Source organism: Oncorhynchus mykiss, chromosome 17 (genome assembly GCF_057628025.1).
Source record: "Oncorhynchus mykiss isolate SJ-2025 chromosome 17, ASM5762802v1, whole genome shotgun sequence".
Classification (NCBI taxonomy): Eukaryota; Metazoa; Chordata; class Actinopteri; order Salmoniformes; family Salmonidae; genus Oncorhynchus; species Oncorhynchus mykiss.
Window position 1 is genome coordinate 18,746,761 of NC_143038.1, and position 72,089 is coordinate 18,818,849.

At 41.9% G+C, this 72,089-nt stretch overlaps 2 protein-coding genes across 2 annotated transcripts; both read left to right on the forward strand.

Annotated features, from left to right (window-relative positions):
- Window positions 1-30,848: 30,848 nt before the first annotated feature.
- LOC110493920 (ubiquitin-conjugating enzyme E2 variant 1) lies at window positions 30,849-37,368 on the forward strand. Its single transcript, XM_021568518.3, has 4 exons — window positions 30,849-30,986; window positions 33,519-33,667; window positions 34,440-34,565; window positions 36,063-37,368. The coding sequence occupies exons 1-4, from the start codon at window positions 30,965-30,967 to the stop codon at window positions 36,207-36,209; spliced, it is 444 nt and encodes a 147-aa protein (XP_021424193.1). The 5' UTR covers window positions 30,849-30,964; the 3' UTR covers window positions 36,210-37,368.
- A 27,777-nt stretch (window positions 37,369-65,145) lies between these two features.
- Window positions 65,146-69,507, forward strand: LOC110493919 (transcriptional repressor scratch 1-like). The gene is made up of 2 exons (XM_021568517.3): window positions 65,146-65,650; window positions 67,566-69,507. The coding sequence occupies exons 1-2, from the start codon at window positions 65,503-65,505 to the stop codon at window positions 68,396-68,398; spliced, it is 981 nt and encodes a 326-aa protein (XP_021424192.3). The 5' UTR covers window positions 65,146-65,502; the 3' UTR covers window positions 68,399-69,507.
- The last annotated feature ends 2,582 nt before the right edge of the window (window positions 69,508-72,089 follow it).

Here is a 72,089-nt window from a genome sequence, read left to right on the forward strand (position 1 = left end):
AGTAGCTCGTTTGTATGAAGGTGTGGTTATTCATAGGCAAATTGTTACATGTGTGTTATTTTGTTGAGAGCAAAACCTTTTTTTATTTTCAAGCAAAAAATGTTGTTCTGAACGCAAAAAAAAATTCAGGCACAAAGGAAGTCAGCACCTGCCTGACTGTATTGACGTATGCTAAAAATGACATCTGTTGCTTTAGATTGAATGGCCATGTCTCAGTTATTGTTTTCATATCTATAAAAAATAAGCTGTTTTCTTTACTTTCCGAGAGCGAGCTGACCAAGGGGTCAAAAAATGTAATACATACATGCAGACACAGCATCATTAAAATAATGGCATTTGTTTGATATATAGGACTGAAAAAAAATTCATACCTGAACCGCACCTTTATTTGCCAAAGAAGAGGACATGATCAGTGAATATATTCAATGTACAGGCTACAATATGGGAATCTCATGCATGGTAATAACTACAATACATGTGTATATAGAACTTGCATCCTTGACACAATAAATGTATTATAGGCTTCATTAATGCCATTCAGACTTGAAGTTGATACAACTATGATAGATGAGGTTCATAGATTGGTATGAATATTAGTTCAGAAGCTAACGTTTTAGGGTCCATACACAGATCGGCTACACATCCATAGGCATATGAATTGTAATGTCATTAATGCATTTCTTTTGAATATATTATTATTTAATGTACAAGTGAATAGGTTGGTTTACTTTTAAGTTAACGTTTTGACCAATAAGGTAGCTTGTTAAGCTGTGGCCAATGGGAGAGTTGACCTGGTTAACATGAGGCCTGGGAAAAAGAGACGTTGAAAAAAGATGGCGATACATTACATTATCAGTGTTGGTGAAGAAAAATGATAAAAGAAGATGATAAAAATAGAACTAAACCCATACCTACCGAAGTTTGAAGGGAAATACTGATTTTATAAGAGTTAATATTATTTTGATAACAAAGACTTAGTAGAGACTAACGCTACCGTCTCATCGTGGAGGTATTTGACTTGATGTACTATAGGAGATAGTAGATTGACATAGGCTAGTGCTTTTGCTGTTTGTTAGGCCTACTAATCTTGTTGGCTAACGAAAAGTAAATGCAGAGAATTCTTCCAATGTCTTCAATATGCAACCTCGGAATTGGTCAAGTGATGTGTCTGTCTTCACTTGTAGCCTGTGAGAAAGACCTGATCAAGTGATGGAAAGCCATGTGAGTGAGAGGTGCCACAGAGCGGGCAGCACTCATCGAGAAGGGCACAACACAGAACTCCAGGTCGAGGGCACAACGGCCACTGGCCACAAAAGGCATGGATTTCTTTAGGGTGCATTACGGCCATTTTTTAGGGTGCATTACGGCCACACAAAGAGGATGCCGCGGTGAAATTCGAGGCATTTATCTAGTGCGTGTCAAATTGAGCGTGTACAGCCGGTGCAAAAAACTAAGTAGAGCTCATGACTTTTCAAGGAACTTTTTCAAATCATCATTAGATTCGCATCATGCAGCCTTACAATGTATTAAAAATCAAAACATATAGCCAAATGTTTGTAGAACAACTGAAGTTACATTTAATAATTCTGAATTAAGCATACAGGAGTACCTATTTCTTTGTTAACCGCTCAACACAGAATAGCCACGTTTGCACCCCCTCAAATTGTTTTGAGAAAATATCCTTTCAATTTTATTCAGCTTTGTTCAATTGTGTTCTTCATAATATAAAATACTGCCACAGAATTCTAAGCAAATTCTGCTAAATGAACTAGTGTAGCTCATAGCCATTTGGCATAGCCAGATCAGGACCTAACAAACAGTGGTTGCTCCAATAATAGTTGTGCGATTATGCTGCGGGATTTAGAGGTAATTTGTGGTTTAGTACGGTACCTTGCGTCACCACTTCATTGCTCCAGACCAGCGCAAGGGGGCGTTAAGAGCACTGATTATGCTTTTCGGTCCTACTGTGTTTCTAACTGACAATAAATGGACAATATAAACCTAAATAGAAACTGATAATTGTGCACAACTACAGTGTTACTTACTAAAACGTTTTATTATTTTGTTAGGATTATTTTGCTCTTACTGTAGTACTGTAGACCACTCCCAAACAGTCACATTGTACAGCTCCTGAGTGGTGCAACAGTCTTAAGATACTGCATAGCCGTGCAAGCTGTGTTGGTTCAATACCTGTGCTGGTCTTGACTGGGAGACCTATAAGATGACTGTAGTTTTTGGTTTCTCTCCCTCTAAAAACAGAAATAAATCATTCTAAATAACAAACTAACTGGCTTTATTTACAAATTAGTAACAATGTCTCCTCACCCCATGCATGTTCAAGAATGGCCTTTTTCTCTAATTTTACATTATTTGACAACGAAATCATCTCCAAAATATTGTCATATTTTAAACAAAGCTATTTATTATGATTATTATTATATAAAAGCCTGTTGGATATTCTTACAGATATATTATTATCCCTGTTATTAGCAGAACAATACATATTGTTCCTGGCTCCCCAGTGGCGCACTCGGGATTTGATTGCCTTGCAGTTGTCCAGCTGTATCAACTGAAAGCGTGCGCGGTTCAATGGGGAAGGGAGGGGGAAACCCTGCCATACTGGCAACACTTTAAGGGGCATTTCACTAATAATGGAGCTGACTATTGTTAGAGTTGCGTCAATTCGAATCTGGTATCAGGATAAGTATGACATTGAGTCACCGATTGTATACTATGTATTTTTTATTAGCTAACCAATAAGTGGTAAGTGCAATTTTCGTATATACGGGCTCTCTGTCCCACCTCGCAGGGCAAACAGAGAACTGACTTGTTCCTGACAAAGACATTATAAATATACCCTGACAGAAATAGTTCCTGCTTCCGAGCCGGCCTGTCAGAGTAGAGACTGGGCGTGGTTTAAACTCACACAGCCTATCGTTGATTGTTGGCGCAGAGAATGGTCCCAGCCCCCTAAGCGCTTCAGTTGATAGATGTAACTGTTGCTGTGAAGAATATCTATGCGCTCATGCTCGATACCGTTATCTCGCACCTGGCTCCTGTTATCTAACAAAATACAGTTTGTTCTCGCAACACTATGTTCTGAATGTCCCCCCCCCCCCAACTCATTGCACAGTTCCTGTCTTCATGTTATTCTGTATTTTTCTATCATGAGAAAGGCCCATGGCCCTGAAACTGTTAACAATGTTTCAAGTCAGCTATGTTGCATAACACATACATACATCCACACAAACCAACAGCAGATAATATTCAATCACATATATGGTAACGGGCTATAGTGCATAACACAGAATCCTCATACTGACTAGGGAAACGTTTCCGCTGTTCTGTTCTTCGTGCCAGTCTGCACGTTCAAACTAAAACAATGTAACTAATAATGGCATCTTATCCTTTCGTTAATAAAATTAGTTTCCGAAGAGCCCAATCCGAAAGTAACTTTCTGATATCATCCTCCTCGTCTGTACTTTTTTCAATGCTCAACCTCTGTGCTCTCAGTGAAGCTCTCATTATCCCCATCCTCACTAACACTTAGTGTGCAAACATCAGCTGGCTAAACCCTACTATTTGACTCCTGCATTGGAAGAGCCACTTGCACAAAATTGCTTATAACAATCATGACTTCAGTTTTAACAAATCTTGTGCAACTCCCCTCTGAATTTTTCTACGTTTACTCCAGTAACTGGACATTTTACCTGGAAACTTTCGGTATGTAGACTGGATATCTGCAAAGAAAATCAAACAACGCTGGAATGTTTAACATCACTTTAAGTCGACAACAAAACAATGCAAGATTGGTCACTGGTTATCTATGAAGGGCAACAACACGAAAATTAAATGTAAATGAATCTCCATGGTATGTTTCTTTGTGTGTGTCTAAGGATGGTGGAAAGTTTTTAATATGCATGCAGAAAATGCTACACTGAACATATAACACCAATACTAGACTGATGTAGTCCTAATTAAAAAATAAATATATCATTGAAGACACATGAGGGCTGAGTATTTCCCAAAAAATGACATATTTGCTTTGGTCAGTATTTTCAGCTGATTAGTAGCACATTAATTAGTCAAATACTGTGTGTAGGTTAGACCTGATTGTATGTCACTTGTTTGTTGCTTTTTCTCAGAATATGATGTTCCTTCAGCTGTGGAGCAAAAAAAAAATACCTTTGGCTGATCGCAGAACAGTGTTAAAAATATTTACAGTTAATTCTATTGGTGCGTAAACCGATGAAATGGCGATTATGATTGGTGTTAATTTTTGTTGACCTCATTACCTTTTACTCAGTATTTAAATGTGTCTCAGCTCTAAACTGAATTAAAGCGACAACGAAGAGCTATGCTAGAATATTATCAACGTGATGAGGATGCCTCTGTGCAGCTGGATGAGGTAAATTAGATAAATGCAGGTCAATTTGGTGAGTGAACAGGGCTAAATAGTTAATTGTAGCAATAATTTTAAGTAACCTAGTTTTAAGGTTGATCTTTACAATTTAACCAAGCTAACGTTACAACAGTGCAGTTCCAAAGGCCACTCACGAGACCCCTGCAGCTTGCTAGTTTTGTTCTGAAGACCGTTGACTAGCTAGCATAGCTAACTAGTCAAATCGCTTGACTATTTTCAAACTTTTAGCTGGTTACTGTTTGTAACTCGACAATGTTAACTTGTAGGGCACTTTTATTGTCCATGTAATGTTAGTTGGCCAAACCTAAAGTTGTCTGCCAACATAGCTGGTCTAACTTTAGCGTCCGTCAACTAAGTCCCTAAAGTTAACCCTAAAGGCACTATTGACTTATTGACACATGACAGTTCCTAGGGTCCTTGTTAACATTAACCTTAGCCATACTATGTGTCATGATATAACCTATCAAACAATAACCATAACTTAAACACACTTTAATTTATCATAACTTACATACATTTTTAGGTAACATCAACTCACCTTGGCTTTTTACTGGGACAACAAAGACGCCAACTGGGTTTTTAGAAACAGATGCGCGAGCAAGGTGATCCAGATAGGAGATCCAGCTGTTCTCTCCAGAGGACTCCACAGGGCAACGTTTAAATGTGGTACCACACATCAGGAAAGGGGCGCCTTTTAATGGTGATTTGCAAATTACGCTGATCTGTTTCTCCTGTCTTTGTGCTCGTCTCCACCCCCTCAGGTGTCGCCCATCTTCCCCAGTGTATTTATACCTGTGTTCTCCGATGCCAGTTCATTTTGTCCTTGTCTGTCAATCCTACCAGTGGTTTTTCCCTTGCGCCTGTCTTTTTCTATAGTTCCTGTTTTCCCGGTTTTGACCATTCTGCTTGCCTGGCGTTCTGTACCTTGTCACGCCACCCTGGACTGAAACTACTTACTATTCTGTACCTTTGTCAAGAATGCAATCTGGTGAGGGACAAAAAAAGTGACACATTTGTTTTGTTGCACTGAAACATGCATTTTTGGTGTATTATGGTGGCCACAAGGCTATATGTGTGCAGAAATAATGTTCACTGAGTAAAAATATATATATAATCCCCCCCTCACTCACACATTACTGTCAATTTCAACACAACAAAAACAATATCTTTGGGCTACACTTTTCACCTAATTCTCTCAATCTGAACATGAACCACATACTGTAGAGGGAAAACATTAGTTAACATATATATATATAGTGGTTAACTAGTTTCACAGATCTAACCCTGACCTGTTCACTGGACGTGCTACCTGTCCCAGACCTGCTGTTTTCAACTCTCTAGAGACAGCAGGAGCGGTAGAGATACTCTCAATGATCGGCTATGAAAAGCCAACTGACATTTACTCCTGAGGTGCTGACTTGTTGCACCCTCGACAACTACTGTGACTATTAATATTTGAACATGCTGGTAATTTATGAACATTTGAGCATCTTGGCCATGTTCTGTTATAATCTCCACCTGGCACAGCCAGAAGAGGACTGGTCACCCCTCATAGCCCGGTTCCTCTCTAGGTTTCTTCCTAGGTTTTGGCCTTTCTAGGGAGTTTTTCCTAGCCACCGTGCTTCTACACCTGCATTGCTTGCGGTTTGTGATTATAGGCTGGTTTTCTGAACAGCACTTTGATATATCAACTGATGTCAGAAGGGCTATATAAATACATTTGATTTGGCACAGTAAGCAACTAAGAACGGCAAGTAGTTGTATACTATAGCGAATTGGTTAGGTTACTAATGTTAGCTCATCTGATGTTGTGATGTTAGCTAGCTATTGTTAGCTGTCTGGCTTTATTAGCAAGCTAATTTTCACACCATAAACTCAATTATTGGATCTGTTAACTTGGCTAATGTTGCTCAACATTTCTTTGGCTGGCTAGTTAATGGAGAATTTGATCCAGCTAGCAAGATACTTAAACAATGCTAATACTTCCCTCACCTCAAACTTTACAAATGCCAGTTTTTCGGTTACAGCTCATGAAGTACGCTTCATCACCTTCTCACCCCCATCTCCGTGGTTAGGCTTCTTACCTAACAAGACCTTTTCGTTATCGTTCAGGGGACGTGCTGCTGTAACTGACATACTGCCTTTCCAGAGTGTGTGCTGATGCTGTAACTAGTAAGTTGGTTGTCTCTTCTTCGGTCGAGGTTAAGAAACGCTAGTGTACCGATGAGCGTGTGCCGCTGACGGCGTGCCACCCAAAAAACGCTGCCGCACCGACAGGTCATTGTTTGCTGGGTGACATGGAACCTATTTGGTAAACTTAAGCTAGCTATGACAATTGGTTTGTCAACTGAACTTCGATGGTTGGCTTGCTAGCTAACATTAACTTACATGTGTGAAATGTGTGTAACATTAGCGATGTTTTCTTGTTGCTAACTAGCTAACATTGAACCTATTTGGTTAACTCTATCTAGCTATGACAATTGGTTTGTAATTGCCAGTAACGCTATTCTATGGATTGTGATTTGATTTAATTTGAATAGCTAGTAAGCTAACTCTAATATTAAATGCCTTAAAAAGACCACGTTAAAGCTTGCAGTTAGCTAGCCAGCTAAAGTTCAATGGCTGGCCTGCTAGCTAACATAGAATATATTTGGTTAACTTTAGCTAGCAATGACGATCGGTTTTGTATTGCTAGTAAAGGCTTGCTAGTAGCTAGCCAGCCAAATATACACTGGAGTTGTTTGCCAAGAACACAGTGAATGTTCCCGAGTGGCAAAGTTACCTGAAATTGGTTGTCTAGCTATGATCAACAACCAATTTGACAGAGCTTAAAGAATAATGGGCAAATACTGCACAATCCAGGTGTGGAAAGTTCTCAGAGCTTTACCCAGAAATACTCACAGCTGTGATCGCTGCCAAATGTGCTTCAACAAAGTATTGACTTGGGGGTGTGAATACTTAATTTAAATAATTTTCAATACATTTGCAAACATTTCTAAAAATATGTTTTAACTTTGTCATTATGGGTATTTTTTATAATTGGGTGAGAGAAAAAATATATTTACTCCATTTTAAAATTTAACACAACAAAATGTGGAAAAAGTCTAAGGGTGTGAATACACTGTATGTGAAGATGAATCCACTAATTGTAAGTCACTGGATAGGAGCGTCTGCTAAATGACTAAAATGTAATGTAATAGAAATGAGTAATAAATAATGTATTGAATAAATAATGTATTGTGTCAGTTTGGAGTCACTGTTATTGTAAAGAATAGAATACCATACATTAATGAATCGTGAATAATGAGTGAGAAAGTTACAGCGGTATAAATTGCATGCCCCCCAAAAATGCTGCCCTCCCCTATTATTGGTAATGGTGAGAGGTTAGCATGTCTTGGGGGTATGATCCTCTAACTTTCTCATCATTATGGTAGCATCCACTTTAATGTAGAAGTGTTCAGAAACATTCTATTCTTACTTACAATAAATTGGCACAATACATTATATACCTTGTTTATCATTACCCTTAAATAAAAGGTGACATTCTATTCTAGTCATATGAATTTTTTTTTTATCTCAAATCCAAAATGCTTGAGTATAGAGCCAAATTAAACGTTGTAGCTTCAACTGTCGAAATAAATACATAGGGGAGTGTATGTGAGTGATTTAAAAGACAGTATGTCACGTCACACCCCCTTTTGTGGTGACAGGTCACATGGGTACAGTAAGGGTGTGGCATCACTTTTGATATTAAGCATCTCAATCAGAGAACCAAGGTTACATCCGTAGCCCAGCATTCTCATGTCTGTATTTATTCAAATGGTAAATACAACTGGAGAGTAACTTCAAAATATACTCATAGCATGTCTCCTTACCTATTAGGACCGGCCTGAATCCCAGACGACAAAGCTTCCTGGGCTGAAAGAGTTACAACGGTTAACAGAATTATCCTGGGGATCTGGATCAATGTAGAATATCGCAGTGGATCCGGTGTGACCATGCTGAATAATGTTATACATCACAGTGTATTTCCAAACAGGAGGATTTCAAATAGAAGATATGTTATTCCCTCTAAATAATCAGAGACTCTATCCCCCACATTTACATGTGTTCTACATTTAGTGTGTATACTTTATTTTTTAATTTTTTTGACATGCGCTTTATAGATTAGGTGAAGTAGTCAAAACAAGGGCAGATATTTATGACATATGTTACTGAAAAGGATGCTCATGCTAGTGTTGAAGATCAAGTCTCCCTTGAGCCACATGATTGACAGACCAGTCATCATTTTTTTGTAGGGGGGGTTGGAGGTCCGATTCCTTAAGTTATTTTTCTTTTCCTTTTACACAACAGTGGGAATGTTGTCAGGGAAAAACATGAAGAGGGGCAAACATGGAGGTGTTGAGGTTGGGCTGGGGATGTGAGGCTGGGTCAGTGCTGGGGCAAACATGGAGGTGTTGAGGTTGGGCTGGGGATGTGAGGCTGGGCTGGGGATGTGAGGCTGGGTCAGTGCTGCCCCTGTTGAGGCTGGGGGTTTTGAGACTGGGCCTGGCTCTACCCCTGTCGAGGCTGGTCCAGGTGGCCCTGTTAGGCCCTGTGTGCTGGGGCCTCCTCTCCTGCCCTGAAGGGTGAAAGGAACCACTTACTGTACATACAGTACACATATATAGCAACACAAGAATATAGATAAAGAGAGTAAGCAGTACCTGAACAAATAGAAGAGCAGGTAAGCACTCTGGGCTCTGGTCCTCAGCACAGTGGCTTCATTGGACATTGACACCTGGCTGTGGTTACAGTAGAACCAGTTTCCACTTGCATTCAAGATGTCACTAATGTAGTGCCCTGTGGCACAAAGAAGGCAGACTTCAGGTCAAGCGTCAGGCTCTTGTGGGTAATGGAGTGTGTTATAACAGTTCATTTGGAAGGTATTTTATCTGTTACATGTGTCAAGTTTGGAAATCAGGGATAAAGAAATACACGTGGCATATAATTAGGCATGCCTCTCCATTCCTTTGAATTAAATTGCGTGATCTCTAAACATATCGGCACTTCGCTCTGAAGCCTGCAGCCTTGCTCGCCTGGCCGAAGTGGCTATTGGAGGGTCTAATTAAACCCTACATCAGAGTTAGCCCACGGGTGATTTAATTTGGTCCCCCCATGTTTTCTGAGCAAAAAAAAATGTAATTGTTAAAAAACTGTGAAAACACCAGCAAATCATTGTACACAAATGTAAGCTAGGTTTGAAATTAGTCAAATATGATATCTACTCATATGGTCAATTTGCAGGCTACAAAGCATTATTTTCCCTGGCCTTCACCCTCAATAATTTTCACTCCCTCTGCTTTGGAATACTTGTTTATATGGAAGAGTGTGAATGCGCAAATTGAGAGCCGAGGAGATGGGAGTGATTTGGGATTCAGCCTATGCCATATGTACTGTGCAGAGGCATTTTTGTTTTAAGGTATTTACTTACCGGAGTTTGCGGAGCCTCCCAAATGAGAGACTACGCCAGTAAGGTGGTAGTAGCCATTCACTGGCTGCTTCTTCAGACAGAAAACACATGTGATCACTGGATTCTCATTTCCCCTACAGTCCACCACACTGTCTACAGTCCACTACACTACTAGTCTACTGCGGGAGGTCTACTATATCGTGTACTCCTCATAACTATCTCAGTGTTCTGTAGTAACTTATTTTTCACTGGTTTCACTCTCCTCTCATCTCTCCTCACCACTGAGGCTGTCCACAGCACTTTCCCTGGTTCCTGGTCATTTGAATCTGAGGGGTCAAATATACATATAAAGATCTGTGAAAACGTGGTCGCTTGTCTGAATTGCTCTGGTCTAAAACAGCTCCCATACATCACTGAAGATGTCTGAGAAACATTTTAATTTGTAGCTTGTAGATTCTCTGTCTGCAGGACCATGTTGGGAGTGGGTGGCTTGTGTGGTTTTGGAGCAAGAATAGTGTTGTGGTGCCATGACCAACCTGAACAGCAGAGGTCGCTATCTTTGGCCTCTCCAGGTGGGCTGGAGACTTGGCTGGCGAGGGTCTGGTGGATGGAAACCTGGATATTGGGGGTCTGGTTGGTGAGGGCCTATGGGCTGGCACTGTGCAGGGGTGGCACCGTGTCCCCACAGAAGGTGGAGAGCCTCAGCTCCAAAGGAAACAAAAGAGGAGTCTCCAGCTTCTCCAACCCCCCAGGTCCTCCAAACCTCTTCAGATGCAGAACCAGCACACTGCCCAGAGACAGAGAGAAAGAGAGAGGAACAGACAGACAATGAAACCAGTCAACAAAATAACAGATGAGTGAAATTTGTTCGGTTGTGCTCATCCCTAAGTCCTACAACCTGCTCAGGAAGGTAACTACTCTTAAAGTCTCAGGACACAATGACCACTCTTTTCATTAAACACTGCCAGTCTTATGAGAGGTTATAAAGAGGCAACTCACAGAGGCAGTGTGTGGCCCGCACATGTGAATTCAACCTTTTTGCCCTGGGTTAGAAACAGAAGTATTACAAATGAGGGATACCACTTCTATAATAAGATACCGTATTCTGAGGCAGTGGGCAACTTGCCCTGGGTGTTAGTATCTACACCCAGGGCTAAACCCTACGTGCTGACTTTGAAAGTGAGTGCTAGGCTGCTTAGCAAGGAGCGCTCAGAGCTGAAGTCCAATGAGAGGTGATTGTAATCCTCCCTGGTGGACGACTCGCGCCCACAGCTTCAAATTTAGGACAAAGAGAAGAAAAATGCATCAGGTTTCTGTTTCAGGTCTCTGCAATGTTATGCCATGTGTTTTGTCATATTATTTGTAGAAAGATCATGTTACCAGTAGATACATTACAACCAATGGGAGCTTTTACCTCGTACATGTGCGCACTGACGCAAGATGGAACTCCAGCTGAGAAACAGGGCAGGTATAGTTCACTCCGAGCATTTTCAGTATCATGCCCTCCTCCTTCAGCTGGCACAGCATATTCACAAGTAACTCGTGTGCGTCCTATGATGAGAAAGAAAAATACCAAGATAAAATCTAATTATTGAGAGAAAATGAACCCTTGCAAAAAGAGTGCATGTTCAGAAGAGAGTAGCGCCTCAGTTACCTGTTGCGTGTCCCCCAGATACTCCAAATCATATCCCGACAAGGAGTACTTGACCTTTCACATGAGGTCTGCTTTTGAGGCCTGGTTTGCGCCAGTGGCAGGTAGACCCGAACGGTGCACATCAGACAGACACCTGTAGGGGAGACAGAGAGTAAATTAGCAGCTGACTGGATGGTGTCAACCTACGGGCTTACGGCTGAAGAGGCAGATGAGTTTATCCAAATATTTTTTATCTAGCCGCACCCCATCATTAGAAATGATTAATTCGATTCAATGCAATTTCACCTTAGAGGACTGACAATGAAGCAAAACAACAAAAATGTGTTGTTTATTCTCGTAAGATATTTGGTTTGGATACTGCTCTCAATTGCAGAGCATTTTAAAAACTACCAAATTTCCCAAACTAAAGTGGAATGTTCAGTCGATGAGCATTATATTATGGGCAATGTAGTCATTCTACAGTTTCCAAATTGGCCTACAAATATCTACAACATAATCATCGTGTCATTGTTGTTCCGGCGGGTTATGAAGATTCCGAAAAAACACAAAAAATGGAAATAATTAATTAAATGCAATACACAGCGGAATATGACGTGGTTAGGGAAAGGGTTAGCAAAAATGCTTTCCTAACCGGCTACGAGTGCCGAGAAAAGAGTGTCCCTTCTTTAATTTATGACCACAAATCATGGGTGTTTGGGGGTGTGTCTGCTTTTGAGCCTTCCCTTTAACTGAGCAGGTTGGAGAAGGGGGAGGAGTTCTAGAGTTGTTCCTGGCGTAGGATTTCCTTTGAGAAGGAAGGCAGGACCAGGAGGCACTGCAGGGTGGCGTTTAGGAAGCAAGTGTTGCCAATGTTAGGCAACCTGTGAAGAAGAACCAGCCATCAGTACACACATAGAGATACAATGACCTAGAAACATGGAGTGGCCTGTCATAAACCTTCATAACTCTAGAAAGTGCTGACAATGGCAGCCATCTTGGTCAGGTATAAGTTCTTTGTCATTCTGTGAGTACACAAAGAAGTGGATGTCTTTTAGACCAAGAATTCATGGGTCTATAAATATCTAATAAAACTGACATGCTTGATAGTAAGCCCCATCCCCATAGTATATCAGACATTGATCTCTAAAAAATAAAGAGCTCATTTTCAATGCATTTGCGGTGTGTGGTGGTTTACCCAAGAAGTTCCATGTTGACCAGGGCCCCCCGTTCTCCTCTGGCCCCCTGGGTCTCCTCTGACCTTCTGGTGGCTGAGCTGACCCTGGGAAGAGTCTGGCGTCTGGCACCTGAGCCTGACCTCTGGGGTCTTGGGCTAGAGTGGTCCTGAAGAGACAGAGGTCTGAAGGAGAGAAACAGGTGTAAAGCTTCCAAAGCAGAGATAGTATCACTCTACACAGTATCTCTCTTAAATACTATACTGTACTATAAACAGTCCGAGTAGTGCATGCATGTATTGATGTCCATATAAATGCAGTGTACTAAGTAGACCAGGGCAATAGGTTAGTACTCTATTTATCCACAAGATGTGATTAGAAGAGCCTAAAACTAGTTTGAGTAAAATAACTTTCTAGGACTGTGTTATCAAGCGTCTCAGAGTAGTTTGATCTAGGATCAGTTTTGCCTTTAATCTTGGAACTACCCATCCCGGATCCGGGATAATTGTCATCAACTACACTAATTAGCATAGTGCAACAGTCAAATAATCTTACTAGAAAATATTCATATTCATGAAATCACAAGTGAAATATAGCGAAACACAGCTTAGCCTTTTGTTAATCACCCTGTCATCTCAGATTTTGAAATTATGCTTTACAGCGAAATCAAGACAAGCGTTTGTTTAAGTTTATCGATAGCCTAGCATAGCATTATGTCCAGCTAACAGCAGGAAGCTTGGTCACGAAAATCAGAAAAGCAATCAAATTAATAATTTACCTTTGATGATCTTTGGATGTTTTCACTCACGAGACTCCCAGTTAGACAGCAAATGTTCCTTTTGTTCTATAAAGATTATTTTTATACCCAAAATACCTCTTTTGTTTGTCACGATATGTTCAGAAATCCACCGGAAATAGCGGTCACGACAACGCTGAATGATATCCATAATATCGACAGAAACATGGCAAACGTTTTTTATAATCAATCCTCAAGGTGTTTTTCAAATATCTATTCGATAATACACTGCTCAAAAAAATAAAGGGAACACTAAAATAACACATCCTAGATCTGAATTAATGAAATATTTTTATTAAATACTTTTTTCTTTACATAGTTGAATGTGCTGTCAACAAAATCACACAAAAATTATCAATGGAAATCAAATTTATCAACCCATGGAGGTCTGGATTTGGAGTCACTCAAAATTAAAGTGGAAAACCACACTACCGGCTGATTCATCTTTGATTTAATGTCCTTAAAACAAGTCAGTAGTGTGTGTGGCCTCCACGTGCCTGTATGACCTCCCTACAATGCCTGGGCACGCTCCGATTGAGGTGGCGGATGGTCTCCTGAGGGATCTCCTCCCAGACCTGGACTAAAGCATCCGCCAACTCCTAGACAGTCTGTGGTGCAACGTGGCGTTGGTGGATGGAGCGAGACATGATGTCCCAGATGTGCTCAATTGGATTCAGGTCTGGGGAATGTTGATGATTGAATTACAGGAGAGTTGAGACCAAATCACGGACGCTGGACAGAGTGGATTTCAGTTGTAACAAAAGGCAGTTTTAATGAGTCAAAAGATATCTTGTCCTCAGTTTTACGTGCACGGACCTAGTTCATATAACTCATTAAGTGAGTCAGGTGAAAAAGGGACCTAGACATTGGTCACAGCAGATTTTATACAAGGAATATGTAGGTGGAGTCTTGTCGTGTTGGTCTTCTGACTGGTCCCGAAGGGTTGGAGGCGGACCTGCTCTAGCCAGAGCAGGAGCCCCATTGGTGCACAGCAGAGTCTTGTTCTGAGCACCCGAAAAGTAGAGGGGGTTGAGATGTGTGTTTATACAAGGAGATATTTGTGTGTCTGGAAATCTGATACAGGAGAGCAGAGGGGGTCGTGAAAGAAGAGAACAGAGGGGGTCAGTTTTATGGCTGGGTGTATGTGTTCTTGCGATGGAATGTCTTTGTTTCCTGGGGTGGTAAGACAACAGAGCTGAGGGGGGGGGTAGTTTTATTGCTGGGTGAGTGAGCTGGTTCCTGTTTTAGCAGGGGTAAGTAAGATGACTTGAGTCAGGCGGTTTGGCTTGGCGCTGTATAATATGTGAGCTATGTGTATGAATGTTTACATATACAGTGCCTTGCGAAAGTATTCGGCCCCCTTGAACTTTGCGACCTTATGCCACATTTCAGGCTTCAAACATAAAGATATAAAACTGTATTTTTTTGTGAAGAATCAACAACAAGTGGGACACAATCATGAAGTGGAACGACATTTATTGGATATTTCAAACTTTTTTAACAAATCAAAACTGAAAAATTGGGCGTGCAAAATTATTCAGCCCCTTTACTTTCAGTGCAGCAAACTCTCTCCAGAAGTTCAGTGAGGATCTCTGAATGATCCAATGTTGACCTAAATGACTAATGATGATAAATACAATCCACCTGTGTGTAATCAAGTCTCCGTATAAATGCACCTGCACTGTGATAGTCTCAGAGGTCCGTTAAAAGCGCAGAGAGCATCATGAAGAACAAGGAACACACCAGGCAGGTCCGAGATACTGTTGTGAAGAAGTTTAAAGCCGGATTTGGATACAAAAAGATTTCCCAAGCTTTAAGCATCCCACGGAGCACTGTGCAAGCGATAATATTGAAATGGAAGGAGTATCAGACCACTGCAAATCTACCAAGACCTGGCCGTCCCTCTAAACTTTCAGCTCATACAAGGAGAAGACTGATCAGAGATGCAGCCAAGAGGCCCATGATCACTCTGGATGAACTGCAGAGATCTACAGCTGAGGTGGGAGACTCTGTCTATAGGACAACAATCAGTTGTATATTGCACACATCTGGCCTTTATGGAAGAGTGGCAAGAAGAAAGCCATTTCTTAAAGATATCCATAAAAAGTGTTGTTTAAAGTTTGCCACAAGCCACCTGGGAGACACACCAAACATGTGGAAGAAGGTGCTCTGGTCAGATGAAACCAAAATTGAACTTTTTGGCAACAATGCAAGACATTATGTTTGGCGTAAAAGCAACACAGCTGAACACACCATCCCCACTGTCAAACATGGTGGTGGCAGCATCATGGTTTGGGCCTGCTTTTCTTCAGCAGGGACAGGGAAGATGGTTAACATTGATGGGAAGATGGATGGAGCCAAATCCAGGACCATTCTGGAAGAAAACCTGATGGAGTCTGCAAAAGACCTGAGACTGGGACGGAGATTTGTCTTCCAACAAGACAATTATCCAAAACATAAAGCAAAATCTACAATGGAATGGTTCAAAAATAAACATATCCAGGTGTTAGAATGGCCAAGTCAAAGTCCAGACCTGAATCCAATCGAGAATCTGTGGAAAGAACTGAAAACTGCTGTTCACAAATGCTCTCCATCCAACCTCACTGAGCTTAAGCTGTTTTGCAAGGAGGAATGGGAAAAAATGTCAGTCTCTCGATGTGCAAAACTGATAGAGACATACCCCAAGCGACTTACAGCTGTAATCGCAGCAAAAGGTGGCGCTACAAAGTATTAACTTAAGGGGGCTGAATAATTTTGCACGCCCAATTTTTCAGTTTTTGATTTGTTAAAAAAGTTTGAAATATCCAATAAATGTCGTTCCACTTCATGATTGTGTCCCACTTGTTGTTGATTCTTCACAAAAAAAATACAGTTTTATATCTTTATGTTTGAAGCCTGAAATGTGGCAAAAGGTCGCAAAGTTCAAGGGGGCCGAATACTTTCGCAAGGCACTGTATATGTATATGACAAATCCCCCTCTTCACATCTACTAGACGTGAAAACTATAGCAGAAAGGTGGTGGTTCCATTCGTGGGTATACATAAGTTGGTGCTTCTAACCTTGTCTGGTGTGCATGGTGGGTCTGTAGGTGTAGTCCTACGTTTGGTGTGTGTGAGATTGAAGGGAGTGGTGCTAGGAATGTTAATCAGGGATAGGGGTTGGGGTGAGAGGGGTTGATGCTTTAGTATGTGTTTGTTGTTCTATTAGCCATGTGAGAGTGCCTAAGGACACCCCAAAGATCAGTAGGAATATCACAAACAAAGGGCCAGATATCCCCAGCCTCACCCAGGGAGGGCGAAATGTCCCTCTAACTGGGCGAGGTTCCTTTTTCAGGGGAGGTGGAGTTTGATGCCGCATCACCTGAGGAAGGAGTGTATTCATTTGGAATCGAATTTAGGCCGCTCAAATCAGCTCTGACTTCAGTCAGTGTTCTGGAAGGAGTTGGGGCTAGGGTGCAATGTGTAAGGTGGTGCCAAGGTGCGCCTGATGTACCTTTGACCTGGACTGAGTGTGAAGTAACCTCCTTCACTTCGTACAGTCCAGTCCACCTGGGTTCCAGCCACTCTCTCTTGTGGACTTTAACCCTCACCCAGTCTCCAACTTTTACCTTCAGTGGTGGCGTGTCCCCCGGCAGCTCCCCCTCCTGGACCTTGTGAACCTGGGTAGAGAGTGCTGCAGAGAGAACCGTCAGTTTTTTCACATAATCATACATTACAATTTGTTGTACATCAAGAGCGGGCATATGACCTCCCTCCCTTGGTGGACCAGGCATGACTCTTCCAGTCATTATCTCATGAGGAGAGAGATGGGTGCCTGCTCCTGGTGAGGCTCTCATGGCCATCAACGCCAGGGGCAGGGCTTCAACCCATGTCATCTTCGAACCTGCACACCCTTTAGCTATCTTAGCTTTCAGCTTTTGGTGTGACGTTCCACCAGACCTTGAGGTTGGGGCCTGTACACAGATCCAAATCTGTGGGTTATGCCAAATCTTTCTTCCACCTGTCTCAGGTGTTTGTTACTGAAATGTGAGCCACTGTCAATATACCTGGGTATTAGTTTGGTTTGTAGCCACTTAACGACTGACCTAGCATCCTCCCCTGCTGCTGGCATTGCCTCTACCCATTTGGAGAACCTATCTACCATGACTAAGAGATAGCGTTTCCCTTTATAGATACATTGTCGGGGCCCATGTCGGTGTAGTCTATACTAATGTCCTGAAAACATGCATTGGGTATTGGGTATGAGCCCATTGGTGTTTGATATGGTTTCTTTGGGTTGCGGCTGCCACAAATGTTGCATTCGTCATAAAATAAGTCAGTCATATTTTTCATGTGAGGGTGCCACCAGATGTGCGAGACCTTTTGAAGGGTCATTAGTTGCCTTCGTGTGTGTGGCCATGTGCTTCTCGTAAAAGTTCTGGGTCCATCAGTGTGGACTGCTCCATGGGCATAGGCTGAGTCTGTATAGATATTCACAGTCTTTCCTTTTCCTCTGATGAGGGCCTGTGTCAATCCGATGATTTCAGCTAATTGGGCCGATGCTGGTTGAGGGATGATGGCTGATTCAAGGGTGACATGTGAGCCGTCTGGGAGTTGCTGTACCACTGCATAGGCTGCTATGTTTCCTTCTTCCCCTTTGTAGCAGCAGCCATCAGTGTACAGCCAGTGGTCGGATTAGTCAATGGTTCATTCTTCAGGTCTGGTCTCAGTTTAAATTCTTGTGCCGCTCTCTCAGCACAAGAGTGGGGCAGTCCTTCTTCTGCGTTGAGTGCATCTGCCATATTTTTCTCTGTGTTCACAAACGTGATATGTGACTGAGTGCATTAGTTCTGGATCTTGGTTTTTCTTTCAGCACTAAACGTGAATTCTTTACTCATCAGATACGCAGCGACGCCATGATGGGTGTGGATCTCCAATGGGTGACACATCACGAGGTGAGCTGTTTTTTCAACAGCTTTTGCTACTGCAGCAACGTATCTGGAGCATGTTGTCTGTCCTACCTCAATGTGGTCAAGTTTTGAGGAGTGGTACATCAATACCTTTCTCTCCCCCTCTTGTTTCTGGAATAGAACGGATGAGGTGAATCCTTCATTTTCAGAAACATCCAAATGGAACTTGTTGTTGTAGTCAGGTGCAATCAGCTCTGCTGCCGCTGATAGATCTGTTTTCAGGAGTGCAAAAGCTGTTGAGGCTTCATCCGTCCAGGCCAGGGGTGCATGGAGGTTCTTTGGTCGTAGGATGATCGGTGCTGCCACCCCCTCTGGGCCACACAAAATGGTACAACACCTGATAGGTGGGGTCAGGTGCATCATGTCTTCGTCTCAGTCTTCAGTGTAGGGGCAGTCATCAGTGTCTCAGCTTGGGGAGTCTTATACGGGTGCAGAGTGTAGATTTGAGCTTTCAGTTGGTTGAACTTAAACTGGATGTGAGGGGTGGCAGGCCCTGTGGGTAGGCACTTTAGCTAGTACACTTCTTGGGTTTCAGACAGCGTGGGCGTCGGCAGGAGTGGCATCATCATAATTCTTACTGGGCGATCAGGTGTTGAAGAGGGAGGGTTGGTGGATACTGCCACTCCACTTTCAGTAAGATATATAGTGCACCCCATTTTGCATAAGAGGTCTCGTCCTAGTAGGTTGATCGGGCATTTTGGACAGTACAGGAACTGGTGCTTCAACTGAGAGTTTTCCCAGGAGAATGTTAAAGGGATAGTGCGGCTTTGAGCCTCAGGTGATCCCGTAACCCCTACCACCGATATGGAATCAGATGACAGCATTTGAGGGGACCTGATAGCAGAATAGGTGCATCCTGTATCTACCAGGAACTGATGGGGGACACCCTCAACTTCGCACATCATTGTTGGTTCAGTGTGCAGCTGAAAGTGTTGCCTCCCTTCTCCTGCCAGGCATGGCGTTCCCTGCCATACCTTGGAACTGTGGTTGGTTGTAATCTTGCTGTTCCTGCTGAATGTGGCTAGATCCTGGGTGGTTGTATGCTGGCTGTTGCTGAGGTCCTGGTTGGTTGTAGTGAAAAGGGGGTGGTCCTCCTCTTCCTCTCCCTCTTCTTGGTGGTCCTCCACGTCCTCTTCCTCTCCATAGGCGTTGCTGAGTGGAGAGTGGCTGTTGACAATCCCGTGTATAATGGCCAGGAGTTCCACAGTTGTAGCACACCCCTCTGGGTGGACCGGTATAGGTGCCCCGTTGAGCCCATTGTTGCTGTTGCAGGATATACTGCTGTGGGGGAGGGTATTGGGGTGGTGGCTGCAGATATTTTATCTAATTTGTCTGATAATGTGTATAATGCGTTATCTAGGTATATTCAGTCCTTACTATGTGGTGTTTATTTCTATCGTTGTATGCTTAGCCCGTCCCTGGTCGAGACCAGGGATGTACTGTGGTGCTGCGCCCCCACCCTCGCACAGAAAGGTCTTATCAGTCACGTGGTGGCATTCACGTGTGTGCTTCTCCGGCATGTAATTTGAATTTGTTCAGCGATTTATTTAGGTATTTTCTAGAATTGATTCGGCGATTTCCTTTTGGAACAATATATCAGTGAATATATGCGGTTCTATAACAATTGTCAGAGTAATTCTAGCTCTGTAGGAAATATAGATAGAAATTTAGAGTACCAAAAGTTGTTTAGTGAATTATTTAAATACTTTCTGCAAATAATTCAGTAACTTCCTTTTGGAACTTATATCAGTAAATTCAAGCGATTCTATAACATTTGTCAGAACAATTTTAACACTTTAGGCAATACCAGCAGAATTGAGAAACTGAAAATCAGTGTTAGCCTGACCGCTGTGAATCAAAGCGTCACGTTGATTCGACTATTGGGTGGCTAGGCTATCAGCACGAGTGCATAATAGCCCAGTTACGTAACTTATCCTGGCGGTTACTCCACAACAAACGTTTCTCTCAATTTAATTTCCCCGGTCTCAAAATCGTGGAACGTCAACTCTAGTTCATACGTTTTCTCAATACTACATTCATTCGTACGAAATTCACATAGAATTTCCAACATCCATAATTGTGTCCTTTACATGTTAAAACACAGCCTCTGCTTAACCGCACCTCTATCAGATTTCAGAACAAACAGGGTCCCGAAGGAATTTAACACATTGGTCAATCACAATTCACACATTCCTATTAAAATAACTCGGTATAGGCCAATTAATAAAAATGTTTTTTTTTTTTTTTTTTTTTTTCCAAAACAAGATATCTTTGATGGCCTTAGGTTCTTATGAAAAAAATAATTTGGCAATGATTCATACTCACGCTCAGTACTTTCTGATCAAAATTTGGTTTAGACTATAATACAATATGCAGATTTCGATTTAACAGGCTCTGCTTACCTTATTAGTAGAGCGCTCTGATCAGATTTCCTGAGGCAAGATGAATGGCTGATTTTTCCTGTAGTACCGATCACTCTTCCGTCTGATTTTGAGCCGCTGATTTGTCTCGCCTCTCACACCAACTTATCATAGATCGAATTCAGGAATAACCATCCTCATGCTACCAAGTTCTGTTGATGTTCAATTACTGGAGAGTCGAGACCAAATCACGGACGCTGGACAGAGTGGATTTCAGTTGTAACAAAAGGCAGTTTTAATGAGTCAAATGATATCTTGTCCCGCAGTTTTACGTGCACGGATCTAGTTCATATAACTCGGTAAGGAGTCAGGTGAAAAAGAGGCCTAGACAAAGGTTACAACAGTTTTTATACATAGAATGATGTAGGTGGAGTCTTGTCGTGGTGGTCTTCTGACTGGTCCTGAAGAGATGGAGGCGGGCCTGCTCTACCCAGAGCAGGAGCCTCATTGGTGCACAGCAGAGTCTTGTTCTGAGCACCCGACCAGTAGAGGGGGTTGAGATGTGTGTTTATACAAGGAGATATTTGTGTATCTGTAAATCTGATACAGGAGAGCAGAGGGGGTCGTGAAAGAAGAGAACAGAGGGGGTCAGTTTTATGGCTGGGTGTATGTGTTCTTGCGATGGAATGTCTTTGTTTCCTGGGGTGGTAAGACAACAGAGCTGAGGGGGGGGGGGGTAGTTTTATTGCTGGGTGAGTGAGCTGGTTCCTGTTTTAGCAGGGGTAAGTAAGATGACTTGAGTCAGGCGGTTTGGCTTGGCGCTGTATAATATATGAGCTATGTGTATGAATGTTTACATATATATGTATATGACAAATACAACTGGAGACCCATTAGCCTGTTGAATAATGGTGGGAAATAATTTGCCCTTGTATTTGCCAAGTAAGAGGTTGAAACAAGGCTTGCATCATATAATTAATGAAGAACAATCTGGTTTTATGCATGGTCGACACATTAGTAATAACATCAGGTTGATCTTAGATATGATTGACTAAAATGACCTCATTCTTGATGATAGTTTTCTTATATTTGTTGATTTTATAAAGCTTTTGACACTGTAGAACATGAGTTTATGTTCAAAGCAATACGTTTTTGGGGGTTTGGTGACATTTTTTGAAAGCATTCTAAACTGTATATAGAGGTTGTTCTAGCTCTGTAAAATTAGCTCACGGGACATCCCAAAGATTTGATATTGGTTGGCTGTGGCATTAGGCAGGGCTGCCCAATTAGTACATTTTTATTTTTTTATTGGTCACTCAAACTATGGTTCTTCATATCAAGCAAGGGAATTTTCAAGGTGTTTCAGCACTTGGCAATGAATTTAAACTATCTAAACTGGCAGATGATCACCATATTTTAAGAGACAGGAATGAGGTTTCTAAAGCAGTTTCCTGTATTGAAGCATTTTCCTTAGTTTCAGGTATGAAAATTAATATCGATAAGTCAGTCTTATTCCCACTCAAGGATTGTGTTTTACAGGAAGTATATGTTATCCCAATTAAACACCATTCTGCATACTTCTGGCCCTTCTTTAGATACTGTGTTAACAACCCTCCAGGCAAGCTTCAATGCCATACAACTCTCCTTCCGTGGCCTCCAATTGCGCTTAAATACAAGTAAAACTAAATGCATGCTCTTCAACCGATCGCTACCTGTACCTACCCGCCTGTCCAACAGTACTACTCTGGACGGCTCCGACTTAGAATACGTGGACAACTACAAATACTTAGGTGTCTGGTTAGACTGTAAACTCTCCTTCCAGACCCATATCAAACATATCCAATCCAAAGTTAAATCTAGAATTGGCTTCCTATTTCGCAACAAAGCATCCTTCACTCATGCTGCCAAACATACCCTTGTAAAACTGACCATCCTACCAATCCTCGACTTTGGCGATGTCATTTACAAAATAGCCTCCAATACCCTACTCAACAAATTGGATGCAGTCTATCACAGTGCAATCCGTTTTGTCACCAAAGCCCCATATACTACCCACCATTGCGACCTGTACGCTCTCGTTGGCTGGCCCTCGCTTCATACTCGTCGCCAAACCCACTGGCTCCATGTCATCTACAAGACCCTGCTAGGTAAAGTCCCCCCTTATCTCAGCTCGCTGGTCACCATTGCATCTCCCACCTGTAGCACACGCTCCAGCAGGTATATATCTCTAGTCACCCCCAAAACCAATTCTTTCTTTGGCCGCCTCTCCTTCCAGTTCTCTGCTGCCAATGACTGGAACGAACTACAGAAATCTCTGAAACTGGAAACACTTATCTCCCTCACTAGCTTTAAGCACCAACTGTCAGAGCAGCTCACAGATTACTGCACCTGTACATAGCCCACCTATAATTTAGCCCAAACAACTACCTCTTTCCCTACTGTATTTTATTTATTTATTTATTTTGCTCCTTTGCACCCCCATTATTTTTATTTCTACTTTGCACATTCTCCCATCGCAAATCTACCATTCCAGTGTTTTACTTGCTATATTGTATCTACTTTGCGACCATGGCCTTTTTACCTTTACCTCCCTTATCTCACCTCATTTGCTCACATCGTATATAGACTTGTTTATACTGTATTATTGACTGTATGTTTGTTTTTACTCCATGTGTAACTCTGTGTCGTTGTATGTGTCGAACTGCTTTGCTTTATCTTGGCCAGGTCGCAATTGTAAATGAGAACTTGTTCTCAACTTGCCTACCTGGTTAAATAAAGGTGAAATAAATAAAATAAATAAAGATACGGTTACTTATCTTGGAATTGTTATATGCAAGGATGAAATACAAAGGAGTGAATTGAACCCCATTATTGAGAAAACAAAGAAGAAGTTGAACCTCTGGTTGATGAGAGATATTTCGTTATACGGTCGGGTTTTATTGTCCAAAGCTGAAGGGTTATCCAGATCAGTTTATGTCTCGTTATTGTCATATATAGATATGTAAACATTCATACACATAGCTCATCATTATTATTATACAGCGCCAAGCCAAACCGCCTGACTCAAGTCATCTTACTTACCCCTGCTAAAACAGGAACCAGCTCACTCACCCAGCAATAAAACTACCCCCCTCAGCTCTGTTGTCCTGCCTCACGACCCCCACTGACACACAAATATCTCCTTACATAAACACACACATCTCAACCCCCCTCTACTGGTCGGGTGCTCAGAACAGAAGATTCTGCTGTGCACCAATGGGGCTCCTGCTCTGGCCAGAGCAGGTCCGCCTCCAACCCTTCAGGACCATCCAGAAGGCGACAAGACTCTACCTACTTTGTTCTATGTATAAAAATGATTGTAACCTTTGTATAGGTCTCTTTTTCACCTGACTCCTTACCAAGTTATATGAACTAGATCCGTGCACGTAAAACTGTGGGACAAGATATCTTTTGACTCATTAAAACTGCCTTTTGTTACAACTGAAATCCACTCTGTCCAGCGTCCGTGATTTGGTCTCGACTCCAGTATTTGAACACCAACATTATCACTTAACTTACCCCCTAAAATTGTAAAGGACTTAGATAAGCTTCTTTATAATTTTATTTGGAGGAACAAGCCTCACTATCTACGAAAATATATCCTCACAAATACCCAAGGACAAGGAGGTCTTGAGGTTTTAGATTTCAATACTCTAAATAATACTTTTAAAATAAATTGGATTCTGAAGTATGTTAAGAACCAGAACAGTATTTGGAATGTCTTCCCTAAGTATTTATTTGACTCTGTTGGTAGTTTAGAATTTTTGCTTCTATGTAATTTTGATAAAATCCCAGTAAAATTGGCCAAATTCCATAAGCAGGCAATTTTAGCTTGGATGTTAGCATATAAACACAATTTTCCCCCTCACAGATAATATATATGGAACAACAAAGATATACAATCTAAAAATAAGTATATTTTTTTGTCGTAATTAGTTTGATAATAAAATTATTTTGGTTGGTCAGTTACTGAATGAGGATGGATATCTACTCTTTCTTGATAAGTTTAAAATTCCAATAACCCCGAAAGAATATGCAATTGTTTTTGATGCGATTCCAAGGGGGCACGTATCTCTTTTAAATTCCTCTGTGGTTGATTTAAGTAACAGATTCACATGAAAATATATTCATTAGCAATATTAACATCAAAGATACATTTAGTAATAAACTGATTAGGAATATTGTTTGTGATACTACAATTCCTTCAGCAAGATTCTTTTGGACAAATATCTATGGTGATATACAATGGGGGAAAGCATGGAAAATTGCTAACAAATATTGTATTAGTAACAAAGTTATATTTAAAATGTTACATAGAATTTATCTTGTGAAACATATTTTGGAAAGATTCAAGCTAAATATTGACTAGAACTGTGATTTCTGTGGAATGGAGAAGGAGACCATTTTGCATTTGTTTTTAGTAGAATTAGTAGATTTTTTTTGGATTGACATACAGAATTTTGTTACGAAAAAATAGGACCGGTTGTACTATTTGATAGTTTTGATATAATGATTTATTTCAGAAATTCTGACATAGATTTAAATGTAGTAGATTTAATTCAACTGCTAATAATACTAGGTTAATTTCACAAATGCAAATGGTCTAATTCAAAAAACCTAACATGTTTCACTTTATAAATGAATTTAAACAATATGGCACTACTTTAACTACTTTAACAAAAAGGCAATTAAAACTTGTTGTATTATTAATACATATGATTTGTTTGTTTCACGGCTTCAATAAGTAGTGAGTGCAGGAGTCAGGCGCAGAGAGCAGGGTAGTTCAAAAGATGTGGATCTTAAACAGTGGTGTCTTTACGATATAATGACAAATGTTGGGGACAAAGACTGGGGGGAAATATGTCATCTATAAATCTGTATATTTTAATCAATTTTATTTCAACTTTCGGGCTTGTGCTGTTTCTGGAAAAGTTACATGAGTCTTTAGCACACTCCACCAACTCGGATGCCGTGTCTGAATCCTGGCTTAGGAAGGCCACCAAAAATCCAGAAATGTCCATCTCTAACTATAACAATTTCCGACAAGATAGAACTGCCACAGGGGGCGGGGTTGCAATCTACTGCAGAGATAGCCTGCAGAGTTCTGTCATACTATCCAAGTCTGTGCCCAAACAATTCAAGCTTCTACTTTTAAAAATGCACCTTTCCAGAAACAAGTCTCTCACCGTTGCCGCTTGTTATAGACCCCCTTCAGCCCCCAGCTGTGCCCTGGACACCATATGTGAATTGATTGCCCCCCATCTATCTTCAGAGTTCGTACTGTTAGGTGACCTACACTGGGACATGCTTAACACCCTGGCCGTCCTACAATCTAAGCTAGATGCCCTCAATCTCACAAATATTATCAAGGAACCTACCAGGAACAACCCTATATCTGTAACCATGGGCACCCTCTTAGATATCATCCTGACAAACTTGCCCTTTAAATACACCTCTGCTGTCTTCAACCAGGATCTCAGCGATCACTGCCTGCGTGCATAATGAGTCCCCTCATCACGGTCAAACGTTCCCTAAAACACTTCAGCAAGTATGGCCCGGGTATCCTGGAAGGATATTTTTTATTTATCCGTTATTTTACCAGGTAAATTGACTGAGAACACCTTCTCATTTGCAGCAACGACCTGGGGAATAGTTACAGGGGAGAGGGGGAATAATGAGCCAATTGTAAACTGGGGATTATTAGGTGACCTTGATGGTTTGAGTGCCAGATTGGGATTTAGCCAGGACACCAGGGTTAACACCCCTACTCTTACAATAAGTGCCATGGGATCTTTAATGACCTCAGAGAGTCAGGACACCTGTTTAACATCCCATCCGGAAGACAGCACCTGACACAGGGCAGTGTCAATCACTGCCCTGGGGGATTGGGATATTTTTTTAGACCAGAGGAAAGAGTGCCTCCTACTGGCCCTCCAACACCAACTCCAGCAGCATCTGGTCTCACATCCAGGAACTGACCAGGACCAACCCTGCTTAGCTTCAGAAGCAAGCCAGCAGTGGTATGCTGCTGGCAATTGACCTCATCCCATCAGTAGAGGATGCCTGGTTGCTCTTCAAAAGTGCTTTCCTCACCATCTTAAATAAGCATGCCCGTTCAAAAAATGTAGAACTAAGAACAGATATAGCCTTTGGTTCACCCCAGACTTGACTGCCCTCGGCCAGCCTAAAAACATCCTGTGGCGTTCTGCATTAGCATCGAATAGCCTCCGCAATATGCAACTTTACTGGAAAGTCAGTAACCAATATACTCAGTCAGTTATGAAAGCTAAGGCTAGCTTTTTCAAACAGAAATTTGCTTCCTGTAGCACAAATTCCAAAAAGTTTTGGGACACTGTAAAGTCCATGGAGAATAAGAGTAGCTCCTACCAGCTGCCCACTGCACTGAGGCTAGGAAACACTGTCACCACCGATAAATCTACGATAATCGATCATTTCAATAAGCATTTTTCTACGGCTGGCCATGCTTTCCACCTGGCTACCCTTACCCCGACCAACATCTTAGCACCCCCTGCAGCAACTTTCCCTCCCCGCTTCTCCTTCATCCAAGTGCATGCTCTTCAACCGTATGCTGCCCGCACCCTACCGCCTGACTAGCATCCCTACTCTGGACGGTTCTGAGCTAGAATATATGGACAACTACAAATACCTAGGTGTCTGGTTAAACTGTAAACTCTCCTTCCAGACTCACATTAAACATCACCAATCCAAAATTAAATCAAGAATCGACTTCATATTTCGCAACAAAGCCTCTTTCACTCATGCTGCCAAACATACCCTCGTAAAACTGACTATCCTACCGATCCTTGACTTCGGCGATGTAATTTACAAAATAGCACCCAACACTCTACTCAGCAAACTGGATGTAGCACTAATCTCAGTGCCATCTGTTTTGTCACCAAAGCCCCATATACTACCCACCACTGTGACCTGTATGCTCTAATTTGTTTATGTGTAACTCTGTGTTGTTGTCTTTGTCACTCTGCTTTGCTTTATCTTGGCCAGGTTGCAGTTGTAAATGAGAACTTTTTCTCAACTGGCCTACCTGGTTATTAAATAAAGGTTACATTTGAAAGAAAAAATTATAATAATTAAAAAACAGCAGAGGGCGCTGTCTTTGGCCTCTTCAGGTGGGCTGGAGACTTGGCTGGCGAGGGTCTGGGGGGTGGACACCCGGATACTGGGGGCCTGGTTGGTGAGGGCCTGTGGGCTGGCACTGTGCAGGGGTGACACCATGTACTCCGAAGGAGACAAAAGGAGATGAGACTGGGATGGCACTGTACTTATTTTATTTTTTGTTTGAATTACCTGATCGTCATTTTGGCTGGTGTCTCCATGATGGTTCAAAGGGGTTGGTAGGAGAGAGAGAGAACTAGGGCGGGACACCACTGGAGAGGATTTCACTAGGGAAGGGTATTTGGCAGGTGACCGGGGGAAAGAGGGCTGTTTAGCAGGAGAGCAAGGCTGAGAGGAACAGGAGAGGGAGGAGAGTTGGTCAGAGGGTGAGGGGTCAGAGTTGGCTGAGGCATTCCGTTGGCTTTCAGTCGTTTTTTCTGTTGACAAGAAAATGTGTTAGTGCTAAATACTTTTTTCCCCGATCCCCAACCAATGGAGAAAAAAAATGGTGGGGTGGGTCATAATAATAGGAATGGGTAGGCCTAAATTAGAGGAACTTATAGCTGTCTTTTCTAAACCTCAAATAACACTTTTTATGTATTCGTCAATTAGAATGTACTTTTACTTTTCTTCTTACAACTAGGTCTAAGAGAAAAATACTACTGTTTATTGATTAAATGACCTGATTTCATACCTTTTTGCACCAGCAGAAACAAGCCATGTCAATAACCAATGACTGGGCTAACCCACCCCTACTTGCCTTTAACTTAACCAATCACATGTATTGCCTAAATGTAACCATTCACATTTTGCCCTCAAGGCAGAGCTGCCTTTATAACAAGATGGAATAGGCTGCCAGATGGCCGACATGTTTCGTGACATTGGCAAAAGTCAAATGTCAGTTAAATGCATCTGCATTCTTCAATCAACATGTAGGCTACTTTTGCTTTTAAAAGAATGTGCACACTAGGTGCACAATAGTTGTCAAGTCGATTAGGTGAAATAACCTGGTTTAAGTCCCAAATACATATCAAGGTTGTATTATTAGTTACAGTCGGATGTTTACATACACTTAGGTTGGAAATTAAAATGTGTTTTTCAACCACTCCAAACATTTCTTGTTAAAAAACTATTGTTTTGGCAAGTCGGTTAGGACATCTACTTTGAGCATGACACAAGTAATGTTTCCAACAATTTCTTACAGACAGATTATTTCACTTATAATTCACTGTATCACAATTCTAGTGGGTCAGAAGTTTACAAACACTAAGTTGACTATGCCTCTAAACAGCTTGGAAAATTCCAGAAAATGATGTCATGGCTTTAGAAGCTTCTGATAGGCTAATTGACATCAGTTGAGTCAATTGGAGGTGTACCTGTGGATGTATTTCAATGCCTACCTTCAAACACAGTGCCTCTTTGCTTGACATCATGGGAAAATCAAAAGAAATCAGCCAAGACCTCAGAATTTTTTTTCCCACACGACTGAAGATACCACGTTCATCTGTACAAACAATAGTACGCAAGTATAAACACCATGGGACCACGCAGCCGTCATACTGCTCAGGAAGGAGACGCGTTCTGTCTCTTAGAGATGAACGTATTTTGGTGGGAAGATGCTGGAGGAAACAGGTACAAAAGTATCTATATCCACAGTAAAACAAGTCCTATATCAACATAACCAGAAAGGCTGCTCAACAAGGAAGAAGCCACTGCTCCAAAACCGCCATAAAAAAAGCCAGACTACGGTTTACATGGGGACAAAGATCATATTTTTGGAGAAATGTCGTCTGGTCTGATGAAACAAAAATATAACTTTTTGTCCATAATGAAGGAAAAGGGGGAGCCGAAGAACACCATCCCAACCATGAAGCACGAGGGTGGCAGCATGTTGTGGGTGTGCTTTGCTGCAGGAGAGACTGGTGCACTTCACAAAATAGATGGCATCATGAGGAAAGACAATTATGTGGATGTATTGAAGCAGCATCAATCAGTTAAATCAGTTAAAGCTTGGACAATGACCCCAAGCATACTTCCAAAGTTGTGGCAAAATGGCTTAATGACAACAAAGTCAAGGTCTTGGAGTGGCCATCGCAAAGCCCTGACCTCAATCCTATAGAACATTTGTGGGCAGAACTGAAAAAGTGTGTGCGAGGAGGCCTACAAACCTGATTCAGTTACATCAGGACTGTCAGGAGGAATGGGCCAAAATTCATCCAACTTATGTTGGGAAGCTTGTGGAAGGCTACCCAAAGCATTTGACCCAAGTTAAACAGTTCAAAGGCAATGCTACCAAATAGTAATTGAGTGTATGTAAACTTCTGACCCACTGGGAATGTGATGAAAGAAAAATAAAAGCTGAAATAAATCACTCTACTATTATTCTGACATTTCACATTCTTAAAATAAAGTGGGGATCCTAACTGACCTAAAACAGGACATTTTTAGTCTGATTAAATGTCAGGAATTGTGAAAAACTGCGTTTAAATGTATTTGGTTAAGGTGTATGTAACTTCCGACTTCAACTGTAGGCTGTCTTGTACACACATTTGCAGCTAAAATATTTTTTTGCAGCATAAAAAAAAAAAAAAAAAGAGGTCAACGCTAGTGCATTGTGTACGGTATGGGTGCCATTTGAGACGCTGATCTCATACCTTTGGCACCAGCTGAAACAAGCCATGTTAGTAACTAATGAAGACTGATTCATATCCACATGACTATGGTGACGTCATACGTCATTTATGGTCGTTTTTAGTGGTAATGTGAATTTAGTTTTATTTTGACAGTCGACTCCACACAAAAATAATGCTCAAACAGTGGTGTATTCATTCCGCCAAAAACAGCTGCACAACGAGTTTCTATTGGACAAATTCAGGTAGGTCCCGCCACGTTTCCTTCCGTTTAAGAAACGTTTTGCAACAGAATCGGCGGACTGATTTACACCCCAGAACACTTGATTTGCACTGACGCACTTAAACGTGCGCGTCCCCGCTATTCAACGATAAAAATGGCGGCCGCCGCCGGATCAGGTAAAGTAATTCCCCGTTCACACATTTGTGATATTCATTTGATAAGCTATTACGTTTACTATAATAGTGGTTTATTTTATCTTCCAATATGAGCCATTCATCTAAAAAAAACTCCACATTTCCCCAGACAGCATGTTTATTAATGTTAGATTAATGTGGGTGTTAGCTCAGCCAGTATTGCGCGCTAACTAACGTTAGTTTAGCTGGCTCTTCGGTTATTTTTCTGTTTTTGCCCAACTCATGTGCTTTTAAAACATTACTTGATTCTGCCATAAACCAGAAACGATGTTATCGTCATAATTGACTATTGGTGAATGTATTGTGGTTGTTTAGCCATCTGCGCATGTAGCTAACGTTAGGTAGCCTATTCAACTGCAGCGTCATGTTTCTGCAGAGCTAACGTTAGCAAGCTAGCTAACGACACTAGCCTAACCGACACAATTTGCAAAGCGAGAAACAGAACTAGTTAACTAGCATACATGTTTAGAATAACTAAGCTAACTAACTATATCGCTGGAATCTTTCAGAATAGATTTATCCTACTTCATATCGGCGGTTAGTTGAGTGAAATGTTCATTTTAATCAGCATTGAGTATTGAACTATTTTGGATACGTTGATGCTAGCTAACGTTAGCTAGTTTTGTAAACTGGTCATTAACTTTGGTACACACCAGGCTATTCATTACGCTAATAATGTTGCAAAACGTGTCTTAAACGGAAACAAACGAAACCGAGATACCTACCTGAATTTGACTCATTTAAACTCTCGTTTTAGTGACTAATGATTACACCCCCGTGGTACACACCCATAACCTGAGAAAAATATAGCTACAGGCAATTGCACGTGTCATATTGAGGTGCATGAATAGTTGATTAATAAGGGATAGCTAGTTAAAGGCCCAGTGCCGTCAACGTGATTTCCTGTATTTTATATTTCCACACGGAGGTTCGTATAATACTGTGAAAATTATTTTAAATGTAAATTATTTTAATGCCCTATTAGTGTACGACAGTGGTCACCAACCCTTTCTATGTCAAAATCACTTTGTTAAAAAGCAAGCAGATCTATAGCTTTTCCCCCTTTTTTTTTCATGACTTAAACATAAGCCCACGCAACATCATGAAAAACAGCACTGTAGCAGTGGAGTTTAGGCCCAATACATTATCATCGCATATTGGCTTTGCTTGAATTGTCCTGACAAAACATTGTTCTTCTTTGAGGTATGCTATATGATTGCACCGGTAATGGATCGGTTGCTTGAGGCACAGTTGAGTGACCATAAATGTGAAATAATTTGCTATTTTGATTTTACTGGGCTGATAGTGCCTGCATCGGATGGTCAGTCTTGATTTGATTTGCTTTCCGACCTGTCGGGATGGCAATTTGTCCTTCAGACACCTCAAATAGTTCAAAATGGGAATACTTGGCCTACCCGGCACGCAGGGCAGCTGACTTGGGTGCACCTACCGCCAACAACGCGAGACAAAAAAAAATATTTAGTGGGTTTTTACTGAAATGTTTGATCAACTAGGAATGCCTTGGAGATTGACCAGTTGACACTGTGCTAGCTAGCTTGAAAGTTAGCTAGCACAGTGTCGCTCCTGCCTGCTCTGTACCAGACTCCTCCTTAGGACTAGCTGGCTAAGCTAGCACGCCGTGTCCTTCATTCCAGCCTGCCGAACACCTGACCTTGCCAATGTTAAAATAACTGCCGGAAAAAGGTGCCCGACAGGTGGGGGCAAAGGACACACTTTTTACTAGCCACCATTGTCGCCCCCTTTCTCTTCTGTGCGGTTTAACGGCGATTGGTATCCAATGTTATGGTGCATTACCGCCATTTACTGTACTGGAGTGCCCCTGCTTCCTGCATATGTACTGGAGTCATAGCTTAAAAATGAACCAATATAAGTATAAAGAGGGGTTCCTGCTAATGCAGGAATGCACATATGCAGGAACGCCCCGAATTGCGGGCTGCAGTTGCACCTTTCTCCTCAGACCACTCCAACAGTCCTAGCAAAATTCTTGCTTAAGAAATTGTCCTTCGCTAAGAAGAGGTTTTTGTTTGTTTGTTTTTTGAGCATTTTTAATGGAAAATGCTCCAAAAAAAGCTACTTAATTGTTACCCAGAATTTATTTGATATTTAGATCATGTCTGCATTGGACCTTTGACATTACATGGCTTCTACTATAATGTATTTGATTAGCTGAGGGTTGTGGGTTTTAAATTCATCACTATCGAAATACATACTTACATGTGTGCTTGAAATTGGATGAAAGGACTGCATAATTAGTAGACCTGCCAAAATCTGATGTTTGGCAATAGGGCCAAATTGAAAGCTTATGGTAAGGAATGGACATTTTTATTAAAATGACTACTATGTTCAGTCTTGCGTCACGATTGACTTCTTTTTTTTAAAATGCGTAATTCAATAGAACCAATTGAGTAAACATGGCACCCTTGTTTGTGTGCAGTAGCTACTAGGCACGTGTGGTTGAAAAATGTCTGCTTTGAACCTTTTCTGTTTAAAAAGGCGTCAAAGTACCCCGTAACTTCCGGCTGCTGGAGGAGCTGGAAGAGGGCCAGAAAGGCGTTGGAGACGGGACGGTGAGTTGGGGACTGGAGGACGATGAGGACATAATGCTGACTCGCTGGACAGGCATGATCATAGGGCCTCCCAGGGTAAGAAAAAAAGCTAACACCACACACACACCATAGGGCTTCCCAGGGTGGGAGGGCTCAAACGCACACCAAACAACGCCACATACAAATCCTTGTTTACTCCGGCCTGGTTTCCTTAATTCCTATCAAATTTTATTGGTCACATACACACATTTAGCTCATTGGAAGAGAGGAGTTGTATTTTTGCTCAACAGCAGATTTGGCTGCCAGTGGAACAACGAGCAAAATAACCTTGGGAACAACACCGTTGTAAGACAGATCTATTTACAAAGGAAAGGTGGATGTGCATAACAACTTTATTGAGAGTATGTTTGGTAGAAATACTATGTTCCCCAAAAAATTAGCTTATTTTTGAAGTGGTGGCAATGAGTTTGGCGCCACAGCTAAATGAATGCACACGACACAGCAGGCCAGCTCTTAACCATGCACATGTAGCTAGTTCTTGAGTAATGGCTAGCTTATGAAGTATGATGTGTTTTTGTTGACGTTGCTTGTGAGCATAAACATAGCATAAATCACCTTTCACCCAGTGGAGGCAAAGCCCACAAACCGTAAGTGGGACAGCATTGAAATGGAATGGGAACATTCTAATTCTACTGGGATGGCCAAACGGATATGCAGCAGCACAAACATAGGCCTACAACAAACTTATTATCATAGAGCACCACTGATTATAACCAAGACAGTTACCCACGACCATGCAGTCTTTATCTTGAGCTGAAACCTATTTCAAGACTTAAATCTTGCCTTTTTTCTGATGTCTTTCTTCCAGACAATCTACGAGAACAGGATGTACAGTCTAAAGGTAGAATGTGGACCCAGATACCCAGAGTCTCCCCCTTTTGTCCGATTCGTGACCAAGATCAATCTGAATGGCGTACACAACTCAAATGGTGTGGTAAGTCCCAAGTCATACATTTCCTGGTCGGGTTGGATAAATTACCACAAATCAAAAGCAACCTTTGTATTTGAGTGTGTAGCATGAAAGACTTCAGCCTACAGCTAGCGAAGCACATCTGATTCATTACCTACAGACGTAGGACTGGTTTTCCAGAACCAGATTTACCCTACTCCTAGACTAAAACGCACTTTAAACTGAACATGTTTTTAGTCCAGGAATCGGGATTGTTTGTATTGAGGGAACTTTTGTCTCAGCTAAAGTCACCAATCAGCCACATTTTAAAATAAGCCAAGCTTTGAAACACAATTTTCTAAAACAGAGGCTATGTCCTTTCCAAGTGATGTCTGCATATAAACTCAGAAGAAAAAAAAATGTCCTCTCACTGTCAACTGCGTTTATTTTCAGCAAACTTAACGTGTACATATTTGTATGAACATAACAAGATTCAACAACAGAGACATAAACTGAACAAATTCCACAGAAATTGAATAATGTGTCCTTGAACAAAGTACTGCAGTGCATCTCCTCGTGGCCTACACCACTCTTCCACCAAGACACATTTCTGGGGGGGAATGGCCCGAAACCGTATCCTCCGATCCAACAGGTCCCAAACGTGCTCAATGGGATTACATTCCTGTCTTGCAGGAATTCACGCACAGAACGAGCAGTATGGCTGCTGGCATTGTCATGCTGGATGGTCATGTCAGGATGAGCCTGCAGGAAGGGTACCACATGAGGGAAGAGGATGTCTTCCCTGTTACGCACAGCGTTGAGATTTCCTTGCTTTGACAACAAGCTCAGTCCGATGATGCTGTAACACAACGCCCCAGACCATGACGGACCCTCTACCTCCAAATCGATCCCGCTCCAGAGTACAGTCCAACCTCTCAGCCTATTGCAGACAGTCTGAGCACTGATGGGGGGATTGTGCGTGTAACCCGAGCAGTTGTTGCCATCCTGTACCAGTCCTGCAGGTGTGATGTTCGGATGTACCGATCCTGTGCAGATGTTACAAGTTTTACCACTGTGAGGACGATCAGCTGTCTGTCTCCCTGTAGCACTGTCTTAGGTGACTCAGTACGGACATTGGAATTTATTGCCCTGGCCACATCTGCATGCCTCCTTGCAGCATGCCTAAGACATGTTCATGCAGATGAGTAGATACCCTGGGCATCTTTCTTTTGGTGTTTTTCAGAGGGACAGCAAGAAAGGCCTCTTTAGTGTCCTACGTTTTCATAACTGTGACCTTAATTGTCTACCGTCTGTAAGCTGTTAGTGTATTAACAACCGTTCCACAGGTGCGTGTTCATTAATTGTTTATGGGTCATTGAACAAGCATGGGAAACAGTGTTTGAACCCTTTACAATGAAGATTTGTGAAGTTCTGTGGATTTTTACCAATTATCTTTAAAAGACAGGGTCCTGAACAGGGGACGTTTTCTCGTTTAGCTGTGTAAGTTTTGAGCCTCACACGTATGTAACCTCCCATTCTCAGGTGGACACGCGGGCAGTGGCGGCACTGGCCAAGTGGCAGAACTCGTACAGCATCCGTGTGGTGCTGCAGGAGCTCCGGCGGCTCATGATGTGCAAAGAGAACATGAAGCTCCCCCAGCCCCCCGAAGGCCAGCTATTCAGCAACTGAGTCCCCTGACCCTGACTAGCCCTGCTATCTCAACTCTCCTTCACTCTCCCTTCATCCAACACACAAATAAATATACACATTCAATACATGCACATAATGATTCAACGATTCCTTACATGCACACAAATCCGCACATGCAGCGTACATGTACCCCTCTTATTTTTCAGAGACTCTTGAAACCTCTGTTCTCACGTAAGCTCTTTTTGCCAGGCCCCTTCCCCTTTGTCCTAAGTCATGGCCACTTTGTCTCTCGAGACCTTCTCGTTGGACAGAGAGATGGTTGCACAGGTGGACTCCACCCATACCCTACCCTGACACCCAATGCTCACCACTGTGCAGACCAGACATTGATACAAATTACTTCATCTTTTTTTTTTTTTTATCTTTGTGTTCTACATCCAGATTGTAAAATAACATAAATGATCTTATTGAGTGTACCTATCTTATGTGTGTGCTGGGTTCTTCAACCAAGGATGATGGCATTTACTTTGTACTGTAGGTATAACAAGGGTGGAAATCAAGATGACTTGCTGCTCCACAAAAGAAAAATAGACTTGTGCCCCCATCGCAATGTGGCCGATAAAGTTTTCACTGTTTGGCTCTTAATTTTGCTGCAAGGATTTTGCTCCCCCAGTTGGACTTGTCAAGGGCAGTGGTTTGGGATCTACAGCATAGTCTTGCCAGTGTGTTTCAGAAAGCTAATAAATAAACATTGCCCCCCCCCCCCCCCTCCCCCCTTATAAAAAAAAAACTGTTTTTTTTTTTTGTCTTTCAGGATAGCTTTGGTCTCAAACTGAGTAACCAGCTTTTTGATCCCGAATATGTGAATTTATCGGCCTAGGCACGTGTACGGTACATGGGATTGGGGGGGGGGGAATAAAGGTTCTCTTGGTTTCTCTTAAAGTACATGGGGTTTGAAATGCTCATCTTTTGTGCTTTGCACCTTTTTTCAGGTTCACCACATTACTGTGGCCTCCTATGTGGAGAATGAGTTTTTGTTTTGTCTTTAGGGTTGACCTGTTTACTCAGAGGTCATTGCATACAGTGGGCTCACTGACTGCAACGTATGGCTTTAGTTGTTTATTTCATAACGGGTGTGAATCTGGGTGAAGGTGACCTGTGCATGGTTTTATTTGAATTAAACCTCGTTACTTTTGCATGTGTTTGTCTTCTGATTCTCAATCCATTTTTGGTAAGGCCGGCGTTCAGTCAAACCCGCACCGTGGAGTGATAGGATTGGGTCTACTCTAACAAACTGCATGTTTGACCTGAATTCAAAATAAGTGTTTTTTTTTTTTTTTTTGTTTGTTTAGTGTATTATCACATGGCTTAGAATGTTCCTGTGCTACAATAATGCACATTGTTACGATGCCAAAGTGGTATCCAGTCGGATTTAAAAGGTAGTTAATTCAAGTTATATTTACCCAATCCTATGGATACCTAATAGGTCTTCTATGGAATTTGTATAGAAATGTTACGCTAGAGAATGGAAGTGTATACTACTAAAGTATAGGGTCTCCCTGCTCTTGATGGTTCCATTTTCTTTTTTTACACTTCAAAACATCTCAACTTCATAACTATAAAATGTTAACACTTTAGCGTAGAGTCACATAGCTTAGACTTTCATTGGGTATTAAACATTTACTGTAGTTTCTTTCCATATCTTATACTAATCCATAATTAATACAATGTGTGCCTAATGTGATCCCTGTAGTGTTTCCAAAAAGACTGCTGACACCTTGCAAACAAATCTCAGGATGTCCTACAAATTTTTCTCACGTGACACTTCGCTTTGACTGAAAGACTTTGTCGTGTCATGCAGATTTTCATGATAGTAGAATGGCTCTCCTGATCTGACTGCTGGATTTTTTTTTTCAATTTTTGAAGCCAGATAGTGTGCAGCAGCATTAAATCAGGCCACCCACCCTGGTTAGATAGGGAAATATGGGGGGGGAGGGACTCATTTAGGAAGTAAGCTGTCATCCCTGAGCAGGAAACTCTGCTAAGAAAATGGGGGTTGTTCTCATCCATCTTGATAGTGACTTGCAAGGTGCAGCAGCTCTATGGGAAGCAGACCACTGGTCCCTATTCAACAGCTGTTGCCTCTTGTGGCTGCTGCTCCTCTCCTGCAAGGCTAACGTGGAGACAGGACAAAGAGAGTCACGTGACTGGGGTGGTTTTGATGGGATAGCAGCACAAAACCATCACAATGAGAGAGACAGCTGGGGGTGCCCCAGTCTCCTATAGGCTACATCACACAATATGGAGCACTCTGTAAACTCTTAAGGGCTGACAAAAGTAGAGTACACCTCGTTATTTCAGCGGCAGTATTCATGTGCCTCAACGTAGGAGTGCTGATCTAGGATCAGGTCCCTCCTGTCCATGTAGTCTCATTCATTATGATATAATAGGCAAATCCAATCCTAAATCAGCACTCCTGTGACGATTTATGAATACAGCCCCAGGAATTGTTAGGTATTCTGTCAGGAAAAATGTATTTTGTATTGTGGTTAGGCAATTATTTGCATTCGCAGGAAAGTCCTAGAATCACATAATTCAAGATTAGTTGTGTTTGTGAATTTCCATCTGAATGTCCCATGGTAAGAATTCTAAGGAAAGAATACTTGTTTTTTTGATGAACCATTGGGTAACACACTCCAGTAAACCAAGCCCTCCCCCCAAAAAAACAGATCTCCCTGCATTTGCTTCATGACAAGACACTTTCTAATCAGATTATAAGTATTGGCTTTATATAGACAGCCTTTTGTGTGGTAAGGGAAAGGAAAATAGACATCCCCGTCCATCACCCTAAATGTATGTGCTGTGATGAACAATCCTTCCATCACCTTGACTGTATCTGATATAAAAAATGTATTGGTCACATACACATGGTTAGCAGATGTTAATGCGAGTGTAGCGAAATGCTTGTGCTTCTAGTTCTGACAGTGCAGTACTATCTAACAAGTGATTAACAATTCCCTAACAACTACCTAATACACACAAATCTAAAGGGATGGAATAAGAATATGTACAGTGGGGCAAAAAAGTATTTAGTCAGCCACCAATTGTGCAAGTTCTCCCAACTTAAAAAGATGAGAGAGGCCTGTAATTGTCATCATAGGTACACTTCAACTATGACAGACAAAATGAGGGCAAAAAAATCCAGAAAATCACATTGTAGGATTTTTAATGAATTTATTTGCAAATTATGGTGGAAAATAAGTATTTGGTCACCTACAAACAAGCAAGATTTCTGGCTCTCACAGACCTGTAACAACTTCTTTAAGAGGCTCCTCTGTCCTCCACTCGTTACCTGTATTAATGGCACCTGTTTGAACTTGTTATCAGTATAAAAGACACCTGTCCACAACCTCAGTCACACTCCAAACTCCACTATGGCCAAGACCAAAGAGCTGTCAAAGGACACCAGAAACAAAATTGTAGACCTGCACCAGGCTGGAAAGACTGAATCTGCAATAGGTAAGCAGCTTGGTTTGAAGAAATCAACTGTGGGAGCAATTATTAGGAAATGGAAGACATACAAGACCACATTATCTCCCTTGATCTGGGGCTCAACGCAAGATCTCACCCCGTGGGGTCAAAATGATCACAAGATTCCCAGAACCACACGGGGGGACCTAGTGAATGACCTGCAGAGAGCTGGGACCAAAGTAACAAAGCCTACACACTGCGCCGCCAGGGACTCAAATCCTGCAGTGCCAGACGTGTCCCCCTGCTTAAGCCAGAACATGTCCAAGCCCGTCTGAAGTTTGCTAGAGAGCATTTGGATGATCCAGAAGAAGATTAGGAGAATGTCATATGATCAGATGAAACCAAAATATAACTTTTTGGTAAAAACTCAACTCGTCGTGTTTGGAGGACAAAGAATGCTGAGTTGCATCCAAAGAACACCATACCTACTGTGAAGCATGGGGGTGGAAACATCATGCTTTGGGGCTGTTTTTCTGCAAAGGGACCAGGACGACTGATCCGTGTAAAGGAAAGAATGAATGGGACCATGTATCGTGAGATTTTGAGTGAAGCTCCTTCCATCAGCAAGGGCATTGAAGATGAAACGTGGCTGGGTCTTTCAGCATGACAATGATCCCAAACACCGCCCGGGCAACGAAGGAGTGGCTCCGTAAGAAGCATTTCAAGGTCCTGGAGTGGCCTAGCCAGTCTCCAGATCTCAACCCCATAGAACATTTTTGGAGGGAGTTGAAAGTCCGTGTTGCCCAGCAACAGCCCCAAAACATCCCTGCTCTAGAGGAGATCTGCATGAAGGAATGGGCCAAAATACCAGCAACAGTGTGTGAGGCACAGATCTGGGGAAGGGTACCAAAAAATGTCTGCAGCAGTGATGGTCCCCAAGAACACAGTGGCCTCCATCATTCTTATATGGTAGAAGTTTGGAACCACCACTTCTTTTCCTAGAGCTGTCCGCCCGGCCAAACTGAGCAATCAGGGGAGAAGGGCCTTGGTCAGGGAGGTGACCAAGAACCCGATGCTCACTCAGACAGAGTTCCTCTGTGGAGATGGGAGAACAACCATCTCTGCAGCACTCCACCAACCAAGCCATTATGGTAGAGTGGCCAGATGGAGGCCACTCCTCAGTAAAAGGCACATGACAGCCTGCTTGGAGATGGCAAAATGCACCTAAAAGACTCAGACCATGAGAAACAAGATTATCTGGTCTGATGAAACCAAGATGGAACTCTTTGGCCTGAATGCCAAACGTCACGTCTGGAGGAAACCTGGCACCATCCCTACGATGAAGCATGGTGGTGGCACCATCACGTTGTGGGGATGATTTTCAGTGGCAGGGACCTGGAAGGAAAGATGAACGGAGCAAAGTACAGAGAGATCTTTGATGTAAACCAGAGCGCTCAGGACCTCATACTGGGGCGAAGGTTCACCTTCCAACAGGACAACGACCCTAAGCACACAGCCGAGAATGCAGGAGTGGCTTCGGGACAAGTCTCTCAATGACCTTGAGTGGCTCAGCCAGAGCCCGTATATCTCTGGAGAGACCTGAAAATAGCTGTGCAGCAACGCTCTTCATCCAACCTGACAGAGCTCGAGAGGATCTGCAGAGAAGAATGGGACAAACTCCCCAAATACAGGTGTGCCAAGCTTGTAGCGTCATACCCAAGAAGACTCAAGGCTGTAATTGCTGCCAAAGATTCTTCAACAAAGTACTGAGTAAAGGGTCTGAACACTTATGTAAATATGATATTACAGTTGTTTTTTATATAAAAAAATGTGTACAAATTTCTAATGACCTGTTTTTGCTTTGTCATTATGGGGTATTGTGTGTAGATTGATGAGTTAAAAAAAAACATTTTAATCAATTTCAGAATAATGCCGTAGCTTAACAAAATATGGAAAAAGTAAAGGGGTCTGAATACTTTCCAAATGCACTGTAACTATATTCAGAAACTATTCATACCCCTTGACTTATTCCACATTTTGTTACAGCCGGAATTCAAAATGTATTACATTGAAAAGTCAAGGAGTCTGAATATTTTCCGAATGCACTGTGCATTCACCTGCCAGTTTATTTGGTACACCACCCCGTTCATGAAAATGGATCACTACAGACAGTGAGTCACAGGGCTGTGGCTTGTTAAATATAAACCTGGCATCGAGGCATTCAGTTACTGTTTGTTTGAACGTTAGAATGGGAAAAACGAGTGACCAAAGTGACTTTGAGCGTGGTATGATCGTTGCAGCCAGGCTCTCCAGATCCAGTATCTCAGAAACGGCCACCCTCCTGGGCTTTTCACGCAAGACCGTGTCTAGGGTTTACCGAGAATAGTGTGACAAACAAAAACATCCAGTCAGCGGCAGTCCTGTGGCCGAAAAAAACAGCTTGTTGATGAGAGACTTCGAAGGAGAATGGCAAGAATCATGCAAGCTAACAGGCGGGCCATAAACAGACAATTACCGGCACAGTACAACAGTGGTGTGCAGAACGGCATCTCGGAACGCACAACTCGTTGGTCCTTGTCACAGATGGGCAATTGCAGCAGATGACCACTCCAGGTTCCACTGCTAGAATCGGCTCCAGTGGGCATGTGATCACCAACACTGGACAATTGAGGAGTAGAAAAACATTGCCAGAAACATGTCAGTGAATTCAGTTTACTTGAGTGGTCTGCGCAGTCCCCAAACCTCAACTCAAAAGAGCATCTTTGGGATGACATGGACTGTTTGCCAGAATAATTCAGGCTGTTCTGGAGGCAACGGAGGGTTTGACCCGGTACTAAATGGGTGAACCTAATAAACGTCATGTGTTCATCAGACCAACTGCCTGATTATCATATGAAATATCTGTATTCGCACACCATCTCAATAATTAACTCCATTCCCTGATTGCACTCCATTTGTTGCATTCACATGTAAAGCACAGACCACAGAGAGCGGACCATTTGTGGGCGGTGTCAGATGGTCTACTGACACACATACTCCCACACCATTCTCCAGCATGACCCAGTGTGCGGGCTGCGCCGAGCAGTTTCGAGAGGCCCATCTGCTCGTGGGGTCAATACCACTCACACACATTTATACACTCACTCTCGCCCAAAGAGGGAGAGCGAACCATGACTAAAGTGCCACTTAGCTGAATGGGAAAGATTGTTTGCTTAGTGTTGAGTTTCATTTCGAAGGACGTGCACATGCATGTATCATTTTGGGTCTGCTGCTTTGAGATTTCTGTTGAATATATGCTGTGCCGTGCTTGGTGAAAGTCCCGTGTACCGTTGATTGAAACAGCTGCTGATTAAGTTGATCGTCCTCTGTCATATGTCCCTGTAGACCAGGGCTGCCCAACCCTCTTCCTGGAGATCTACCGTCCTGTGGGTTTTCAGTCTAACCCTAATTTAACACACCTGATTCTATTAATTAGCTGCTCAACAATGCCTTAACTAGCTGAATCAGATATGCTTAATTAGGGTCGGACTGAAAACCTACAGGACAGTAGATCTCCAGGAAGGGGCAGCCCTGCTATAGACCCTCTCATTATATAAACAAACTTCTTGATTTTGTTTCCATTTTGGGGCATTGGAGAAAAACGTGAAGTGGGAAGTGAGTTCTTCCTGCCCTGATAACAATGACCAATAAACATGTGATCTATTGGGAGACTGAGTGCTAGTTCAGCTTATTTGGGGGCTGCAGAGGAGCTGTTGACTAAATTGCCAGTCTTCTCTCATCTATAGCATATCTCATTTATATATCATTTTAAAAAACTCACCACAAGCACCCATTCTAAGAAAATAGACTTCTCTAGAAGCAAGCTGCTTTGTCAGTGCTGTCATGCCACACGTCTGAACCCAGGCTAGTTGTTTCCCATTTCCCCGTTCTAATCAACTACAGAAACTAAAATGGCTGATAAACCAATTAGACTGATTAGGGAAATGGAGTCATTTATGCGAGGTCACTTGGGCACTGTAAATCTCCCTCTTCATGTCACAGCCCCAGGGCTCAGCCCCTATAGCCTGGGCTCAAGGCGAGCATCTGAGGTGCTGGCTGTCGCATGGCTTTAAGGTGACGGAATGTAACCCTCTACCATTCTCTGACCCCTCCACCCTCCTTATACCCCCTCACACCGCCACACGCCCCATTATGAAACCCTGAGCAGATGGCCCGGAACAAAAAGTGTGAGAGATTCCTCCCCCTTACACACACACCCTCCCCTCAAGCACACAGCTCAGCACTACAGCTGGCCCCTATCACACCCATTGTAACCTTTCCTCGAACCCCCCCCCCCCCCCCCAACACACAGACACACACACTTTCCTGAAGCATAAGTTAGCCACGTGCCCCTCAATTAGGCAGAATTGACAACACTTTCGAGAAACGTTCCTTTTTCAGCATATGCAGATACAGCGATTATTCTACCGGTACTTCATTTTGCAAAGATGTGCTTTTTTTAATGCAGACATTAGCCAAATGTCGTGTCCTCTGCAGGTAATTCTCCCTTTGACAGTGCAATTGAACAGCGAGCGCTGAAGGGCTTTTTGGCAAAGAGCCATTTAATGTAAGTGCTCTCAAGACCACCGAATGACACTTGTAGATACAATGACACCATCAGTTGATTGTATATTGAATAGGGACAATTGAAGTGATATATGCTCCTCAGGGTCAAAAATATACATTATTATTAGCAACCATGAAGTCCAAGGCAAGTGTCCTCCTAGGAAAGTTAATTAACTTTGTATGTGTCCCAAATGGCACCCTACTCCGTATGGGCCCTGCTCAAAAGTACTGCAGTATAGGGAATATGGTGACATTTGGGACACAACCTCTGTGGCAGAGTGTGGAGGCCTTTATCAATATTAGGACAACAATGGGACTTTTAGGCAATAAACTCTGGTTATTTCATTAATGCAGTATACACAAATGGTACGACATAATACATTTTATGGGGGCATAGTGGACACCTGTCCTTTTTCTGAGACACAACAACATGCATCAAATAGGCACTCGTCTGCCTTTCCAATGTTGTATAATGTCAATGATCTACTGTCTGAAGCTGACCTTTGCATGTTGTTTGTACATTCATTTGGTGTTTTTTCTGTTTGTAAAATAGTCGCAGTCCTTGTGTTTTAGCACTATCAACAAAAAAAAGCACATTTTCTTCTACGCTGCCTAGTATTCACACCCCTTGACTTTTTCTACATTTTGTTGTGTTACAGCCTGAATTTAAAATGGATTACATAGAGATGTTGTGTCGCTGGCATACTACACAATACCCCATCATGTCAAAGTGGCATTATGTCTTTTGACATTTTACAAATGAATTCAAAATCAAATCAAATGTATTTATATAGCCCTTCGTACATCAGCTGATATCTCAAAGTGCTGTACAGAAACCCAGTCTAAAACCCCAAACAGCAAGCAATGCAGGTGTAGAAGCACGGTGGCTAGGAAAAACTCCCTAGAAAGGCCAAAACCTAGGAAGAAACCTAGAGAGGAACCAGGATATGTGGGGTGGCCAGTCCTCTTCTGGCTGTGCCGGATGGAGATTATAACAGAACATGGCCAAGATGTTCAAATGTTCATAAATGACCAGCATGGTCCAATAATAATAAGGCAGAACAGTTGAAACTGGAGCAGCAGCACGGTCAGGTGGACTGGGGACAGCAAGGAGTCATCATGTCAGGTAGTCCTGAGGCATGGTCCTAGGGCTCGGGTCCTCCGAAAGAGAGAAAGAGAGAGAATTAGAGAGAGCACACAGGACACCGAATAGGACATGAGAAGTACTCCAGATATAACAAACTGACCCTAGCCCCCCCGACACAAACTACTGCAGCATAAATACTGGAGGCTGAGACAGGAGGGGTCAGGAGACACTGTGGCCCCATCCGAGGACACCCCCGGACAGGGCGGATATAACCCCACCCACTTTGCCAAAGCACAGCCCCCACACCACTATAGGGATGTCTTCAACCATCTTCAACCAACATTGGAGATAATATACGATAAACTACTAGAAATAATAGAACCACAGGAAACATCTAAGAAGCCAGACCTGGTATTTATGGTGGATTTTGAAAATGCCTATGATAAAGTAAGACTGGATTTTATTTATAAATGCCTGGATTTTTTCAATTTCGGTGATTCTTTTATAAAATGGCTAAATGTAGTGTATAGCGGGGTTGTTCTCAGAAAGTTTTGAATTGTCAAGAGGAGTTAGACAAGGGTGTCCGCTGTCACCATATCTATTTGTTATGGCCATCGAAATGCTAGCTATTAAAATCAGATCAAATAGCAACATTAGAGGATTAAAAATCCAATACTTAAAAACAATCGTATCCATGTATGCTGATTACTTTTCTGGATTCTCTGGACTAAAAATGAATTATGTTAAGAGTACAATATTAAGTATTGGATCTTTTAAAAAGTACTACTTTTACATTACCCTGCAGTTTAAAATGGGCTGATGGTGAAGTAGACATACTTGGTATTCATATTACAAAATATATAAATAAGCTCTCCACAATGAATTTCAATAGAAACCTTGTAAAAATAGACAAAATATTTATGGCAAAATTGCCCTGATTAACTCTCAGTTTACTCACTTACTTGTGGCACTGCCTACTCCTGATGATTCGTTTTTCAAATCATATGAGCAAAAAATATTTCCATTTATCTGGGATGCTAAACTAGACAAGATAAAGCATACCTATCTATATAATGAATATGAATTAGGTGGGTTGAGATTATTAAATCTAAAAGCACTAAACCTCTCTCGAAAAGCTTCACTTATCCAAAAGTTTTACTTGAACCCTAAATGGTTCTCAAGTAGATTACTAAGAAAAGATCACCTTAGCCAAATACATTTAAGCTCAGTTTTTCACTATACCTGACATTTAATCCCAGTAACAATTTCCTGTTTTAGGTCAGTTCTAGGTCAGTTCACATTCTTTATTTTAAGAATGTGAAATGTCAGAATAATAGTAGAGAGAATGATTTATTTCAGCTTTTATTTCTTTCATCACATTCCCAGTGGGTCATACGTTTACATAAACCCAATTAATATTTGGTAGCATTGCCTTTAAATTGTTTAACTTGGGTCAAATATTTAGGGTAGCCTTCCACAAGCTTCCCACAATAAGTTGGGTGAATTTTGGCCCATTCCTCCTGACAGAGCTGGTGTAACTGAGTCAGATTTGTAGGCCTCCTTGCTCGCACATGCTTATTCAGTTCTGCCCACAAATATTCTATAGGATTGAGGTCAGGGCTTTGTGATGGCCACTCTAATACCTTGACTTTATTGTCCTTAAGCCATTATGCCACAACTTTGGAAGTATGCTTGGGGTCATTGTCCATTTGGAAGACCCATTTGCGACCAATCTTTAACTTCCTGACTGATGTCTTGAGATGTTGCTTCAATACATCCACATAATTTTCCTGCCTCATGATACCATATATTTTGTGAAGTGCAACAGTCCCTCCTGCAGCAAAGCACCCCCACAACATTATCCTGCCACCCCCTGTGCTTCACGGTTGGGATGGTGTTCTTTGGCCTGCAAGCATCTTTCTTTTTCCTCCAAACATAACGATTGTCATTATGGCCAAACAGTTATATTTCTCCAAAAAGTACGATCTTTGTTCCTATGTGCAGTTGCAAACCGTAGTCTAGATTTTTATGGAGGTTTTTGAGCAGTGGCTTCTTCCTTGCTAGGTGTCATTTCAGGTTATGTCGTAATAGGACTCGATTTACTGTGGATTTTGATACTTTTGTACCTGTTTCCTCCAACACCTTTACAAGGTCCTTTGCTGCTCTGGGATTGATTTTCACTTTTCGCACCAAAGAACGCGTTTCCTTCCTGAGCGGTATGATGGCTGCGTGGTCCCATGGTGTTTATACTTGCGTACTATTGTTTATGCAGATGAACGTGGTACCTTCAGGCGTTTGGAAATTGTTCCCAGGGATGAACCAGACTTGTGGAGGTCTACAAATTTTTTTCTGAGGTCTTGGCTGATTTCCTTTGATTTTCCCATGAAGTCAAGCAAAGAGGTAGGCCATGAAATACATCCACAGGTACACCTCCAATTGACTCAAATGATGTCAATTAGCCTATCAGAAGCTTCTATAGACATTACATAATTTTCTGGAATTTTCCAAGCTGTTTAAAGGCACAGTCAACTTACTGTATGTAAACTTCTGACCCACCCATACAGGGAATTATAGGTGAAATAATCTGTCTGTAAACAATTGTTGGAAAGATTACTTGTGTCATGCACAAAGTAGATGTCCTAACCAACTTGCCAAAACTATAGTTTGTTAACAAGAAATGTGTGGAGTGGTTGAAAAACAAGTTTTAATGACTCCAACCTAAGTGTATGTAAACTTCCGACTTCAACTGTATCTCTCTTTTTCAAACAAGCATTGCAGAGCTGGCTACAATTTCAATTTCATTCCCCTGAAAAGATAGAACAAATATTACAACAAATATTATGTCTGAACTCAAATGTGCTTGTTGATAAAATACCTGTATTCATGGAAAATATGTTTGAAAAGGGTATTTTGTATTTAATTGATATTGTAAATTGGAATGGTAGAGTTATGTCTTTCATGGAGTTATCAGAAGGTCTGCTCAATCAAAGATTACAACCAATTGATTAAAGAATTACCCCAAAAATGGAGGAGGCAGGAGGCCTCAAAACTGGCAGAGGAATAAAAGTAGCATAGATAGGAAAGTATACCAGTTTCATTAGAGGACCATGATGTTGACAGCTCTGCCATACAGATTGCAAAATAGTTGGGAAGAGATTTTTGATGTACTGATTCCTTGGCACAGGGTGTACGAGTTGATATATAAAACGACACAAGATACAAGACTTCGTGCTTTTCAGCTACAATTATTGTACAGAATTCTTGCCACCAACAAAATGTTGAATATTGGTGGCATAGAATCATCACAGCTATGCAGATTTTGTTATGAGGATAACAGAATCAATAGACCATTTGTTTTGGTATTGCCCTCAGGTATCCTGTTTCTAGTCTATCCTTTTTTTCCTTTAACGAGTCCGACGATCCCGAAGTGAATGATATACTGCTTCCCTGGGAACATGCCCAAATCGTTTATTTGTCATGTGCGCCGAACACAACAGGTGTAGGTAGACCTTTCATTGAAATGCTTACTTACAAGCCCTAACCACCAGTGCAATTTTTAAGTACAACATAGGTATTAGGTAAACAATAGATAAGTAAAGAAATCAAATAAAAAACTAAAATGACAGTGAAAATAACAGTAGCGAGGCTATATACAGGTGGTACCGGTATAGAGTCAATGTGCGGGGGCACCGCTAGCCATTTGATTACCTGTTCAGGAGTCTTATGTCTTGGAGGTAAAAGCTGTTGAGAATCCTTTTGGTCCTAGACTTGGTGCTCCGGTACCGCTTGCCGTGCGGTAGCAGAGAGAACAGACTGGAGTGGCTGGGGTCTTTGACAATTTGTAGGGCCTTCCTCTGACACCGCCTGGTGTAGAGGTCTTGGATGGCAGGCAGCTTAGCCCCAGTGATGTACTGGGCCGTACACACTGCCCTCTGTAATGCCTTGCGGTCAGAGGCCGAGCAGTTGCCGTACCAGACAGTGATGCAACCTGTCAGGATGCTCTCAACGTTGCAGCTGTAGAGCCTTTAAAAAATAAAAATAAATCTACCCCCTTTTTCTCCCAAATTTCATGATATCCAATTGTTAGTAGTTACTGTCTTGTCTCATCGCTACAACTCCCGTACGGGCTCGGGAGAGACGAAGGTTGAGAGCCATGTACAACCCAAATAGCCAAATATAGCCAAATACAACCCAACCAAGCCGCACTGCTTCTTAACACAGCTCGCATCCAACCCGGAAGCTATCCACCAATGTGTTGGAGGAAACACTGTACACCTAGCGACCTGGTCAGCGTGCACTGCCACCGGCCTGCCAAAGGAGTCGCTAGTGCGCGATGAAACAAGGATATCCCTACCGGCCAAACCCCCCTAACCCGGACGAAGCTAGGCCAATTGTGCGTCGCCCCATGGCCCTCCCGGGCACGGCCGGTTGCGACAGAGCCTGGGCTCGAACCCAGAGTCTCTGGTGGCACAGCTAGCACTGTGATGCAGAGCTGTAGAACCTTTTGAGGATAAGAGGACCCATGCCAAATATTTTCAGTCTCCTGAGGGGGAATAGGTTTTGTTGTGCCCTCTTCACGACTGTCTTGGTGTGTTTGGGCCATTCTAGTTTGTTGGTGATTTGGACACCTAGGAACTTGAAGCTCTCAACCTGCTCCACTACAGCCCCGTCGATGAGAATGGGTGCGTGCTCGGTCCTCTTTTTCCTGTAGTCCACAATCATCTATTTTGTCTTGATTACGTTGAGGGATAGGTTGTTATTCTGGCACCACCCGGCCAGGTCTCTGACCTCCTCCCTATAGGCTGCATCATCGTTGTCGGTGATCAGGCCTACCAATGTTGTATTGTCTGCAAACTTAATGATGAGCCATTACCAGCCTTTCAAAGCACTTCATGGCTACGGACATGAGTGCTACAGGTCTGTGGTCATTTAGGCAGGTTACCTTAGTGCTCTTGGGCACAGGAACTATGGTGGTCTGCTTGAAGCATGTTGGTATTACAGACTCAATCAGGGACAGGGACAATGTCAATCAGGGACAATGTCAGTGAAGACACCTGCCAGTTGGTCAGCACACGTCCTGGTAATCTGTCTGGCCCAGCGGCCTTGGGAATGTTGACATGTTTAAAGGTCTTGCTCACATCAACTGTGTAGAGAGTGATCACACAGTTGTTCAGAACAGCTGATGCTCTCATGCATGCCTCAGTGTTGCTTGCCCTCGAAGCGAGCATAGAAGTGATTTAGCTCGCGGCTGTGCTTCCCTTTGTAGTCTGTAATAGTTTGCAGGCCCTGCCACATCCGACGAGCGTCGGAGTCGGTGTAGTACAATTCAATCTCAGTCCTGTATTGGTGCTTTGCCTGGTTGATGGTTCGTCGGAGGGCATAGCAGGATTTCTAATAAACTTCCGGGTTAGAGTCCTACACCTTGAAAGAGGCAGCTCTACCCTTTAGCTCAGTGCAAATGTTGCCTGTAATCCATGGCTTCTGGTTAGGATATGGACTGTGCCTTGCAGATGTAATCAACCCCCGTTGGCATCTTTCCTATTTTGTTGCATTACAACCTGTAATTTAAATTGATTTTTATTTGGATTTCATCAAATGGACACACACAAAATAGTCCAAATTGGTGAAGTGAAATGAAAAAAATAACTTTAAATTAAAAAGTGGTGCGTGCATTTGTATTCACCCCCTTTGCTATGAAGCCCCTAAATAGATCTGGTGCAACCAATTACCTTCAGAAGTCACATAATTAGTTAAATACAGTCCACCTATGTGCAATATAAGTGTCACATGATCTGTCACATGATCTCAGTATATATACCTGTTCTGAAAGGCCCCAGAGTCTGCAACACCACTAAGCATGGAGCACCACCAAGCAAGCGGCACCATGAAGACCAAGGAGCTCTCCAAACAGATCAGGGACAAAGTTATGGAGAAGACAAAGTTGTGGAGAAGTACAGATCAGGGTTGGGTTATAAAAAAATATTCAAAACTTTGAACATCCGACGGAGCACCATTAAATCCATTATTAAAAAATGGAAAGAATGTGGCACCACAACAAACCTGCCAAGAGAGGGCCGCCCACCAAACTCACAGACCAGGCAAGGAGGGCATTAATCAGAGAGGCAACAAAGAGACCAAAGATAACCCTGAAGGAGCTGCAAACCTCCACAGCGGAGATTGGAGTATCTGTCCATAGGACCACTTTAAGCTGTACACTCCACAGAGCTGGGCTTTACGGAAGAGCGGGCAGAAAAAAGCCATTGCTTAAAGAAAAAAACAAGCAAACACGTTTGGTGTTCACCATGAGGCAAGTGGGAGACTCCCCAAACATGGAAGAAGGTACTCTAGATGAGACTAAAAATAGATGAGACTAAAAATGTGCTTTTTGGCCATCAAGGAAAACGCTATGTCTGGCGCAAACCCTACACCTCTCATCACCCCGAGAATACCATCCCCACAGTAAAGCATGGTGGTGGCATCTTCATTCTGTGGGTATGTTTTTCATCGGCAGGGAATGGGAAAGTGGTCAGAATTGAAGGAATGATGGATGGCGCTAAATACAGGGAAATTCTTCAGGGGAACCTGTTTCAGTCTTCAAGAGATTTGAGACTGGGACAGAGAATCACCTTCCAGCAGGACAATGACCCTAAGCATACTGCTAAAGCAACACTCTGGTGGTTTAAGGGGAAACATTTAAATGTCTTGGAATGGCCTAGTCAAACCCAGACTTCAATCCAACTGAGAATCTGTGGTATGACCAGCGGAACCTATCCAACTTGAAGGAGCTGGAGCAGTTTTGCCTTGAAGAATGGGCAAAAATCCCAGTGGCTAGATGTGCCAAGCTTATAGAGACATACCCAAAAAGACTTGCAGATGTAATTGCTGCAAAAGGTGGCTCTACAAAGTATTGACTCCGGTCGGTGAACAGTTATGCACACTCAAGCTTTCTGTTTTTTTGCTTTGTTTTTTTGTTTGTTTCACAATAAAAATTATTTTGCAAATTCAAAGTGGTAGGCATGTTGTGTAAATCAAATGATACAACCCCCCAAAATCTATTTTAATTCCAGGTTGTAAGGCAACAAAATAGGAAAAATGCCACGGGGGGTGAATACTTTCGCAAGCCACTGTACGTACAGTCCCCACTGTGGGGATGACGTCCTTGATGCACTACCAAATTCAAAACTGTAATATCGTATGCTTCACGGAGTCGTGGCTGAACAACAACATTATCAACATACAGCTGGCTGGTTATACGCTGTATCGGCAGGACAGAACAGCGGCGTCTGGTAAGACGTATTTTTGTAAACAACAGCTGGTGCACGATATCTAAGGAAGTCTCAAGGTTTTGCTCGCCTGAGGTAGAGTATCTCATGATAAGCTGTAGACCACACTATCTACCTAGAGAGTTTTCATCTGTATTTTTTGTACATACCACCACAGACTGATGCTGGCACTAAGACCGCACTGAATGAGCTGTATTCCTCCATAAGCAAACAGGAAAACGCTCACCCAGACGCGGAGCTCCTAGTCTTACCAAATTTCTATCAGCATGTTAAATGTACAACCAGAGGGAAAAAAACTCTGGACCACCTTTACTCCATACACAGAGATGCATACATAGCTCTCCCTCGCCCTCCATTTGGCAATCTGATCATAATTCTATTCTCCTGATTCCTGCTCACAAGAAAAAATTAAAGCAGGAAGCACCAGTGACTCAATCAATAAAACGTGGTCATATGAAGCAAATGCTAAGCTACAGGACTGTTTTGCTAGCACAGACTGGAATATGTTCCGCGATTCCTCCGATGGCATTGAGGAGCACACCACATCAGTCATTGGCTTCATCAATAAGTGCATCAATGTGGTCACTTGAAATGTCCTTGTTTTTGAAAAAAAAGTACATTTTTAGTCCATTAAAATAACATCAAATTGATCAGAAATACAGTGTAGACAGTGTTTTAATGTTGTAAATGACTATTGTACCTGGAAATTGTTATATACAGTACTAATCAAAAGTTTGTACACACCTACTCATTCAAGGATTTTTCTTTATTTTTACTATTTTCTACATTGTAGAATAATAGTGAAGACATCAACACTATGAAATAACACATATAGAATCATGTAATAACCAAAAAAGTGTTTTATATTTTAGATTCTTCAAAGTAGACAACCTTTGCCTTGATGAAAGCTTTGCACACTCTTGTCATTCTCTCAACCAGCTTCACCTGGAATGCTTTTCCAAAAGTCTTGAAGGAGTTCCCACATTTGCTGAGCACTTGTTTGCTGGTTTTCTTTCACTCTGCGGTCCAACTCATCCCAAACCATCTCAATTGGGTTGAGGTCCGGGGATTGTGGAGGCCAGGTCATCTGATGCAACACTCCATCACTCTCCTTACTGGTTAAATAGCGCCTACACAGCCTGGAGATGTATACGGTCATTGTCCTGCTAAAAATACAAATGATAGTCCCACTAAGAGCAAACCAGATGGGATGGCATATCGCTGCAGAATGCTGTGGTAGACATGCTGGTTAAGTGTGCCTTGAATTCTAAATAAATCACGACAGTGTCACCAGCAAAGCACCCCCACACCATCACACCTTCTCCATGCTTCATGATGGATACCATCAATGTGGAGATCATCCGTTCACAAAGACGGTGGTTGGAACCAAAAATCACACCAAAGGACAGATTTCCACCGGTCTAATGTCCATTGCTACTGATTCTTCGCCCAAGCAAGTCTCTTCTTATTATTGGTGTTGTAAGGATATGTCAAAGATAAATACACAATGCAGAGGACGAGAGGACTTGTCACGTTCTGACCTTTATTTCCTTTGTTTTGTATTTATTTAATATGGTCAGGGCGTGAGTTGGGTGGGCAGTCTATGTTTGTTTTTCTATGTTTTGGGGTATTTCTATGTTTCGGCCTAGTATGGTTCTCAATCAGAGGCAGGTGTCATTAGTTGTCTCTGATTGAGAATCATACTTAGGTAGCCTGGGTTTCACTGTGTGTTTGTGGGTGATTGTTCCTGTCTGTGTTTTGCACCAGATAGGGCTGTTTAGGTTTTCGCACATTTATTGTTTTGTTAGTTATTTCATGTATAGTGTCTTTATAAATTAAAGAACATGAATAACCACCATGCTGCATTTTGGTCCGCTTCTACTTCACCGCAGGAAAACCGTTACAGGACTAGAATTAACGATCAATGGAAATAGTGTTTTTTCTTTAATATCAATGGGTCAGCGAATTTCAGTCCGGGACTCATAGCTACATGGCAAGTTCTCATTGGTCCAAATTGTTTAAACGTCGAATCTGAAATAGGATACTTGTTATTTGGCCATTGGCCCAGTTTTATTGCAAGGAATTCTAATTGGTCAACCACAGGCTAGGGCTGGGTTATAAAACTACATCCTGTCCTTTTGTTCTGTGGAGAGAATCACAGGAGAGAATCACTGAGCACAGGGGAGCATGAACATCTACCATCTACCTCCCTGCATGATTTGCTCTTTTTGAATAAACCTATTTTCCTCTCCCTGATTTGCTTTGTGGTCTGTATTATTGAAGAATGACATCAACTGCTAACAGTTGTGTCTTCTCTGAACAGTTGATGTTGAGATGTGTCTGTTACTTGAACTCTGTGAAGCATTTATTTGGACTGCAATTTCTGAGGCTCTGGGTCTTCCTTTCCTGTGGAATTCCTCATGAGAGCCAGTTTCATAATAATGTTTGATGGTTTTTGCGACTGCACTTGAAGAAACTTTCAAAGTTCTTGAAATTTTCTGGATTGACTGACCTTCTTGTCTTAAAGTAATGATGGAATGTCGTTTCTCTTTGCTTATTTGAGCTGTTCTTGTGTTTTACCAAATAGGGCTATCTTCTGTATACCACCCCTACCTTGTCACAACACAACTGATTGGCTCAAACGCATTAATAAGGAAAGAAATTCCACAAATTAACATTTAACAAGGCAAAACTGTTAATTGAAATGCATTTGAGGTGACTACCTCATGAGAAGCTGGTTGAGAGAATGCCAAGATTATGCACAGCTGTCATACAGGCAAAGGGTAGTTACTTTGAAGAATCTCAAATATAAAATCTATTTTGATTTCTTTCACACATTCCATATGTGTTATTTCATAGTTTTGATGTATTCGCTATTGTTCTACAATGTAGAAAATAATAAAATAAAGAAAAATTATGGAATGAGTAGGTGTGTCCAAACCTTTGACTGGTACTGTATATACAGTTGAAGTCAGAAGTTTACATACACTTAGGTTGGAGTCATTAAAACTTGTCAACCACTCCACAAATTTCTTGTTAACAAACTATAATTTTGGAAGTCGGTTAGGACATCTACTTTGTGCATAACACAAGTAATTTTTCCAACAATTGTTTACAGACATATTATTTCACTTATAATTCACTGTATCACAATTCCAGTGGGTCAGAAGTTTATGTACAGTAAGTTGACTGTGCCTTTAAACAGCTTGGAAAATTCCAGAAAATTATGTCATGGCTTTAGAAGCTTCTGATAGGCAAATTGACATAATTTAAGTCAATTGGAGGTGTACCTGTGGATGTATTTCAAGGCCTACCTTCAAACGCAGTGCCTCTTTGCTTGACTTCATGGGAAAATCAAAAGAAATCAGCCAAGACCTCAGAAAAAAGATTGTAGACCTCCACAAGTCTGGTTCATCCTTGGGAACAATTTCCAAACACCTGAAGGTACCACGTTCTTCTGCAAAAACAATAGTACGCAAGTATAAACACCATGGGACCACGCAGCCGTCATACAGTTCAGGAAGGAGACACGTTCTGTCTCCTTGAGATGAATGTACTTTGGTGAGGAAAGTACAAATCGATACCAGAACAACAGCAAAGGACCTTGTGAAGTTGCAGGAGGAAACAGGTACAAAAGTATCTATATCCACAGTAAAACAAGTCCTATATCGACATAAACTGAAATGCCGCTCAGCAAGGAAGAAACCACTGTCCCAAAAAGCCAGACTGCGGTTTGCAACTGAACATGGGGACAAAGATCATACTTTTTGGAGAAATGTCCTCTGGTCTGATGAAACAAAAATATAATTATTTGGCCATAATGAACATTGTTATGTTTGGAGGAAAAGGGGGAGACTTGCAAGACGAAGAACACCATCCCAACCGTGAAGCACGGGGGTGGCAGCATCAAACATGGGGGTGCTTTGCTGCAGGAGGGACTGGGTCACTTCACAAAATAGATGGCATCACGAGGCAGGAAAATAATGTGGATATATTGAAGCAACATCTCAAGACATCAGTCAGGAAGTTTGGTCGCAATTGGGTCTTCCAAATGGACAATGACCCCAAGCATACTTCCAAAGTTGTGGCAAAATGGCTTAAGGACAACAAAGTCAAGGTATTGGAGTGGCCATCACAAAGCCCTGAACTCAATCCTATAAAAAATGTGTGGGCAGAACTGAAAAAGAGTGTGCGAGCAAGAAGGCCTACAAACCTGACTCAGTTACACCAGCTCTGTCAGGAGGAATGGGCCAAAATTCACCCAACTTATTGTGGGAAGCTTGTGGAAGGCTACACTAAACATTTGACCCAAGTTAAACAATTTAAAGGCAATGCTACCAAATAATAACTGAGTGTATGTAAACTTATGACCCACTGGGAGTGTTCTGGCATTTCACATTCTTAAAATAATGTGGTGATCCTAACTGATCTAAGACAGGGAATTTTTACTTGGATTAAATGTCAGGAATTGTGAAAAACTGAGTTTAAATGTATTTGGCTAAGGTGTATGTAAACTTCTGACTTCAACTGATAATATATACATTTGTAAAAAATGATAGAAAACCGTTTTGCTTTGTCATTATGGGGAAGTGTGAGTAGATTGAGGGAAAATGTTTTGAATACCCTGTATTTTGTACCTGTTTTGTATCATTTTTGTTCAATAAGAAAACAAAAAAATCACAAGTACTATTGAAATGAATGTCTCATGTAGTACAGTACTCCTGTGTTTCTCCTATTTTCTGTCTGTACTGCTCTACCATCCATCCAGATCTGGCATCATGTCACAGCTTTCTCATTATAATGCACCTCCTTCTCTCTTCTTCTGCACTTTTCATTTTCTGCAGCATCTGTAGCGTGGGCCTCCCAGTTCCCCGGAGAGCCGGTTTTCCTCACGCCACGACAACGGGCGGATGCCTCGGAGAGAGACCGGTGGGACAGAGGGAATGACAGGTTTGATTGATGACCCCCGAAATGGAGAGGAGAGAGAAGGACAGAATCTTTTTTATCAGGATTGAGGCTCGACTAGATTAAAATGTAGTTGTACAACCCCCTTTTGGCCCCGGCAGCCCCCAGTCCCACTCCAACCCCCCCCCCCCCCCATGACAACACCCGATGTATAGAAGTTTTTCTCATCCTCTTCCATAACTTCTCATCAGACCTCCTTGCTTTAATATCTTTCGGTGGGATGAGGGTGGATTGCCTTTTCAAGTTACTTTTCAAGCATGGGTTTTGTCATGCGCTTGTCCTATGCAGAATCCCTGTGGACATTGTAGTATTGTTTCTCCAAACAGAAATTCAAACTAAAGTTTGGAGCGGCAGGGTAGCCTAGTGGTTAGAGTGTTGTACTAGTAACCGGAAGGTTGCAAGTTCAAATCCCTGAGCTGACAAGGTACAAATCTGTCATTCTGCCCCTGAACAGGCAGTTAACCCACTGTTCCTAGGCCATCATTGAAAATAAGAATTTGTTCTTAACTGACTTGCCTAGTTAAATAAAGGTCAAATAAAAAAGCCATGTGTTTGTCCTGTACAGAATCCCCTAGAATTGTCTCTCCCAGCAGACATGGAGCTGAAGTCAACAAAATGTTTGTATGCATTACGTTAAGTGTATGACCAAACTAAAATATATATTTTTATTCTCCATTTTCAAGTCAGCACATACTCAGAAATGAGTGAGTTAAGGGAACAAGTGTAGGGAAAGTGAAAGCAAGTTCATTCTTCTCTTTTCTCCGATTCTCTCACTGGTAACTGCTGATTAAATGGAAAAGACAATCAGGCTCATTCATTGGCTTGCAGCTGTCTCATTGTCAGGTGGTGAAGAAAGCGACTTTAGCGAAGTGCTGAAAAGACATTCTTAGTGAAAAGGACCAGGATTTGTTTTGCAGAGGGTCCTCCACTAATGACTGGATGCGATTAGCACAAATTATCTCACTTATCGCTACTAAAACAGACCCCAATAGCCACTCTCCCGTTACACACTCTATGGCCCTATTTACTATGCAGTAAGCTAGTCAAATGGGGCACAGTCGCACACAAGATTAATCAATTATGTGTATAGAGGAAAAACACACAAATGTGAAAACCAAACATGTGCAATGTTGTATTTTGTGTATATCTTCACCGATTCGCAGGGTTGCACATTTTCTACAATTAACTTGTGCCTTCTATGAAAAGAGTCTTGTTTTTCCCCTAAGGGAAATAAAACAAAATAAGGCATATTGGCTATATATACATATATATATATATATACAGTACCAGTCAAAAGTGGACACACCTACTCATTCAAGGGTTTTTCTTTATTTGTACTATTTTTCTCTTTGCTTATTTGAGCTGTTCTTGCTATAATATGGACTTGGTCTTTTACCAAATAGGGCTGTCTTCTGTATACCATCCCTACCTTGTCACAATACAACTGATTGGATCAAATGCATTGAAAAGGAAAGAAATTCCACAAATTTACTTTTAATAAGGTATACCTATTAATTGAAATATATTCCAGGTGGCTAGCTCATGAAGCTGGTTGAGAGAATACAAAGAGTGTCCAAAGCTGTCATCAAGGCTACTTAAGGTGGCTACTTTGAATAATCTCAAATATAAACATATATTTTGATTTGTTTAACACTTTCTTTGGTTAGTACATGATTCAAAAGGTGTTATTTCATAGTTTTGATGTCTTCACTATTATTCTACAATGTAGAAAATAGTACAAACAAAGAAAAACTCTTGAATGAGTAGGTGTGTCCAAACTTTTGACTGGTATATAAAATGCATATTTTCCCTTTTTTTTGTACACTGTGTATTTTCAAGAATCCATCCAGAGACATTTCAAGCCACGTATCCATGATTCCCCGTCACCCCTCCGTTCACACAGGAGTCAACCGGTCACAGCCGCCAGGCCGGAAGTCACTACGGGGACCATTGAGGTTGACGTGGAGGATAATAGATTCTTATGTGGACATAAAACTGCCAGAAACCTACAATAAGAAATGAGAGTGAAAAATAGCAGCTGTTGTGGCGGCACTGATGGCAGAATCTCTGTCAAGTATGTGAATGCAAAATGTATGTAAACAGCATAGCTAAAGCATTACCAATGTAGAATATTCATAGGTGGTTTATGCTCAAAGGATACACATTGCAATATGACACCCTCCATTCTTTACATCTAAATCAATCTGTATGGGTGAAAGCTACAATCACATTTTAAAGCATCTGTCTTCAGAAAGTATTTATACCCCTTGACTTATTGCACATTTTGTTGTGTTACAGCCTGAATTCAAAAGGATGAAATATATATTTATCCCCACCGATCTACACACAATACCTCATGATGACAAAGTGAAAATATGTTTTAGAAATGTTTGCACATTTATTGAAAAGGAAATACAGAAATGTAATTTACATAAGTATTCTCAACCCTGAGTATTCTGAGTATTCTCAACCGAAGAGCCCTTACTGCTGCTCGATCATCCTATTTTTCTAACTTAATTGAGGAAAATAAGAACAATCCGAAATTCCTTTTTGATACTGTCGCAAAGCTAACTAAAAAGCAGCATTCCCCAAGAGAGGATGACTTTCACTTTAGCAGTGATAAATTCATGAACTTCTTTGAGGAAAAGATTATGATTATTAGAAAGCAAATTACGGACTCCTCCTTAAATCTGCGTATTCCTTCAAAGCTCAGTTGTCCTGAGTCTGCACAACTCTGCCAGGACCTAGGATCAAGAGAGACGCTCAAGTGTTTTAGTACTATATCTCTTGACACAATGATGAAAATAATCATGGCCTCTAAACCTTCAAGCTGCATACTGGACCCTATTCCAACTAAACTACTGAAAGAGCTGCTTCCTGTGCTTGGCCCTCCTATGTTGAACATAATAAACGGCTCTCTATCCACCGGATGTGTACCAAACTCACTAAAAGTGGCAGTAATAAAGCCTCTCTTGAAAAAGCCAAACCTTGACCCAGAAAATATAAAAAACTATCGGCCTATATCGAATCTTCCATTCCTCTCAAAAATTTTAGAAAAGGCTGTTGCGCAACAACTCACTGCCTTCCTGAAGACAAACAATGTATACGAAATGCTTCAGTCTGGTTTTAGACCCCATCATAGCACTGAGACGGCACTTGTGAAGGTGGTAAATGACATTTTAATGGCATCGGACCGAGGCTCTGCATCTGTCCTCGTGCTCCTAGACCTTAGTGCTGCTTTTGATACCATCGATCACCACATTCTTTTGGAGAGATTGGAAACCCAAATTGGTCTACACGGACAAGTTCTGGCCTGGTTTAGATCTTATCTGTCGGAAAGATATCAGTTTGTCTCTGTGAATGGTTTGTCCTCTGACAAATCAACTGTAAATTTCGGTGTTCCTCAAGGTTCCGTTTTAGGACCACTATTGTTTTCACTATATATTTTACCTCTTGGGGATGTCATTCGAAAACATAATGTTAACTTTCACTGCTATGCGGATGACACACAGCTGTACATTTCAATTAAACATGGTGAAGCCCCAAAATTGCCCTTGCTAGAAGAATGTGTTTCAGACATAAGGAAGTGGATGGCTGCAAACTTTCTACTTTTAAACTCGGACAAAACAGAGATGCTTGTTCTAGGTCCCAAGAAACAAAGAGATCTTCTGTTGAATCTGACAATTAATCTTAATGGTTGTACAGTCGTCTCAAATAAAACTGTGAAGGACCTCGGCGTTACTCTGGACCCTGATCTCTCTTTTGAAGAACATATCAAGACCATTTCAAGGACAGCTTTTTTCCATCTACGTAACATTGCAAAAATCAGAAACTTTCTGTCCAAAAATGATGCAGAAAAATTAATCCATGCTTTTGTCACTTCCAGGTTAGACTACTGCAATGCTCTACTTTCCGGCTACCCGGATAAAGCACTAAATAAACTTCAGTTAGTGCTAAATACGGCTGCTAGAATCCTGACTAGAACCAAAAAATTTGATCATATTACTCCAGTGCTAGCCTCTCTACACTGGCTTCCTGTCAAAGCAAGGGCTGATTTCAAGGTTTTACTGCTAACCTACAAAGCATTACATGGGCTTGCTCCTACCTATCTCTCTGATTTGGTCCTGCCGTACATACCTACACGTACGCTACGGTCACAAGACGCAGGCCTCCTAATTGTCCCTAGAATTTTTAAGCAAACAGCTGGAGGCAGGGCTTTCTCCTATAGAGCTCCATTTTTATGGAACGGTCTGCCTACCCATGTCAGAGACGCAAACTCGGTCTCAACCTTTAAGTCTCTACTGAAGACTCATCTCTTCAGTGGGTCATATGATTGAGTGTAGTCTGGCCCAGGAGTGGGAGGGTGAACGGAAAGGCTCTGGAGCAACGAACCGCCCTTGCTGTCTCTGCCTGGCCGGTTCCCCTCTTTCCACTGGGATTCTCTGCCTCTAACCCTATTCAGGGGCTGAGTCACTGGCTTTACTGGGGCTCTCTCATGCCGTCCCTGGAGGGGGTGCGTCACCTGAGTGGGCTGAGTCACTGATGTGGTCATCCTGTCTGGGTTGGCGCCCCCCCCCCCCTTGGGTTGTGCCGTGGCGGAGGTCTTTGTGGGCTATACTCAGCCTTGTCTCAGGATGGTAAGTTGGTGGTTGAAGATATCCCTCTAGTGTTGTGGGGGCTGTGCTTTGGCAAAGTGGGTGGGGTTATATCCTTCCTGTTTGGCCCTGTCCGGGGGTGTCCTCGGATGGGGCCACAGTGTCTCCTGACCCCTCCTGTCTCAGCCTCCAGTATTTATGCTGCAGTAGTTTATGTGTCGGGGGGCTAGGGTCAGTTTGTTATATCTGGAGTACTTCTCCTGTCCTATTCGGTGTCCTGTGTGAATCTAAGTGTGCGTTCTCTAATTCTCTCCTTCTCTCTTTCTCTCTCTCGGAGGACCTGAGCCCTAGGACCATGCCCCAGGACTACCTGACATGATGACTCCTTGCTGTCCCCAGTCCACCTGGCTGTGCTGCTGCTCCAGTTTCAACTGTTCTGACTTATTATTATTCGACCATGCTGGTCATTTATGAACATTTGAACATCTTGGCCATGTTCTGTTATAATCTCCACCCGGCACAGCCAGAAGAGGACTGGCCACCCCACATAGCCTGGTTCCTCTCTAGGTTTCTTCCTAGGTTTTGGCCTTTCTAGGGAGTTTTTCCTAGCCACCGTGCTTCTACACCTGCATTGCTTGCTGTTTGGGGTTTTAGGCTGGGTTTATGTACAGCACTTTGAGATATCAGCTGATGTACGAAGGGCTATATAAATAAATTTGATTTGATTTGATTTGAGTCAATACTTTGTGGAATCACCATTGGCAGTGATAAAAGCTGTGTCTTTCTGGGTAAGTCTGTAAGTGCTTCCCACAACTGGATTGTGCAACATTTGCCCATTATTCTTTTCAAAATTCTTCAAGCTTTGTCAAATTAGTTGCTCATAAATTCTAGACAACCATTTTCAGCTTTTGCCATAGATTTTTAACTGTAACTCGGCATCTCAGGAATATTCACTGTCTTCGTGGTAAGCAACTCCCATGTAGATTTGGGATTGTGTTTTAGGTTTTTGTCCTGCTGAAAGGTGAATTCATCTCCCATTGTCTGGTGGAAAGCCGACTGAACCAGGTTATCCTCTAGGATTTTGCCATTGCTTTTCTTTTTTATCCTGAAAAACGAATTTAATGATTACAAGCGTACCGATAACATGATGCAGCCACCACTATGCTTGAACATATGGAGAGTGGTACTTAGTAATGTGTTGTATTGGATTTGCCTCAAACATAACACTTTGTATACAGGACATAAAGTGAATTGCTTTGCCACATTTTTTTTAGCAGATTTACTTGTGATTTACAGATTTACTTGATTTACTAGTGCCTTGTTGCAAACAGGATGCATATTTTTATTATGTACAGGCTTCCTTCTTTTCTCCCTGTCAATTAGGTTAGTATTGTGGAGAAACTACAATGTTGTTGTACAATACAATGTTGTATTAAACTTTGTAACTGTTTGAAAGTCACCATTGGCCTCATGGTGAAATCCCTGAGCGGTTTCCTTCCTCACCGGCAACTGTTAGGAAGGACGCCTGTATCTTTGTAGTGACTTGAGGTATTTGACACCATCCAAAGTGTAATTAATAACTTCATTATGCTCAAAGGGATATTCAATGTTTGTTTTGTTTTTTTACCCATCTACCAATAGGTGCCCTTCCTTGTGGTTGAATCTGTGTTTGAAATTCACTGCTCGACTGTGGGACCTTCCAGATAATTGTATGTGTGGGGTACAGAGATGATGTAGTCATTCATAAATCATGTTAAACACTATTTGTCACGCCCTGACCATAGAGAGCCTTTTTATTCTCTATTTTGGTTAGGTCAGGGTGTGGCTAGGGTGGGCAATTTAGGTTGTTTTATTTATATGTTGGCTTGGTATGGTTCCCAATCAGAGGCAGCTGTTTAGCGTTGTCTCTGATTGGGGATCATATTTAGGCAGCTATTTCCCCACTGTTTTTTTTTGTGGGATCTTGTTTTATGAGTAGTTGCCTGTGAGCACTACTTAGCTTCACGTTTCTATTTTATTTTATTGTTTTGTGCGTTTCACGATATAAAAGATGTGGAACCCATATCACTCTGCGCCTTGCTCCGAATGTTATTTTGACGATCGTGACACTATTATTGCACACAGAGTGAGTCCATGCAATTTATTATGCGACTTGTTAAGCAAATGTTTACTCCTGGACTTATTTAGGCTTGCCATAACAAAACGATTGAATACTTATTGACTCAAGACATTTCAGCTTTTCATTTTTAATTCATTTGTAAAAATAAAAAAAAATCGAAAAATATAATTCTACTTTGACATGATGGGGTATTGTGTGTAGGCCAGTGACAAAAAATCTCATCTTAATCCATATAAATTCAAGCTGCAACACAACAACATGTGGAAAAAGTCAAGGGGTGTGAATACTTTCTGAAGGCACTGGATATTGCCATTTGTTAAAATCCATATCCCCACTTATATAATCATGATAAATACATTATCAAAGAAGATTATAATTATGAAATGAAATTATTTTAATCAGCATTTAGCCTTTGAAGATTAAAATATCAGAAGGTGGGGAGGAAGAAGCACATAACAGTTTTTTGGGGGGGCAGTCAGCAATAAACTGTTAGCTACTTCATTGGAAGACAATAGGGGACAAGATGTTGTGTGTAGTGTCACCCACATGCTTCAGCGGTGCTATTGTCTGCTCTCTCTCTGTGTGTGGAGCGATGAAGGGGTGAAAGAGACGGGGTGAGAGGAGGGGGAGTTGACTGGGGTTGGCTGCAGTGTGTGCGCTCGTGTGTGTGTGTATGTGCGTGTGTGTAGGTGCTCGTACGGGGATGCACAGACGGCTCGTGGTAATTTGATGTGTGTCCCCGGGGATGTTTGATGGATTAATGCTAAGTAGGCTCCCTTTTCCAAAGGCACCACCTGATCTTTGGGGGTTCGTGCCCCATATAAAAGCCTGCGCTAGTGCTGAGCTCAGCTAGTCTAGCCATCTCCTCTCTCTCACACGGTCTCTATCTTTCTATCTCCACTGTCTTTCTTCCTCTGTCTTTACTTTCTCCTTTGGCTTTCACTTTTTCCTAGCACTTTCTCTTCCGTTCTTCCGGTTTCCATTCTTTCTGGCATTCAGACTGACGCTATTCAGACTATTCAGGCCTGGGAGTTTTAGTAGTGAGGGAAATCTCAGAGCATCCATTTGCGTCATTCACCTCCATTTTGGCTTTCTTTGACTTGGGGCCTTTTCTAAAGGGCTGTCCTGAAGTAGCGTGCAGGTCTTTGGCTTTTTCCTGCGTTGTTTTTTTATTCATATGTGGCATTAGGACCAGCCCGTCAAGAAAATGCCACGTTCCTTTTTGGTGAAGCAACTGAAGGTCCACGATTACTCCTCCTCCTCCAATCATCAGCATCACTCGGACGGATCGTACACGCTCACACGTGCCATCACCGAGTCCGCCACCAACTTGGCGGTCCGTTTGAGTGAAAATGGTGAGTTGAGATGACTTAACTTTTCTGTCTACACATTGCAAACATGTAGTAAAAAACACATTTTTATTGTTAATGTGCTTATTGTTAATGTGCTTGTTGTATATAGTTTAGAGTTGTGGGTTTTCAAGAAAAATTCAATAGTGTATTTGTTAAGAAATGGAATGAAAAACATACTTGTTAAATTTGTTTTATAAATGGACCAACCCCTTGATACATGTTTTTCCTTAAGCCTGTGATGTTGCTATTTAATCCCTCCACCGGCCAACCCTCCCCACCCCAGTCCGCCCCATGCCTCCAGTGACGCTAAAGAGTATTCAGGTCACTCTGGACCAATCAGTTTAATACAGAGCAGATCACACAACAGGCTTTGGCTTTAATACTATTGTGTACATGCATAATGGTACACATGGATGCGTGCATTAGGCTCGAAATCCCATCCAAGCCTTTGTGAGGTCTATAACCTCTCCACCACCACCAGAAAGCAGATATCCACATGCGACTGGTTTGTCCTTAGCTGGTGCTGTTGCCCTTGAGGCTTTACCTGTTATCACCCCCACCCCCTCCTGTCCTCTAGCTCTTCATCCCTTCATCTCATCTGATCTTACAGGATGCGAGATACCCACAGGGAGGTCAAATTGTAGCAGATCAAACCCCTCTCTTTCTTTCTCCAAAATCCATTGACAAAATACAGTTTCTTTTCTGATAAACCGACAAAACTCAATGTTAAATGGGTAAAAAAAAAAATGTATTCATTAGAAAATATAAACTTAAATGGAAAAGGGCAACATGCTTTGTAACATCCTTAGTTTATCATTGATACAAAAAATGAGAGGGGAGTGCAATCAACCTTAGATGTATATGAGGTTTTGTCAATTGATGCTATGATTTCAGGGAAAAACACTTCCATAGAAATGTGTGGTGTGTTGTTAGTGGAATGTCCATCATAACCACAGAGCTTTGGCTCGCCGGATCATTTGTTCCCAGAATTAGGATGCCAGCTGTCTGGTTCCCTTTGTGTTGCAAGGGGGAGCATAATATATTGTGCACTGCTGTAAAGATCAGCCTATAACCCCCCTTTGCCTTCCCCTCTCCATTCCCATCCCCAAATCACACTGCACCTGTCATTCAATCTACCCATTACCATACTCACAGGCACTTTCAACACACCACAGATGGAGAATGATCTGATTAAAATGATTTAGCGCTTTGTGGGATTTCTCTACTGAGACATTCATTTTTGTTTTGGCCCCCGCTACGATAACAGATTTAGATATGGTGGCATGGGATGGGATGGCGACAGGTGTATCAGTTGTGGAGAAGTGTGTTTAATTTTATGACTGTTGTGTCCATGTCAGTGCATAGAACTTGCATTTAGTCTGTGAGGGTCTTTTTGATAGCTAGTAATGATAGTCCTTGTATGTGTCCCAAATGGCACCCTATTACCTACATAGTGCACTAGTATTGACCAGAGCCCTATGGGCCCTGTTCAAAAGCAGTGCACTATATAGGGAGTAGGGTGCCATTTGGGGTGCATAACTTGTTTTGAGCCGGATGAGTATTGATCGGTGCAAGACTGTGCACTGTAGAGTCATTCATATTTAATTCGCAAAGCTTGCTGAACCAAGCACTTGCAAATGGTTTCCTGTATACAGTTTCATATTGATCCGCAATGCATGGAAGACTCGGATCAGCCGTCTTTCACTCAATGGCTCAACAATAAAAAATAAAAAATGCTTTCAACTGGAATCAGAAAGAGTGCTGGAATCATAAAACCATAGAATCTTAGACCAAAAAAAACATATCTTGTGAAATGCATTTTGCTAAAAATCTGTATAAAGGCTATACATTTGAAATGCCACAATTGTTGCCAAAAATGCACTTATTTATTCAAAATCTTCCTCTTCCAAACCTACAGGCTACATCCAGGATTACGTCATCCCCTCAATATGCCAGAGCACAAAGGTCCCTGGCTTGAGGAGGCAGACCGGGCTCTCCGCGGGGCCCCTGTACTCCCCAGGGAGCACAGGGGGCAGCGGGGGGGAGGACTACTCCGACCATGACATGGAGCAGCCCGACAGCCCCTGCTCAGGCATGACCACCGAGTCGGACAGCAGCAGCTACACAGTGGACGCCTTCCTCATCTCTGACGGCCGCTCTCGGAGAAGGGCCAACCACAAGAAAACAAAAACCAAAGGTGAGGAGAGAAACAGCATTGCAGAAGTGGGCTCCACAGGATCCACAGGGTCCAAGGCTGCCAAAGGAAAGCCCGGAAAGTCTAAGGGACCGGGGCGCCACACGTGCAGCGAATGCAGCAAGACCTACGCCACCTCGTCCAACCTGAGCCGTCACAAGCAGACACACCGCAGCCTGGAAGGCCAGCAGGCCAGGAAGTGCCCCACGTGCCATAAGGCCTACGTGTCCATGCCGGCGCTGGCCATGCACATGCTCACCCACGACTTGCGGCATGAGTGTGGAGTGTGCGGCAAGGCGTTTAGCCGACCGTGGCTGCTGCAGGGTCACATGCGCTCGCACACGGGCGAGAAGCCGTTTGCCTGTGCCCACTGCGGCAAAGCGTTTGCGGACCGCTCCAACCTGCGTGCCCACATGCAGACGCACTCGGCCTTCAAGCACTATGATTGCAAGCGCTGCGGCAAGAGCTTTGCACTGAAGTCCTACCTGATCAAGCATTACGAGTCTGCCTGCTTCAAGGGCTCCGGAGACGAAGAGGACTGCTGTCCCGAGGACTAATCAGAGATTTACACGATATCAGCTTATTTACCCAGGTCTGTTTCACTGAGATAATATCTCCTTTACAAGAGAGACCAATGTTGTGTTCATTCGGCCAGTGTTTCCCAACTCCAGTACACATTTTTATTGTATTCCCAGAAAAATACACCTCATTCAACTCATCAAGGGCTTGATGATTAGTTGACAAGTTGAATCTGTTAGGAATACTCGAGGACTGGAGTTGGGAAACATTAGGGCATGTAACAGAAATGTTTTAAAACACATCGCAACTGAAAACTAAAATGAAGGTTAAACTTTTTTTATTATTGAACTTATCCAGATAGTCCCTTGCCTTGTTTCAGTCTGTGTTCTTCCATTTGGTGCCTAATGAACACAACCCTGGTCAAAGACTGCACTCCTCACCACTCGTCTTTCTCTTCCTGCTTTTTGATAGAGAGCAATAATAATGAAAATGAGGGTTGTTCAAGAACATAGAAGATAACTGACGATGATGACTGAATAACATTAAAATGTTAATATTTTTTATTCTATAATTGTTTTATGGATTCGTATTCATTTATTTGCAATAATTTACATTCCATTATTTTTTAATATGCCAATTAGCTCTTAATTTCCCTGCAACATTTATTCCACGATAAACATTTGTGTATTTATTAATTTTATGTATTTATGTATTTATTTATCAAATGATAAATGTATTGGTTAACTAGGTTGTTAATTCATTATAAATGTATTTATTTGATTTGATTTATGAATTGAACATCTTATAAAATGCTGTAATATATTTCTGAGATAAAGTAGCCCTATATCTGGTCTCATTCACAACAATTGTTGATGTATTCATGTTCTACATAGGAAATGCTCAATATGGCCTTTTGTTTTTGAATCTATGCACAGGCTATAAGTGTAAGCTACATTTTAATACTTAGACATGAGAATCAAGTTAATTTGTTACACCATTATTATGAAGGATTGGTCCCATTCATTATTTGCCCTATGTAAAGTTGTTGAATTTGAATTGTACTAAACTTTGTATGTAATCGGAAAAGCTATGAACTTTTCAATTACCAAGTCATATCAATAATTAAAATATGATATTTTTACTAAGTTGCTTTCTGTGCCCAGTGCCATTTTCAAGGCGTCAACTATCATCAACTCACACATCATCAACACACATGATCACTCGAGCAGTGGTGGCTGGTGCCGTTTAAGATGAGGGAGGATGATCATTTTTTTATGAGCATGGCTTTGTTTCTATTACAGCATATTGGATGACTGTCATTCATATTCCATTCACCCAGCTCAATGTAACATTGATTGTTTTTTGGCTACTACACGATAGTCAAAATTTCCCTATATCCATCATGAGGTTGGTACAACCTAGCCTATGAATGAAAGTTTACAACGCAGGTCGAGAGAAATTTGACTTATCAAGGTGACAGACAGTGACATATTCAATACCGCCTTGCACTCTCTTGCCAGCATCAAGCTGATTTAGGGCGTAATCATAACTCCCAACAGTTGCAAATGAGAGTTGGACAAATTCAGGAATGTTTATTCCCATTTCGTTACGTTTGCATCCGTTTAAGAAACGTTTTTGAACAGAATCGGGGGAATGATCAAATGCAAGCACAGTTCGCTTTCATACCAATCACATACAAACAGTATGATCATTTGCTCATTGTATAGAGTACCAGTCAAAAGTGTATATACACCTACTAATTCCAGAGTTTCTTAATTTTTACTATTTTCTACATTGTAGAATAATAGTGAAGACATCAAAACAAAATATATTTGAGATTCTTCAAAGTAGCCACCCTTTGCCTTGATGACAGCTTTGCACACTCTTGCCATTCTCTTAACCAGCTTCATGAGCTAGTCACCTGGAATGCATTTCAATTAACAGGTGTTCCTTGTGAAATATTAATTTGTAGAATTTCTTTCCTTCTGAATGCGTTTGAGCCAATCAGTTGTGTTGTGACAAGGTAGGGGTAGTATACAGATGATAGCCCTATTTGATGAAAGACCAAGTCCATATTATGGCAAGAACAGCTCAAATAAGCAAAGAGAAACAACAGGCAATCATTACATTAAAACATGAAGGTCAGTCAATGCAGACAATTTCAAGTTTCTTCAAGTGCAGTCGCAAAAACCATCAAGCGCTATGATGAACCTGGCTCTCATGAAGACCGCCACAGGAAAGGAAGACACAAAGTTACCTCTGCTACAGAGTATAAGTTCATTAGAGTTACCAGCCTCAGAAATTGCAGCCCAAATAAATGCTCAAGTTCAAGTAACAGAGACATCACAACATCAACTGTTCAGAGGAGACTGCGTGAATCAGGCCTTCATGGTCAAATTGCTGCAAAGAAATAACTACTAAAGGGCACCAATAAAAAGAAGAGACTCGCTTGGGCTAAGAAACACGAGCAATGGACATTACACCGGTGAAAATATGTCCTTTGGTCTGATGAGTCCAAATGAGAGATTTTTGGTTACAATCGCTGTGTCTTTGTGAGACGCAGAGTAGGTAAACGGATGATCTTTGTGTGGTTCCCACCGTGAAGCATGGAGGTGGAGGTGTGATGGTGTGGGGGTGCTTTGCTGGTGACACTGTTGTGATTTATTTAGAATTCAAGGCACACGTAACCAGCATAGCTACCACAGCATTCTGCAGCAATAAGCCATCCCATCTGGTTTGCGCTTAGTGGGAATATCATTTTTTTTTCAACAGGACAATGACCCCACACCTCCAGACTGTGTAAGGGCTATTAGACCAAGAAGGAGGGTGATGGAGTGCTGCATCAGATGGCCTGGCCTCAACCCAATTGAAATAGTTTGGGATGAGTTGGATTACAGAGTGAAGGAAAAGCAGCCAACAAGCGGTGGGAATATGTGGGAACTCCTTTAAGACCATTGGAAAAAGCATTCCAGGAGAAGCTTGTTGAGTGAACGCGAAGAGTATGCAAAGTTGTCATCAATAATCTAAAATCTATTATGATTTGTTTAACACTTTTGGTTACGACATGATTCCATATGTGTTATTTCATAGTTTTAATGTCTTCACTACTATTCTCCAATGTAGAAAATAGTTTTTTTTTTTTAAATGGAATGTGTATGTGTCCAAACTCTCTTCCTCTCACCAGCACATCAGCTGTCTGTGATCAGAAGAAAAAAACCTTTCCAAGCCAAACCTTCATATCATAACCGCTAACTGCTACACATAGCCTACATCGTTGTCACCACATTAGCTAACGCCATCGTCAACATAGCTACTAGAGGTTAGTAAACCCGCTATAATCATGCAGTACAGTGTACAGTCAGCAAGCAATGTAGCAGTTAAACCTGGGGGGACACACGTGGCAATAAATTAATCAAACCAAAAGTTTACCTGGACTTGGAAGAGTTCCAGTGTTGCATATCCAGCTAGCTAACATAGCATCCCTCTCTGTTTGAGCCGGGTGTTTCAGTAGGCTAAACTAGCTAGCTGCATTTGCTAGCTAAATGAAAGTTTTAAAAAATATATAGAAATAAAGCTAACTCTCTCAACTTTTCTCTTACTTCTCCTTCATTTTAAAGGAATGATTTTGTTCAAAACTGTTGAACTATTATCTTTCTCACTCTTTGAGTCAACTACTCATCACATTTTATGCACTGCAGTGCTACCGTAGGTAGCTGTAGCTTATGCTTT

What these genes read in the sequence shown, in the direction of transcription:
- LOC110493919 (XM_021568517.3), top strand. Translation starts at nt 65,503, where the DNA reads ATGCCACGTTCCTTTTTGGTGAAGCAACTGAAGGTCCACGATTACTCC. An exon ending in GGTCCGTTTGAGTGAAAATG is followed by an intron (nt 65,651 to 67,565) that starts GTGAGTTGAGAT and finishes CCAAACCTACAG; the next exon opens with GCTACATCCAGGATTACGTC.
- LOC110493920 (XM_021568518.3), top strand. Translation starts at nt 30,965, where the DNA reads ATGGCGGCCGCCGCCGGATCAG. An exon ending in TGATCATAGGGCCTCCCAGG is followed by an intron (nt 33,668 to 34,439) that starts GTAAGAAAAAAA and finishes TCTTTCTTCCAG; the next exon opens with ACAATCTACGAGAACAGGAT. An exon ending in TACACAACTCAAATGGTGTG is followed by an intron (nt 34,566 to 36,062) that starts GTAAGTCCCAAG and finishes TCCCATTCTCAG; the next exon opens with GTGGACACGCGGGCAGTGGC.